The 72,089-nt window shown below is 43.5% G+C and overlaps 1 long non-coding RNA gene across 1 annotated transcript; it reads right to left on the bottom strand.

Moving 5' to 3' along the window:
* Nucleotides 1-25,721: 25,721 nt before the first annotated feature.
* LOC128328569 (uncharacterized) lies at nt 25,722-43,894 on the bottom strand. The gene is made up of 4 exons (XR_008309295.1): nt 43,598-43,894; nt 43,393-43,517; nt 32,794-32,968; nt 25,722-26,403 (listed from the first exon to the last, which is right to left on the bottom strand). It is a non-coding gene; the product is annotated as an uncharacterized LOC128328569 (long non-coding RNA).
* Nucleotides 43,895-72,089: the final 28,195 nt, after the last annotated feature.

Raw genomic sequence — 72,089 nt, 5'->3', positions numbered from 1 at the left:
ACAGGGCAAACCAGAGTGCATCCTCCTGACTCCTCACCTGTGGGTTTCCAAAGGGAATGCTTGGGAGTGCCAAGGAGAGCTGGTCTTGTGGTAGCAAGCATGACTTATCCCCTTAACTCAGCAGGGTCTGCCATAGTTGCATATGAATGGGAGACTAGAAGTGTGAGCACTGTCAGATATTCCCCTCAGGGGATGGAGCTGCTCTGGGAAGGGCAGAAGGTTTCAAGTTCCTTCCCTGGCTTCTCCAAGATAGGTCTGAGAGAGATTCCTGCCTGCAACCTTGAAGAAGCCGTTGCCAGTCTGTGTAGACAATACTGAGCATGATGGACCAATAGTCTGACTCAGTATATGGCAGCTTCCTATGTTCCTATATAGCCTATAGAGAGGAGTGCCAGCCAGTGATAAGGGGCCAGCAGATGAAGAAGCCATGTCTCCTGGGAGATGCCTCATGAATCCACAGGCAGCAAAGAGATGTTGCAGCTGGAGCTGGGCTGAGGGAACTCAAAGTAACACAACTTCCCACCCAAGTATTTTCTCTGAGTCTTCACCTTTTCTGATAGGCACGGACCAGTCTAGGGATAGAGAAAGCATGCAGGCTTCCACAGCGTGGTACACTAAAGGAGTTTAAAGGAAGTGTCCCCTTATAAGGATGTGCACGAACCCAGGTTTCAGCACCGAAGACAAGGTCCAAACTAGTTTGGCGCCACGGGGAGGGGAACAGCAAGCGGGAGCTTTAAGAAAGAAGAGAGCAGGTCCTTTCCAGCTCTCCGCCTCCCCAAGCAGCTTCCTGCTTGGGTGGAGCTCATCCCAAGTACCCATACACAATACCAGCATGCACATGGCACCATTTGTGTGGTCAGCCATGCAAATGGTGCCTGCCCATGCGCAGATGCCATGCACATGCTGCTGCCATGTGTGGCATGCACCAGCATGCACATTTAAACTATTTTACTTGGGATGAGTGCCACCCCAGCAGGAATCTATATGGGGCAGCAGAGGACAGGTCTCCTCTTTCTTAATGCTCCCGCTCACCACTACCCTCCCTGTGGCACCGAACCAGTGCTCAAACCTCAGTTCGTGCACATCCTTAACCCATTTCTCACAACTAAGTAAGGGGAAAGTTGAGTCTCTTGTGATTTGCAAGATACCCTCCAGAGAAGATCTGAGACAAATCCTTCTGACTCCACAAACCTACTCCCATGGCACTTTCCATCTCACACAAGGGCTGGCTTCCAAGTAAGAGCTTCTTATGCCATTTCCTCAGTATCCTCAGATGGTTAAACTACATGGTTTATATTACATAGGTTATGTAGACCAATTGAAAACAGGGCTATAGCTCCGTGGTAGAGCATCTGCTTTGCATGCAGAAGGTCCCAGGTTCAGTCCCTGGCAGTTCTTCAGGTAGGGCTGGGAAATTTTCCTGCCTGAAACTTTGGAGAGCCACTGCCAGTTAGTATAGAAAACACTGACCTGGATGGACCAAGAGTCTGAGTCAATATAAGGAAATTTCCTGTGTTGCAAACCTGGTTATGTCCTTCCCTATCTAAATTATTCTCATTAGATTTCTAGCAGAGATATCACTCAAAACATTTATCAAAGAGCCATTTTACTTTGCCCATGTGACAGTGTCCTTTCCGTTATATGTATTTCCTCTTCCCATTTGACACTGAGGATGTTAGGCTGTGCACTCTCCACTGGTCCATGAGTGCTTCCTTCTCTCTGAGATTGCTGCTCAGTATTACAAAATGTAAGACAACATCCTTACTCCACTGTTGTTTGTTAAGTTACCAGGAAACAAAATTTTATGAAAGTAAAAAGTGTCCTTGACTTTTTATTCAATATATTTTGCCATTAAATTATTTTAATTTCTTGGACCTGAAGCAAAGGGGGGAACCTAAGACCAGAACATATCGGGTAAATCTGTACTTCCTTGTTTTTATTGTGGAAAATGGTGTTTATGACCACTGGAACCCTTGAGACATTTCACCTGCATACAGCTCAGCAATATGTTTTTATGTTAAGAGTATATTTCAGTTTCCGGGCAACTAATTTTATTTCTAGACTTCAATAAGCAATATATAACATTAAGTACCAAATTTCCAAAGCCATTCAGTATGCCAACCATAATTACAATTTGATGGCATACTATTGGGCTCGTTGTAATTCTTTGTTTTGCTGTGTCAGCTTGCTGAACATTGCCCACTTCGATCTGGTAAATTACAGCAATTAAGATTATGTATTAAACAGGTAAGGGAGCATCACAAGGCAGATTTCAGACTGAAAATAAGAAGGAACCTTGCAAGGGAGGGACAAGTCAGGGTGGGAAATCAAGCACCAATGGAATCCAGAGGGTTTTTTTAAATGTATAGTCTTCAGTTTGAAAGGGGATACTAAGGACTTTCTTAACAGGTTGGGGGAAGAGACTAGATTTCATTTCCTATTTCCACAGTGCCTGCAAAATGGATGGAGAATCCCAAACAATCTATAGTTAGGAAGTTTCCTTTGTTAGGCACATTGTTGACAATCCTGATTCAGCTTACTCACAATTTGGATGATCAGCTGATGAAAGTAAATGTTTAGGAAATACTTTGGGAGCTCAATATATTTGAATGAAATATATAAATATCAGGGTTTGAAAAAAGCAAGTTCCCCCCAGCAAAGGGGGAAAGCAGGTAGGTGTGTGTGTGTGTGCACATGTGTATAAAAAGCAATGTTGCTGTTTGAAAGAAGAAGAGGCAGATGGAGTGCAGGACCTCTCTCTGGGGGTCTGATATTGTTAGCAGATCTGCTGCTCTGTAAGAAGTCCTGCTGTTTGCCTCTGATCCTTTTCAGCTTAAATATTTGTATTACAAGAACACCATGAGTCTCCAGTTCTCTGCCATCCAAAGGAAACTAAAGTTGGACCCCTGCTAAAAGAGCAAAGAGGAATATTTGAAAAGTGGTGATTCTCTTTATTTATCAGGGGGAGAGTAACCGGCTCTATCCATCTCCAGCACAGCATCCCTCCAGTGGTGCCTATCTTATATTTCCTTTTTAGATAGTGAGCCCTTTGGGGGACCGGGAGCCATTTATGTGTATGTGTGTATGTATGTATGTATATGTAAACTGCTTTGGAAACTTTTGTTGAATAGCAGTATATAAATATTCATCGTATTCATAACTAAAGTTGGTAGCATACTCCGTAACTTCTAATTGCTTGCTAAGCTGGGGAGCATGAAATGGTCCCCTGCTTCTAACATAAGCATGCCAATCATATTAAAAAGCAGGGGTGTTCCAGCAGGAGAGAATGAAGTGCTATCCCTTCTCTGTTGCTTGCTATGGGACAATAATGCCTTCACCATCAAGTAATGGCACACATTCACAAATGATGCTTCAACTACAGCTTTGCAGGATTAGGCACTGATTCCCAGCTCGGGACAGGAATGCACCGAGCTGCTTACCCTGAAAACCAACCGATGTACCTTTCAAGCCTTACTACTGAACACTCAGAAACCCTGCAGGGGATTCTCTGAGAATTGTACTATAGGGTGAAATAGCAGCTCAATCCTCCCTGCCCATTTCTCCAAGGAACAAATACCTCACTTCTGAGGAAAATGGAGGAGCCTGATGGGTCTTTCCTTTGGTTGGAAATTATGCTTCGAGTATCTTCCCACCAGGGATGATGGGGTTGGACTACATGCTTCCTCACTCCTAGTGGAACATGACATTGAGAAGAGGGGGTTTTCAGCCCTTGATTTAGGAAGGCTCACTGTGAAACTCTTTGAGGTCTTTTCAATTGCAAAATGGAAGGGCTAGGCGCTCCCAAAGGAATCTGAAAGGGTTAACATAAATGAAAAGTAATAATATCTGGCAAGGGATGTCTTTTCCATTACAGACAGTACTACAAGAGAATGAAGTGGGGGGAAAGTGGATGAAAGGATGATAACGAGCAGGCTGGTAGTGACAGCTCATTGTCACTTGCGATGTACCTGTATGCAGAGAGACTGGTCAGACGGCACATCAAACAAAACCCCTTCAACAGCTAGGTCTGCTGCCTTCAAGTGAGGCTTGGATCTCTCTCTTCAAAAGAATTCTGCACAAAATATAGCATGAAAAAGCTATCTGTATCCAAAAAGAGCCCACAAATTCACCACAAAAATCTCAGCAAAGAAACTTTCCAAGCTGGACACCAGCCTAAGCATGAAACACAAGCTGTCAGTATGTCCCAAGCATTAACTTAGCACTGTCAAGAACAAAGCAGTAGGGATGTGCACGAACTGGTTCGGAGGCCATGTTGGAGGCCTCCGAACTGGTTTGGAAACGGGGCGGTCCGGCGGTCCGGCGCCAAGGGGGGTCTACCTTTAAGGGCGGGGAGGTAGAACTTACCCCTCCTGCCGCTCTTCCCCCTCCGGCGCTGCGTTTAAAATTGAAGTTTTCGGGGCGGCAGCGTTCCTCCCTGCCGCCCCTGCCCCCGTCGTTGCCCGGAAGAAGCTGTAATAGAAGCATGCATGTGCACGGCGCACGCACATGGCGGCGACAGGCGCGCGCACGCCACGCGCATGCATGCTTCTATTACAGCTTCTTCCGGGCAACAACGGGGGCAGGGGCAGCAGGGAGGAATGCTGCTGCCCCGAAAACTTCAATTTTAAACCCAGCACTGGAGGGGGAAGAGCGGCAGGAGGGGTAAGTTCTACCCCCCCACCCTTAAAGGCAGACCCCCCCCCCGTACCAGTCTGGACCCTTGCACATCCCTACAAAGCAGTTCAAACTGAGTCTTATGCTGCTCAATAGATGGACAAGACAAGAATGGGGAAAGGGTAAATTTAAGACCAGCCATGTGCTGAAGGAAAACTCCACCCCTCATCAGTGACACTAATGGCCTCACTGTTTGGGGCAGAGGAGGAAGACCACAGTTTTTCTTATTATAGTTCCAGATAAGTCAATGGTGGCCATTTTTAAAATATACTATATTTCCAGATAAGTCAATGGTGGTCAATATTTAAATACAGATGGACCCCGTTATCTGCGGGGTCCATCTGTTCTTGCAGATTTCTGCGGGGGTTCTGTTCTTGCAGATTTCCACAGGTAATTGAACCATGGATAATGGGAATGGTGGGGGGGTTAGGTTCCCGGAGGCTGGAAAAATAACCGAAAATCAGTGAAAGCAGGCAAAAAAGGGGAATATAAAGTGCCCTCAGCAGGTCTCCAGGTGTCCAAGAATGCCCCCCAACTCCCCCATTGTACTGGTGTTTTGTTAGTTAGGATGTCAGCCACCATTAATAATTAGAAAACCGATAGCACAACCTTGAATTGTAGAAGGTCTGACTAAAACCTTTATTTATGTACATATCAACAATATTGGCCCAAACCTAAGGGCCAGTTGATGTTAATCCAAATGGTGCAGATGTCAAATGGTATTTTATTTGCAAAGTGCATTTACATTGCTACTATAATAGTTATCAGGGCTCATGCTGCTATTTACTCTCATTGTCTGCAACATTACAGTACTAACACTGCATTTTCCTGATGGTGGCTGAATTCATACAGAAATACTTCACTTTTCTGAAGAGCACTTTAAAAGTTATCTTACCAACATATCTAAAATGTACAAATATATTAAGAACTTGCACACATCACACATGCATACATATATGCATATGTACACAAATGCATAAGAGCCAGCGTGGTGTAGTGGCTAGAGTGCTGGACTAGGACCGGGTAGAACCAAGTTCAAATCCCCATTCAGCCATGAGACCTGCTGGGTGACTCTGGACCAGTCACTTCTCTCTCAGCCTAACTTACTTCACAGGGTTGTTGTGAGGAGAAACCTACCTAAGTATGTAGTAATCTGCTCTGGGCTCCTTCGAGGAAGAAGGATATATGGGATATAAAATGTAAATAAATAAATAAATAAATAATATATGCATAACAGCAAAATATGCAGCAACACAATAGTCCTTCATAAGCATGCAAGCAGCTATTGGCAGACTTTTTAATGGTTTGGTCACATTTTCTTAATATATACATTTCCCCTGTATTTACTCTGTGTCACCTGAAAATATATTACTGAGGACTGCCGGACCCTCAAGGACATATTTTTGGGTGGCACAGAGTGCTTCCTGAGAAAAGGGAGGTCATCAAAATTTGCCCCCAGTGCTGAGCCAGCACTCCCCAGCCTGCTGATCATGGAAATGCCTGTAGTCATGAGTTAATATTAGCCATCCACGAAGAGTCACAGAATGAGTTACACTACACATTGCAGAGATGGTGTACAAAATATGCAGAGGACATTTCAGTCAGAATTCATGTAACAAAAGTGACTGACCTATAAAATAAGAAAGCACCAGTGCAGTGAGAGGAGAGCTGGTCTTGTGGTAGCAAGCATGACTTGTCCCCATAGCTAAGCAGGGTGTACCCTGGTTGCATCTGAATGGGAGACGATGTATGAGCACTGCAAGATATTCCCCTCAGGGGATGAAGCCGCTCTGGGAAGAGCAGAAAGTTTCAAGTTCCCTCTCTGGCTTCTCCAAGATAGGGCTGAGAGAGATTCCTGCCTGCAGCCTTGGAGAAGCTGCTGCCAGTCTGTGAAGACAATACTGAGCTAGATAGACCAATGATCTGACTCAGTATATGGCAGAATCCTCCTATGTTCCTATGAGAGAGCAGTCTAACAGCAATTTCTAACTAGCTGCAGGGAAGTGGCAACTTTTGATGCCCTCCACTTTCCCAGGAAGCCCACTGTTCCCAGGAAGCCCAAAAATATGTCCCAGACAGCTGCACAACCAACAGGGTCATATTTTTGGGTGGCATGGAGGGCTTCCTGGGGAAGGGAATGGTGTCAAAAACTGCCACTTCTCCACTGCCCCAGTGTAGGTAGTTGGGAAGTTCTGTTAGACTGCTCTCTTGATGCCCTGGTGCTTCCTTGCTCTGTATGTCAGAGGCTGAATGGTCCTTTATAGACTAACGTATGTAGAAAGGATTCCTCCCTGAGGGACCTACAATCTAAATTGTGGAAGAGCTAACAAAAGGAAGGGAGAAGGGAAAGTAACAAAAAGATATGACCACAAGCAGCGTCACATACTGCAGCTTTATTTCAGCTGGGGGTGCAGATGAAAGGATAAACCTGAAGGCTTAATGGAAAAGGTGGATTTTGAGAAGGTGTTTGAAGGAAAATACTGAAAGGTGGCATCAGATAAATGTTCTGAGAGGGCGTTTCTCTCAAGGATAACAAGGGAGAAAGATAAGAACAAAGGTTTCTTTTCTTCTAGGTACTGCTTTAATTCAAAGTCTTGCAGCTCAGCTTCCAATTTCCAGTTTTTGAGACTGAGTTAGGAAGGGTAAAGCGGGGGAAATGACCATGACTCAGAGTTCTAGCCCCTGTTAACTGGGCAGAGACACCTTTTTAAATTGTGCTCTCTGCATTCTATTTAGCAGGAAGAGAGCAACTATTACGAGTGCCTCCCTTGCTCTTTGTAGGCTGTGAGGACTTTGGAGACAGTAAATCATCTTATTATTCTTCATTTTTCTTTGTAAGCTACTTTTGTCTTTGTTGAAAAGCAGTAAATCAGTAATAATGATGATAATGATGAATGAATGTCCCCTGCTAACTGAGCAAATAGGCACCTTACTAAAGTGGTGATTCTCTTTTTTTAGCAGGGGGAGAGCAACTGGCCCTAACCAACCCCAGCACAGCACACCACCAGTGGCTGTTGCCACTGTTTCTTTTTTTAGATTGTGAACCTTTTGGGAACAGGGGTCCATCTTTATTTAAAATTTCGCTTTGGGAACTTTTGTTGAAAAGCGGTATATAAATATTCATCATTTCCGTATGATCATTAGGCTTCAATGTGTAGGGTCCATTCAATATGAGGCAATGTTGCCTGCATGTAATCAGCCACATTCCGGTTAAATAAATGAGGCCAGTCTTGTTCATACAGGTATATTTAGGTGTATTCAGATGATCCCTGCAGCTGTTGCTGACATATTGCACAAGGCAATGCAGGCAGTAGGAGCCTTGCCTACACTACCACTCATAGGTGAACACCGTTGACAGAGCTGTGCCCCACGGCAGTTGCACTCCAGAAGAAAGTTCTGCAAACACAGTCGCACAACAGGATGCCCAATGGAACGAACAGATGTCCTGTTATACAACTGTGTTTGTGCAATGTTCTACGAGAGTAGAGCTCACTTCAATTCACATAAAGGTCTTTACAGGCACTCAGCAGCACAGACAGGACCTGTAATGCCCCACACTGTGTTGCACAGTATGTAAGTGACTATACGGAGAGGGAAGCAAGAGAGCACCTTCTGGCACTGCCTACAATGTCTACACACTGAGAGGCCATCAGCAAGGGGACAGTTTGCTGACACTGCATGGAAATCAGGGTTTGGGAGTGCATCAGCGTCGAGGGTGGCAGTGAGTGCTGTCCTACGTCCCTCTCTGTGTTGAATGTACTTGTGGAAAGGGGATTTGTGAACAGCTTTCCTGGGTTTATCAGAGCAAATGAATTGTGGGAATATATCTATATCTATCTATAGGTCCGGGTTACCTGAGAGCAATCTCTACAAGATCGACACTACTCATGGAGATAATCAGGAGGAGTCTGTCTTCAGGGGCCACCAGTTCATCTGGTGGTGACCTGGGATTGGGCCTTCTCTGTTGTTGCCCCTAGGTTGTGGAACATGCTCCCTTGGAGGCCTTCAGATTCTCTCCCTTGGAGGCCTTCAGGAGAGCCTCAGACCCATCTTTTTAGCCTGGCTTTTAATGATATTTAGTTTTAATTGTAATTTTAATCTGCTTTTAATTGGGTTTTTTATTTTAATTGTTGTGTATTCTTGATTTTAATGTAAACCATCCTGAGCCATTTTAGGAAGTGAGAGAGAGAGAGAGAGAGAGAGAGAGAGAGAGAGAGAGAGAGAGAGATGTGTGTATGTGTGCCCACCCCTTAACTATTATTTATGGTATGCAATTTCCTCTATGCATTTGAAGCCACATATTGCAAAATATTCAATGTACAACAGATAAGACACCAAGCTGATCAAGAGGAAGGAGGCATAATGGATTTCTTGGCCTATCATTAAAAATCCCAACAGAGCTAGACTTTGATTGAGGAAATGAGTTTGATAAAGGAAGAGCTACTAGATCCCCAATGGGAAAGATATAAAATTCCTCTCTTCCTTTTGTAGCTAGAGGAAGACACTCAATTAAAACAGAATTGTGTTTCTGTCATGAAAGGGTATATATAATTTAAAGGAATTAGTTATGCTTCCCTCCCTCAGCTCCATTTATCTGAAGGTCAACATGAATATTTCAGACAATTCTGATTTCTCTAAATAGCAAAAATATTAAGGGGTCTAATTCATATTACAATACCTTTAAAAACATTTTAATGTCACCTATCACATCCATCATGATATGAGTCTATCATGAGAACATTGAGTCAGGGAAAACTAAGCTCTGGCAACCATACAGGGTGGCTATATACTAATGCATACCAAAGTAGTAGAATTCTGACAAAGAAAATCTAGACTGTCAGCAGCAGGTGCAGGACGAAAAAAAGCAATAGCCAATAATTTTGCAACAGCTGTCAAAACCACACAACTCTGTCTAAAAAAAAAAAAATCCTTTGCATGCAGATCATCCACTTTGATATTTTATTTCTAATTTGAAGAAAGTTTGTGTAGTTTTAGAGTTGCCTGTTTTATGTGTTTCAGCTTACTAGAAGTTAAGACAAAAGAGAGATACAAGCCTGTTTTAAAGTATACTTATATAGTGGAACAACAGCATCCACAGTGCCGCCAGCTTATCCCTCTCTAACCCAGGCCTAGGTCATCTACACCTGGGGTACACATTATGTGGTCCTGCACATAATGTGTACGTGACTTCTACATATGTACAGACCAACCCGCATAAACTCACACTCTCTCTCTCTCTCTCTCTCTCTCACTCACTCTCTCTGAATAGCACTAGACATAGCTGTGAATAAGAGTAAAGAATCCATGAACTGAGGAAGCATCTAATTGTAGGTATAAGCCTGCTGAGCTGCATAGTAATCCTGAATCAGTACTTTACTAGTTCAGACAACTGATGACTCTCAGTAATTCAAGAGGCATCTTTAGCTGTCTGTCCTGGTAGCAGGAAATGACATTTATAGGTATCTACTAAGGAGCTGTCCAGATCTGAAAGCAAATGACCCAGCAGCAATGTGACATATCCAGAAGATCCTCCAAGACTATCTAATCAATCACGCTACTGTGAGAGGAAGGCAAAAAGCTCTCTTGTATACATCCCAGTGGGCTAAATTCCAATGCCACGTATATCAATCTAACTCTCATTATAAAGGTTTTAATTAATGGAATGAACTCAGTTATGCTGATATCACAGAGCTTAGAATCTACACCATCATCTCTGTATGAGTATATACATTGCATCAAGCAAGGGGCTGATAGCAGAAACTCAAACATGGAAAACCTGAGAATCCATGTTTCCTACATTATAGTTATCAGCCTCCTATAGCAGAAACATTAGCATTCATAAGGCCAACTTGAAAAAGTGTAAAAAGCAGCATATAAATTGGGTAGTACTGTATTATAAATTGGGTAGCCACTTAATGGCGCAGTGGAGAAATGGCTTGACTACCAAGTCAGAAGATGCCAGTTCGAATCCCCACTGGTATGTTTCCCAGACTATGAAAAACGCCTATATCGGGCAGCAGTGATATAGGAAGGTGCTGAAAGGCATCATCTCATACTGCACAGGAGATGGCAATGGGAAACCCCTCCAGTGTTCTACCAAAGACAGCCACAGGGCTCAGGCTCTGTGGTCAGCAGGAGTCAACGCCGACTCGATGGCACACTTTACTTTAGTACTGTATTAGGAAGCCAAGTTCTTTGCATGTTGAATGCTTTATTCATTGGACTGATCTAGTTTGCCATTGGCTGTTCAAAGCTACCAAAATAAAAATATTAAATTACATCTCATCATATTAATTATTTAATTTCCTACCAAAGAATAGGCTACGCAAGTTGTTCTATGCAGAGTGTCGCCTCCTGCCTGAGTATAGTGCCCTCACTGTGTGCCAAACAGAGCAATGATGAAGGAAGAGAACAGCCTAACAGGACTAACTGAACCAGTGTAGCAGGGAAGCAGCAATTTTTGACACCCTTGCCTTCCCATGAAGCCCTCTGTGCCACCTGAAAGTATTCCCTGAGGGTTGAGCAGACTTTGGGGACGTATTTTCAGAGGACACAGAAGGATTCCTGGGGAAGGGGATGTGTTGTTTTTGGTTAACCCATTATTTGATCCAGGCTAGCTTTTGAATGGAGCTTTAGTTACTTGTGTTCTAGTCCTGGAGGAGAGACAGGGCTAACAAACAGCCAGCACCAAGAGCACTGAAAAGCAGTCTGCACTTTCCTCTTTGTACATAATGACAATTTCATTAAACTATTAATACTCGAGATTCAACCCCACTGCCTTTTCCTCGCACACCACAACTCTTTCCCTTGGATTCTACAGGGGAGAGTGTCAAAGATTGCTGCTTCCCCACTGCACTGGTGCAGTATCCCTGCTGCTTCCCTGCTGCAATGGTGCAGTTAGTTATCTCCTGCTAACTGAGCTATCGCCTGCTAACAGAAGCACCTCTTTAAAGTGGTGGTTCTTTTCATTGGGCAGGGGGAGAGCAACTGGCCCTATCCATCCCAAGCATAGCATTCCTCCAGTGGCTGTTGCTGGTGTTTCTCTTAAATTTCTTTTTTAGATAGTGAGCCTTTTGGGGACAGGGATCCGTCTTTATTAATTTATTTTATATCTATGTAAACCACTTTGGGGATTTTTTTTTTTAGAAGTGGTATATAAATATTTGTTGTATTGTATTATTGTATTATAGTCTTGTTCAGCTGTTTTTTGCACTGCACTGGGTCCATCTTTGCTTCGTATGGGAGGAGGACTACTTGGGAGGAGGGTTTTTTTTTTTTTAAGTTACACATTAAGTTATCCAATCAAGTTGTGGCTCATTTCCCCATTACAGTTTTGAGAGTTATCATTTCTTTCTGGGCATGGAGACAATAAGATGATGACCACTTGCTTAGATGGATTTTAAAAGAAACTAGAAAAACATATGGAAGCCAGGTTTATTATTGGTTATTTGTCAAGAAAGGTCTATGAAATCTCTGGAGTTAGTGTGCCAGTGAATAACATTTTCTGGGGAGCAAGGAAGGGCTCCTCATGCCCAGCTTGTGGGCTTCCTAGATGTATTTGGTTGGCTACTATTGGAAACGAGATGCTGATCTAAATAGACCTTTTGCCTCACGCACCTGGGCTCTTCTTAAGGTCTTAAACTGTAGAGATGCCACCATTCTTTCTGGCAGGCTATCATTCATTTAACAACCTTATGAAGAATTAGAAATTCAACTGGTGAAGACTTATCAGCACTGTTTTACCAGGCTTGGACAGGTGTGGAGGGAGGCTGGCGGCAGCCCATGTTCGGCCACAGCCCCCTGGCCCCACCACCCATGTCTGACATCAGACGCAGGGGCCGGCTAGCCACACCCCCATGTCTGACATCAGATGTGGGGGTGTAGTCTCCCTCCCAAACGGGGCCATGCAGCCCCATTTGGAAGGGAGATTGGGCAGCACGGCTCAGAGTCAAAGGCAGGGAAACACGATTTCCCTCCCAAACGGGGCCGCATGGCCCCACTGAGAATGAAATAATGCTGCCCATATCTGATGTCAGACGTGAGGGGTGTGTTGGGGCCCTAAGGCTTGGCCCCTGATTGGTGGCAGCCTGGGTTCTGTGGACCTGTTCGCCCAATGGTGGCTCTACCCCTGGGCTTGGAAAAGCATTATGGTGAATTTCTGCCTCCTCCTAAATGGATAATTTTTGCAGCTCTTAAAGGCATGGAAGACCTAACCCCACTCCCCCAAAGTGACAACACTGGTAAATTTTTTTTTAGTAAATATTTTTTTTAAGAGAATAGAATATCTCTATCCAGATACAGGAGATTGTTTTTGTCATCTTAATTAATTTCCCCCATGTTCTTATAAATAAATCCATATCACAAATAATTGATTGGGGACTAAAACAGAAATGAACACTTCAGGCGACTGCTTAAAGGGAATTAATTCTTAATTAAGTTGGCTTTCTTTGGATTTTCATCTTTAGGGGAAATCAGTTGCTGCTAAGCATTTGAGATATCTTCAGCTACTTTAATATTAGGAAAAGCTTTCCTCAGAGATTTTGGCACTTTGCATGCTGAGTAGGTCAGCCAGGAGTATCTTACAGTGATGACTGAAACAAAAATTCATATTGACATTAAAAGGGATAATAAGTTATGGTTCTCTATCAATTTAAATATGCATTAGAAAGTTAGATCTTTCTAATGCATTTTTTCCTATATATAAAAATTCTAAATGACTGATTTTCTTTCTTCATCCAGTCTCTTTTTAGTTATGGGAGTATGTGGATAAACATTTGTGTGAAGACAATGGGGCATATCTATAGCCGGTACTAGCCAGCAGCCATCTCATTGACTGTGACATGGTGTGCAGTCTTAAAATGGCTGCCAAGTGCTCCAGGCTATAGCCACATACAGCCAGTTAGCACAGGCATTTCTCTGTGTGTCTCAAACTTTGAGAAGGACCATACAGAAAATAAAAGGAGCCATTTGTACATCTGAACCAGTCTTGTAATAAACTACCTTCTAAGTCCAAGAGTCTTGTTAGAGAAGAATGGTGTGATTTTTCTAGAGAAGAATCGTGTTATATTTGGTTGTGCATTTTAATGTTTTCTTTTTGCCAGATAGAGAACATTGAGACTGCAGGTTGTAGTCAAGATTTAATATACAAGTGTCCATAGTGTGGGTTGTTTTTTGTGCTTTTTTTTTTTTTTTTTTAAAGAAAACTGCTTGTGGAATCATATGTTGTCACATTGATGATACAGAGTTGCATATACTGTATTACATAATTTGATTACAACAAAAAACTAGAGCCAGCATAGTGTAGTGGTTAGAGTATATGACTAGGACCAGGAATGTCCGAGTTTGAATCCTCATTCAACCATGAAACTCACTTGGTTACTCTAAGCCAGTCATGAATCTCTCAGCCTAATCTACCTTACTGGGTTGTTGTGAGGATAAAAATAGCCATATATACCACTCTGAGCTCCTCGGAGGAAGAGCGGGATATAAATGTAAGAAAGAAAGAAAGAAACACTACACTACCATATTTTCTGGTAGATAGGCCGCAGCACATACATTTTAAAAAGTTACTTAAAAGTTACTGCGGCCTTTATGCCGATGCAGCCTTTATGTCATAATAAAGGGGCGAGAGAAGGAGGTGTGGTGGCAGCTCAGCAGGACCCTCCAACCAACCATAGGCTCCACGTGGTCAAGAGGACCTGGAAGGAATAGAGTCAGCGGAAGAGGAGTGGTGACAGCACAGCTGGGTCTTCCTGGCCCTGGGTTTGCATGCTCCTGCCCTTTCCATTTCCATGGAGCGCTGTTTGCACTCCACATGGAGGCATTTTGGCCCCTTGCTCTCTCTCCCCATCCCTGAAAGTGCTTTAGCTGTGGCCTGTGTGCTTGTAGCTTACGCCAATGTGGCATTTCTGATGTGATTTTAAAATATTTCAGCCATTTTTCTATGGTGCTGTTTTTACGCCAGTGCAGCCTTTCTACCAGAAAATACAGTAAATCAAATATGAAGGGCAATTTGGAGATGAGTCTACAGTGATATCATGAGTTTATGATTGCCAGTGATTTAATTCTTGCATCCTATCAACATTCTATCAGTTTTTTCACACGCTCTATTGTAATCAAATAGTTCCTTGCTGTCTCTGATGAGTACTTAAGCAAGTATTTGAGGGGTTGACTTTATTTTAAATTAGTAAAGTTAGGGAATCTTTGAGTTTAAAAAAAGCACTTTGCATTGTATCCCCGTCTTTTGCTTATAGGTAGGGACCACACTTCAGTGGCTATGTGATATAAATGTAGCTGTTATTTTCCCATTCCCATTCATATCTTCCAGTCTCATATTTTTTTACTATAGCAGTTAATGAGGCAGTTTCCACGATCAGTGGGAGCTGCCTGGAGAGGGTTAGCGGGGAGAACGGGCTTAGCCTACTCTCCCTGCAGATGACCCAGCAGTCTGCTCTGGGTGGCCAAACCAGCCATCCACATGACTGCCGGCTCCGTTACAGAGCTGGCGGGGGCTGGGGGGATCGGGGGCCACACAGCCCCCGGAAGCTCCAGCATGCCCTGCGCAAATGCACAAGGCATGCTGGAGAGACCCCTGCTTTTAAGCCTCCCTGTCGGGGGTTTACTCATGAGTTGCTGCGGCGTGGAGCCACACTACAGCAACTCACGACCGTAGAGCCCAGGTTAGCAGAGTGCTTGCCTTGCTAACCTGGGCTTAGTGGAGGGTTATTTAAGCAGGTGACCACACAACCCAGTGGTTCTCATGATGGGAGAAAACCAGACTAGCCTTCGCTAGCCCAATTTTCTCCCATGGTGTGAATAGCCTCCATATGTCTGGGTTTGTGAGTGAAGCTTGCAAGACTGAAGCCCATAAATTCAAAGAGCAGCTCTTTTTGCATTTGGCATTACAATCTCAAAGGTATCATTTGCAGGTAAACCATGTTGAGTCTGATGGAACTACCTTCTGACTAAGATAGATGGAGACAGGTTAAACAGGTGGTGCATTTTGCATATCTACAGCTCCATGACAAGGAAGATTGTACCTGTCCACACAGTCATGCAGCTGTAAAAGGCACAGGAAGATTGCCAGGAAAAAAGGCGGAAAGCTGAAGATTTAACTACACTAAACTACTTCTAGATGTACACAAGTCACATAGTATTAAAAGACAGCAGAGAAATAAATTAGGTGGTGTAATCTCCAGGCACAGCCAATATTATTAGAAAGTATCCTTTTGTGGCAAAAATGGGCTCTAGTGAGAAAGAGGTAGAGGAGCAGAATCTACAACTTCTGTATGTGTGATGATATACTGTACATAGAGGTCATTCACACAATCAAAAATTACCCAGGTTTTGAAACTGTGTATGCTCCCAATTTTTGGTTGTGTGGAAGCCAGGTAGGACGAAAACCTGGGTAGAAGTGATTGTGTGGAAGCAAGGTAGGAAAAGCTGGGTTGGTTTTCCTCCTACCTTGCTTCAACACAACCGAAAATTGGGATCACCCACAGTTCCAAAACCCGGGTAGAGCACAGTTTTTGATCGTGTGAATGACCTCATAGGGTATGCATGTGCATTCCACATGTAATGATAAATCTGGTTGCAGGTTATATGGAAGCAGAATTCATTCCACCAAATTATTTCCAAGTAAACAACACAAGAGGAAAAGAACTCCCATCAACTGCATTCTCCTTAAGCCCTTTACGAGGTAATGAATATTTGCCTTAATTAAATTATGCATTGTTAATTGAATATGTGAAGGTGGGAAAAAGTTATATCTTGGTAGCAAATGTTCAAGGCTTTATTTGTTAAATTGGCAAGAGTTTGCTTTTTGTTTGCAAATTGAAATTCTCTAATTGCTACTAACAAATGTGCTCCGGTGGATAATGAGGAATAGTTCCCGGGATAGATTACGCTATTACCATCAGTTACTAAGCATGGTAAATGAACCTGTTATTTTCTAGTTGGCATGATATTAGGAGGATTATTGCAGCTAGTAAAGTTGGCATTAATTACAGGGGAAGACAGGTCTGAAATTTGCCTATAATCTCTCTTGTCTATCTAGCTGGGAGCAAGGATTTAAAATTTGTCGGGGGATCAAAGGATCTTCAGTGCTGTCCTGTTCCATATTTTGCAGAGCTATCAATTCAGCTCCGACCTTCTTCTCTTAAAACCAGGTGAAAGAGATGAAGTCATGTATTTGAGGTTCAGCAGGCAGGTATTAGTTTATACTGTATTCCAATCCAAGAAATGAATACCAGAAATAGATTACACAAAATGCTTTCCTGAAAATTCCTTCTCCCTTGAAATGCATCCCATTCTAAACCATCCTACAGTGGCCAAGTCTCAAATTGCCTATCACCAGTTTGTATATGTTCTTCCATTTAAATATATGAAAAGATTTAAAAAATTGCCTGTTGCCTAGCACTGAGGTTAAGTTGAGAGGCTGGGATGCGGGTGGGGGTGGGGACAGGACATCCCGATCAGGCCAGCTTATGTGAAGAGCAACAAACACATTGTGAAAAGGGGTGAAAGCATCTAACAGCATTTTTCACAGATGTCACTGAGAATGGTATTTTAATTTCCCTCATTAGTAAAACAGATACAAGTGCCACATTGGCCAGAACATACATTCTGCTGAAAAGTAGCTCTCTCTACTGCATTGCGTCAGAAAGAAGTCAGACTAATAAGAAGCACTGATGGATTGGATTGTGAGACATCTGAAGCAGAATCATGTTTTCAACAGTGGCCAATCAGATGTCTTCAGGAAGTTTGCAAGCAAGACTGGAACTTGAATGCAACATCCCTTCCACTGTAACATTTGTCTTCACGTTTGGTGTTCAGCAGTATTCTGCTTCCAGCACAGAGGTTCCATTTATCAGGATTGTGGATCACCAAAATAAATTGAATTGGACTGGTTCTATGCAGCAGTAGCACCAATTAAACATGCCACATTTCTTTCCTGGAAACTGGACAATAATGAACCAGGGAAGGATTCAATGCCATGAACTACAGGGAGCAATGCCCCCCCCCCCACACACACACTGTTAATGCACTAGGGGTGTTGAATCATGATGTTGTGTTGTTCTCCAGAGCATTATTAGCCAACTGTTGTGGGCGGGGGGGACAGCTTGCTAAACAGCACTCGGTAGAAAACAGGTTCTTGAAGAAGGACCATCCACTGCATTACTGCAGAATGACTGCAGCTTGAAGACATTGGGTAATGCAGAGAGTTAGAGGAGGGGCTCTAACCTCAGCAACTAACCCCATTGCTGGGATGATAGGGAGCATTCAACAATGCACACTGGCATCATTTGGTAGTCCATTCTTCCCTGCCCGGGAGACAAGCAAAAGGTCACTTCTCAATTAAAATATTGGAATTTGAATATTTAGAAAATGTGATATTTCTTTTCCAATATACCAAGGAAGAAGTCATCTCAACTTACATATACAGTGGAAGCCAATCATCATCATCATCATCATCATGATGAAGAATCAGGTTCTGATAATTGATATTGCAATCCCAGGGGATAGACAAGTTGATAAAAAACAATTGGAGAAAATAAGTAAATACAAGGACCTTCCGTTTGTAATTGAGCGGCTCTGGAAAAAGAAAACAATAGTGGTGCCAATAGTTGTTTGTTTGTTTATTATTTGATTTGTATACTGCCCTTCCAAAATGGCTCAGGGCGGTTTGTTGTTGTTGGCACTCTTGGTGCAGTACCAAAAAAACTTGAACACCATCTTGACACCTTGGGCATCAAAAAAATTACAACACATCAGCTACAGAAGGCCACACTACTTGGGACAGCACACATACTACAACGCTATATTTTTCTTTAGTTATCCTAGGCCCTTGGAAAGGGCCCGATAATTAAAGTACCAAATCCAGTCAATAACATCTGGTAGACTGTGTGTAAATAGCATCATCATCATCATCATCATCATCATCATCATCATCATCATCATCATCATCTTATCTTATATATAATTAATTCACTTGGCTGGCCATGCTTGGAGATGCGTGCCCAGGCTTTTACGATGAAACTCTCGTGACACGCTGTGAGAGTTCCCGGCATTGGGCGGGAGGACGTTGGAGGATGACTACCAGGCTCGGCCGCGGTGGAGAGGCAGCAGTGGCAGCCGAATTGGAGGCGGCAGGGGCGGCCGGGCCTGAGCACGGTGGGGAGGCAGCAGCAGCAGGCGCAGCCATGGTGAGGAGGAGGAGGCAGCGGCCGGGTGGCCGAGAAAGTGCAGGGGAAGGGGGAACTGCCAGCCCCAAAGCTGGCGGGCTGAGGAGACGCTGTGGCGGCAGCTGTCCAAAGATGGTGTGGAGGGAGGGAGCTGATGAGGAGACACAGTGGTGGCAGCCACCCAAAAATGGCAGGGAGGGAGGGGCAGCCGTGGCTGCCCAAAAAAGGTGGGGAGGGAGGCAGGAGGAGGAGGAGCTGTGACGGATGCCAAAAAGGCCAGGAAGGGAGGAAGGGAGCTGGGAAGTGGGCTGAGGGGGTGTGGCATCAGCTGCCCAAAAATGGCGGGGAGGGAGGTGGTAGGAGGATGACAGCGGGCTGAAGAGGAGGCGGGGAGGTGGGATGGCAGGAGGCACAGCAGTGGGGGGAGGGCAGGAGAGACTGGGGCAGGAAGTGGGGGGAGTGCATTGTCACGCTCTGTGCTCAGCTAGTAATAATAATAATAATAAGAAGAAGAAGAAGAAGAAGAAGAATCAACAGCAGCAGCAACAACAACAAGCAAGTGCTGCTTTTGTAAAGAAGCAGATGTAACAGTGGACCACTTAATTAGCTGTTGGAAAAATGTCGCACTGACTGACAATGTAGCAGCAATGATACACTGGAACATCTGCAAAAATTACAAGCTGTCTGTAGCCAAAGACTGGTGGGACCACAAAATTGAAAAAGTTGTAGAAAATGAAGATGTAAAAATATTATGGTACTTCCAACTACAAGCAGATGAACATCTGCTACATAATACACCAGATATAACTGTAGTCGAGAAGAAAGAAAAAAACAAGTCAAAATAATTGATATAGCAATACCAGGTGACGGCAGAACAGAAGAAAAAGAAATAGAAAAAATAATAAAATATAAAGATCTTCAAATTGAAATTGAAGGCTGTGGCAGAAGCCTTCAGAATAATCCCAGTAGTAATTGGCACCACAGGTGCAATTCCAAAACACTTTGAAAAGCACCTCTATACCATAGGGGTCACGGAAATTACCATCAGTCAGTTACAAAAAGCAACTTAAATTTTGTGACAATATTTATAATAATAACAACAATATTGACAATAAAATTCAGGCATCCGAGGTCCTTGGGAAGGACTCGATGTCTGGATAAAACAAACCAGTCAATAACATCTATCTGACTGTGTGAAAAAAGAATAATAAATAAAATAATTAATAATTCTTATTTATTTATTATTTCTCTATGTAAACTGCCCTGAGCCATTTTTGGAAGGGCGGAATAGAAATCGAATTATTATTATTATTATTATTATTATTATTATTATTACCACATATTGCGTTTTCTATTATTATCTTGTAATCTTTATAACATCTCTTTAAGATAAGTTATCATCATCATCCCCATGAGGGGCTGAGGCTGAGGATATTTCCTAAAACCATCGAGTGAGTTCAGAGCAGAGGTGAGATTCAAACTGGAGATGTTCTGATTCTTAGCTCAGACTTTTAGCCACTATTGTTGCACTATGTATATTAATTTAGAAGTAAGTCCCACTGTATTCAGTGAGTCTTATTCCCAGGTAAGACTCACTAAGAGTCTCACCTGGGTCCATTTATCTGGGTCCAGGTTACTAAGTCCACAAGATTGCAACTTTAGATGTTTGTTTGTTATCTTTATATCCCACTCTTTGTGACAGGCTCAGAGAAGCTTACAGCATTTTAAAAAATAATAATAATCCTGTCCAAAAAGGGCTCATAATGTTTAAAAATAAAATAAAACTTCCTGACCCCGCACAGAGAATCTGTGCAGTCATGCACTGAGCCTGTGGCATCCCCTCAACTCTTTCACTTGCTCTCTCCACCCCCACAAGTCTGTCACTTGCTCTCTCTGCCCCCCACAACTCTCTCGCTCTCTCTGCCCCCATAACTCTCTTGCTTGCTGTCTCTCCCCACAACTCTCTCACTCGCTCTCTCCTCCTACACCTCTCTTTCCCCCAACTCTCTCTCCAACTCTTTCGCTCGCTCTCCCCCCCACAACTCTCCCTCTCACTCTCTCCCCCCACAGCCCTCTCTCTCTGCTCTCCATATTTCTCTCTCTCTCTCTTTCTCCTTCAATTCTCTCTCTCTCCTCAGTCTTTCTGTCTCTGTCTTACAGTCCTTGCTTCCCTCTGCCACTGCCAGGACCTGTCAACTGCCCCTGCCACTTCACAGCGCAGCACATCCAACCGTCAGCCGCCTGCAACCCACACAGACAACTGTCCAGCTCCCAAAGCTGCCCCCAGTCTCCAAGCTCCCAGCCGCTTCATGGCGCTCCTGAGCCAACTGTCAAACTGCTTTCCAGCTGCCCGCCAAACTCCCTGCCACTCTGGAACTCTCTCCCCCTCTGTCAGCCAATCCCCCCCTTTCTGCCACGTTCCCAGGCATGGCCCATCTTGGAGAATTAATTATATAGATCAAGGGTGGGGTTGGTTGTCAGAGGGAAGGTACTTAGTCCTCTTTAGGTCAGTGGAGGGGCCTTGCTCGTTGCCTCGTCCTCTGCTGCAGCCTATGTTCTGACCTTGACTGGCTAAGGAAGTTTCTGTGCCTTTCTCAGCAGTGTATAAGACCATTAATGTTTCCAACTAGAGGTAAGCTAACCTTTAATTAAAATACATTTTGGTGGTGTTGTTTTTTTAAAAAAGTGTTAATGAGACAGCAGAAATGATTTTGCTGAAAGAGGAACAGATAAGTAGACTTACAGCAGTGGAAGTTAGAGCCTCATTAGTAGTTAATTATGCAGAACACAGTATATAAATAAAGCTGTTATGGCATTAAGAAAAAGCCTTGGTGCATTACCTAACAACATAAAATGTTTACAGTCTGTACTAGGTAAGGCACCATGCCTTACTGAAGTTGTTAATAATATGTTTAAAAGTGAAACAAGCTGAATCCACATTGCTTTGCTGGTAAACACTTTATAGCATGATTAAAATAAGCCATTTTCAGGAAAATAATTAGAATAGTTAATATCATAATATGAGAGAGGTGTATGTATATAGACAAAAGTTATGTTTAATCCATAGAAGGTAAAATAAACATTTTATAATGCTGCCAGGTTCCAATGAAGTTTTTGCAAACTATATTCAAGAGTTTTAAATATTATTTCAATGCAGCTTGCAATGTGTTCAGATTATCCAAATATTTGACTAACTGAGAGTCCTATTTGTTTAGGTTTACATATTTTATATGATATGTTCTCCAGTTATAATCATTTACATAGCACAGTACCAAGTTTGGAGTATCAGATAAGCCCAATTACCTAGGTGCTGGGAGACCTAGGCCTGGGAAATGTAGTTTTTACCAAGAGCTACTGTGGACCTCTATAGCACTTGGGAAAATTATATTTCCCAGGTAAATTTGCACATGGCACACTGCAGAGCAGCATACTAGGCATCAGAAGGGAGGGTAGAGAACTTCTTTCATAGAGTATATAGATTGTAGCCATGGGTAAAGGTGAAGAAACTCATCCTTATTGTTGAGGCAGGCAACCAGGCTGATGCTGTGGCAACAATTTCATTGTCCACTATTTTTGAGGAGGGGCTAGTTACCAGGCAAGTGGATAAGAACCCTCTTTCAAAACAAGGGTTGCCGAATGGATGAACACTCCCCGCCCCCTTTTCATAGAGTGCCTAGAAATATTGCCCAAACCAGGGCATCCTGCACTGGGGATGAAAATATTCACAAGAAATGCCTTCATTTCAGCTCTGCCCTAACAATATGCATGCAATGCACAACAGTTACTCATATCTGCTTTCCAGACATTTCTTGACCAGTTTTACAGATAAATATCTCAAACATCTGATGCCAGCATGCAGGAAGATAGAAATGTGCACAAAAATAAAGAAAGTGGCTTTGCACACCGCTTAATTTTCTGCAACGTTTCAAAAGATTTGAGGATGAAAAATTGATGGCCTTCACTTTTCTCATAGTGATGGCAGCATCATGTGAGCTGAGGGAGCTTCCAGCACTGGAAATGAATACCCTGGCCCTCACTCATTTCCCTCTGGAAAATATTGGAGGGTGTGACTCGCTTATTACATATAAGATGAATCATGATTCTAAAGCATATTAAAGGTATGATATCAAGAGTAGATAACAAACGTTACTCTGGCAAAGACCGATGGCCCAACTAAACATCACAATGCAACCATGAGGAACGGTAGCCAAACAGCCCCGTCTGTTGCACAGTCCCTTGGGTGGTAATACTTTACAACAGAGAAATGAGGTGGGGTGGGTGGAGAGCTTAACTCTTCCCCTGCCAACTATCTCCACCCAAAACGCCCCCAATGTGGCTTCTTCCTTGCCCAAGTTCTAGATTTGTGCTTTGCTCTCAAAGATGGGTCTGGAAATCCATGGGTAGAAATCTGGAGTTGACATTTCAGGGGGGAAGCAGCTTCCAGGGGAAGAGTAGACACTTCATTTTCCTCTCCTTCCTCAATTCCATTTTGGCCCAGTTTGAGGGGGTGGGTGGGGGCTTCCCTGAATGATATAACCATCTGTAAAATTGAAATACCTAATCCTGGTGGCAGTTGCAGTGGCTCCCTCTATCCCCACTGGCCTCCCCCTGAGTCTCTTGGACCCATTTCAGCCCATTTTGGACACATTCCAGCCCAAACGTGCCAAAAATGGGCCAAACCCGGCCCAGGAGACTTGGGAGGATGGGTGTGTGTGTGCTGCACCCTGGTGTAGTGGCTAGAGTGCTGGACTAGGACTGGGGAGAACCGAGTTCAAACCCCCATTCAGCCATGAAACTAGCTGGGTGACTCTGGGCCAGTCACTTCTCTCTCAGCCTAACCTACTTCACAGGGTTGTTGTGAAAGACAAACTTAAGTATGTAGTACACCACTCTGGGCTCCTTGGAGGAAGAGCGGGATATAAATGTAATAATAATAATAATAATAATAATAATAATAATAATAATAAAGTAGCAAGGAAAATACACTGGAACATCTGCAAAAAATACAAGCTACCTGCAGCCAAACATGGGTGGGACCATAAAATTGAAAAAGTTGAAGAAAATGAAGATGTAAAAATATTATGGGACTTCCGACTACAAACAGACAAACATCTGCCACACAATACACCAGATATAACTGTAGTTGAGAAGAAAGAAAAACAAGTCAAAATAATCGACATAGCAATACCAGGGGATAGCAGAATAGAAGAAAAAGAAATAGAAAAAATCACAAAATACAAAGATCTACAAATTGAAATTGAAAGGCTGTGGCAGAAAAATACCAAAACAATCCCAGTGGTAATTGGCACCCTGGGTGCAGTTCCAAAAGACCTTGAAGAGCACCTCAACACCATAGGGGCCACAGAAATCACCATCAGCCAATTACAAAAAGCAGCTTTACTGGGAACAGCCTATATTCTGCGACGATATCTATAACAATTGACAATAAAATTCTGGCATCCCAGGTCCTTGGGAAGGACTCGATATCTGGATAAAACAAACCAGTCAATAACACCTGTCTGACTGTGTAAACAAGAAATAATAATAATATCCTCCCGTGGCCACCACCAGGAGTAAGTACTCCAGTTTTTCTGATGAATATATCACTTAGGGAAGTCCCCCGAACTGATTTTGAAACAGCCCAAATGATTAGGCTCTACCTCGGACCGAACCGGACTCAGTTCAGTCTGAGGTTGAGGCTTCAAACCAAACTGGTTTGAGTGCAAGTTTGAGTGCATTTTCGAGCTGGCTCGCACATCCCTAATTAGCACTGAGTACTCCCATTGGAATAGGACAAATAAACTCTTGAGTAACTTAGTCCAGATGTAAGTCTTTCTCATAATTGTAACATTTAAATTTAAATTTCTGTGTATGCAAATAAAGATGTATAGATACACACACACACACACACACACACACACACACACACACAATCTCAATGGGTTACCTAAGCTGGAAGTTTGCGACAGAAGCGATACACTTGCTAAAAAAGATTGGGAACGTCTGCTCTATATCATCTGCCTATCAGTTTCTTGTGGCCAGATGTCCTATTTCCTGTCATATTCCTATCATAGGAATCTTTCTCCCATTGACCTCGGCGAGGGCATCAGAAAATAACCTTTTGTTTAAAAAGTGACTGAAGAATTGAGGATGCAAATAAAATACATATTTGCAAATAAGGAAGGCCTATAACATTATTTTAACATGATAAAAATCCTAGATACTATTGTTTAGAAACCACAGGATCAATTAAAGATGTTTAAAAATGCAAAAACCTATTTCCGTGCTCAATGTTCAACTATTGCAAAGTTCAGAGCTTATTTGAGGAAATTGATTTGGTAGAATAACAGAAGATGATGCATGCCTCCATCTAGACTGTGAACCAGAATAAATTCCCTTCTGATCTGACATATTTTCCACCCTCCTTTGTTACTGAAATAAACAAAAGAGCAGGAAAGCAGGAAAACAGGAAGCATATTCTGTGCCCCACTTAAGAGTGTAATGATGTCAGCAATGCTTCTCAATGGGCATAGGCAAGGTCTCTTCTTAAATATTGATGGGCAATGTGGCAGGCCTTCATTTTAACTGATTTGATAGCTGGTAAAGACTGAAGTATTTATTCATTCCATGGTAGTACATACAAATTTACAAGATGCTTGTCTGCATTCTATAATTGCAACTATTCCTTCACCTTCAAACCTGACTAGAGGGACCTTTTCCATGATACTGAATGAAGTAAGGGTGTTTTCATTCACCCAATAGGAGTTTGGTTGCTGCCTGAATGTGAAACCATGTGGGCATGTCACCATGTGGAAAGCTGTTAATGTGAGATGTCACGGCAATGACAATAATAATAATTGATAAACTTTATTTGTTAGTTGCCCCATAACAAATTATTTTGTGGGCGGTTCACAACAGAACATTAAAACATCCAATTAAAACACATGAAACACCCAGATCTATTTCTTCATATCAACCTCATCAGAAAATGGCATCACTTCCCTAAATGCCTGCCAGGAGGCAGTATTGGGTTGGATGAGGGATAACAAATTGAAATTGAATCCAAATAAGATGTAGCTGTCGGGTCGGAACCCAAGAGATGATTTAAAACTGCCTGTTCTGCACTCCCACTGAGGCCTTGATGTAGTAATGGACTGGATGAGGGTGAGGTGAACTCAAGTTGAGACTCAAAAGTACTGTTGGTTGGTAGTTCCTCTGCCCAGGTGAATGATGTTCAGCCTGTTCTAGATGGGGCTGCACTCCTCCTGAAGGACCAGGTTTGTGGTCCAGGGTACTCATTGATACAGCATTGTTAGTAGGGGCTCAAGTGGCCTCTGTGGCTTGGAGTAACTTTTATCAGCTTGTGCTGATACTCCAACTGCAACCTTATCTGGACAGAGATAGCTTGGCCACAGTTACTCATGCTCTGGTAACGTCTCACTTAGCGTTGTATATGTATTGCACATGGGGCAGCCTTCAAAAATGGTCTGGAAACTGCAGTTGGTACCAAGGCACTGATTCAGGACAGTCACCACCTCACCTGCATCTGATGAAAAAGAGAGAAACAACTGAGTGACATCCACATACTGATGACACCTCAAGCCAAATCTCCAGATGACCTCTCCCAGCGGTTTCATATAGATGTTAAACAGCATAGGGAAAAGAATGCAGAACCCCACAAGCACAACTGACAAGGGGGTTGAGCACCAATCCCTCCAGCACCACCAACTGGAACTGAGCCTTGAGGTAGGAGTGGAACCACCTCCAAACAATGCCTTCGACACCCAACTTTGCTAGCCTATCCAAATGCCTGCCTGGATACCATGGACAATGCAATCGAAAGCCACTGAGAGGGCCAAGAGAATTAACAGGGTCGCACTTCCCCCTCTCTCTCTCACTCTACACAGTCATAACACAGAGCGACCAAAGCAGTTTCTGTTCCAAAGCCAGGCCTGAAGTCTGACTGAAATGGATCTAGATAATATTTTCAGATTCAGCCATGCCAGCATAGCACCTTTTCTTGGGGGATTGCACTGTGGTGTGCTTGTAATTTCCACAGCAATGGGAGAACTGCTTCACTCAGCCAACTTCCCATATGATGTTACACTTGCAGGATGTTCTTCTTCCTTCCTCTTCCTCTCCTCCTCCTCCAGTTGCCAAAAATGCTCTTAGACAAACTTCACAGGGCTACATAAAGGACAGTAGTCCCATGGAGGTGCAAACTGAATGGACCCTAACTACTCCATAGCCATTTCTCTGCAGTCCCACAGAGGTGCAGAGCGGAGTGCAATTTCACTGTTTTCCCATCCAGGAATTTGTCCCTGAGGGCTGTGTAACCCTGGGGGACAGATTACTGAAAAACTCCTTCTGAATCGGGGTTGGGTGGGGGTGGAGCAGTGAAAACTGCACTCCCTCTCCTCCATGGGAAACTACTATGGAACAGTTAAGGCTGTGAACTCTTTTTGTCTTTCTGCAGGGCTGTTTTTGTATTCCTATGGAGAACATCCAGTGGTGGATTAACGGAGAGGCAGAGTAGGCATTTGCCTATGGTGGCAAAATTTAAGGAGCAGCAAATATTGCCCCTCGTCAAATTTTGTCACCCCTCTCTGTGGACAGCAGCTGCTGCAGCAAGGGTGGAGTGGGTGAGGAGAAAGTCCCCCACCTTTTACCTTTTTTAAAAAAAAAAAAAAAGGCAAACCTTTTTTGTTTAAAGTAAAAGGGCAGCAAAAGCCTTTTTGCTTATGGGCGGCAAAAATCTTAATCCACCCCTGAGAACATCAGCCACTGTGCCAATGTGGATTCTTTTTTGCACTTAGAAGCATGATCCTGCCACAAAGAACCACTTGTATGCTCCCTCTTTAAATGTGTACTTAACTCTCTCCAATAACTCTTAAAGGTCCTTAGCTTTGTGTGGATTGTGCCCATTTGATGTAGTTATTATAACTGTATTTAGCTCTTTTTAGCAAGTTGGGAGTGAGTTGCAGGGGTGCCAGGTGTGTTACACAGGCACGGATCAGGTCCATGCCATGCCCATTTTTTCTTTAGCAGTTCTACAGCATCAGATGCCTTCTTTCCATTCCCTTGTCTTCCAAAGCAATTGAGCATTACAAAAAGATGGGAGTCGAGACTTCAGTGACATCATATTAGTAGAAAACAAGAAAATCTGGATAGGTGGCCTTGAGATGCCCTCAGTTGTCTCTTTTTTATGATTCAATATAAACCTCATAGAATTTTGGTAGCACTTGTCTTGTTTAATAAACTACTACTTGAAAGCTAACCAACCAAAGCAGTGTTCACATGACATCCCCTCAAAGAGACATGTAAAGACAGATGTTATCTGATGCAATTAATGCATGGCATAGTAATGAGCTATTTCTAGTTTTAAACAGAAAACACTTCCAGTTTAAATTTCATATTACAATAATTCCATGTTATCCCTCTATTCATTCTGAATCCTTTCCCCACTAATACAGGGATGGCCAGCCTGAAGCTCTACAGCTGTTGTTGGACAAAAACTCTCATAATTGATCAGCCACAATGGCCAATCATCAGGAATTATGGGAACTGTAGTCCAACAACAGCTGAAGATCCTCAAGGTGGCCAACATGACACTAATGGAATGAATACTGTCTTGGTTGCCTTGGTGGATGATCCTCACTGGGAAGTAGGCAAGGGGAGTATGACCCTGTTGAATCTCTTGGTCTTCTCAGCAGTTTTTTATACCCTTAGCTATGGTACCCTTCTGGGTCACTTGTTGCAGTTAGAAGTTGGAGGAATCCTAACACAGTTGGTATGCCAGTCAGGAAGACCAGAAGAAGGTGGTGATGGGGCACTACTGCTTTGCCCCATGGGAAGTGTCCAGGGGAGTCAAACAGTTCATACTTGTCTCGAATACTTGTAATACTTTACATGAAATTGCAGGAGGTTGTCCATATAAATAAATCTGCCAGGGCCCTTCATTCATCAGCTTGAGCCCTGCTCACACCCTTCCCATTGACTGAGATTCAGCTGGCAGAGACAAGGCCTTTTCGGTTATGGCCTCACAGCTCTGGAATGCCCTCCCAGAAGATCTTCACCATACTCCCTCCCCTAGGGATTTTTAAAAGATTGTTTAGAGAGGCTTTTAATTTTAATTGGGTTTGTTTCAATTGTTTTTCTTCCATATTGTGTTTTGTTTTATTGTGTTAAGTTTTATATTATTTTTATTGTTTTACTGTTGTGAACCACCCTGAGCGGTACTGTACTGGAAGGGTGAGATATGAATATTTTCAATAATATTACAGTATTATTAATAATTATTTGGACTGAAGTGTCATAGATATGCTGATAATACTCATTATCTAGACCCATTTACAACTGGCTTTCGGGAGGGCTATGGGGTGCAGACTGCATTGGTTGGCCTGATGGATGATCTCCAATGGGAATTGACAGAGGAAGTGTGAGTAGGGATGTGCACAAAACCGGTTTGCCCGGTTCGGTTCAAATTCAAATCAGGTTCAAACCAGGAGGGAGTGGTTTGGTTTTGGTTTTGCTCGAACCCGACCCCCAGTTCGGTTTGAATTTGAACCATTTTGAACTTGTTCAAAATGGTTCAAACTGGTTCAAACTTCCAAAAGTGGGTGGGGTGGTAGCTGTCACCCATGGGTACCTGCCACCCCAACCCCAAAGCAATCGGACACTCGTACGATTTTTTATGAATTTTTGAAATTTATTTTTCTCTCTCATAGGGTATAATGGGACTCAAACCGGCCCATTATTCCCTATTGTGGAGCACCCATGGGTGCCAAAAACCACCCAAACCCCAAATCAATCAGACACCCCTACAATTTTTTAAATGAATATTTGAAATATTTTTAATTATTTTTCTCATAGGGTATAATGGGACCTGAACCAGCCCATTATCTCCTATTGTGGAGCACCTAGGGGCACAAATGTGGGGTGGGTGGTAGGCACCCAGGGGTTCCTACCACCCACAAAACCCCAAGGCAATCAGACACTCCTCCGATTATTGGTGAATTTTAAAAGTATTTTTGAATTCCTCATAGGGAATAAGGAGGATTGCAGGAAATGTATAGCTTCACGTCGGGGGGGGGGTGTTCTAGAGCAGAGTGTGGTGGATGGTAGTTCCCAAGGTGGGCAAGGAAGCTATCAGAATTATTTGAAAGGAATTAGGCAAAGGGCTGATTTTTAAGTGATTTTTGAAGTTTACGCGTCTTTAAGGTTTTTCTCCATAAAGAAGCATGGAGGTGTCAGCAAATGTATAGCTTCACGTCAGGGGCAAAGGGGTGGCCTAGATCAGAGTGTAGTGGGTGGTAGTGCCCAAGGGGGGCAAGGAAGCTATCAGAATTATTTGAAAGGAATTGGGCTACGGGCTGATTTTTAAGTGATTTTTGAAGTTTATGTGTCTTTAATGTTAGTAAATGAGTGTGGATTCATGGTTGGTCATTGAAAATCTTATAAGCTACCAAAGAATCTACACTGAGAACACCTCAGAAACAACAAAACCCAGTACCCCATGGGTTAGAAACCCATGGGGGTGGTTTTCACCCTCGCTCTGGGCCACCCCAGCACCTCCCAAGTGCAGTTATGGGGCTGCTGAAACCTCAATTCTTCCCTATGGAGAAAAATCTTAAAGCCACTTGTGGGGTGCTGGGGTGGCCCAGAGTGAGTGGTGGTGTAGTGCACAGAGGGTGCTCCACAATAGGGAATAATGGGCTGGTTCGAGTCCCATTATACCCTATGAGAGTAAAATAAAAATAAATTTCAAAAATTCATTAAATATCGTACAAGTGTCTGGTTTCTTTGGGGTTTGGGTGGTAGGTACCCATGGGTGCCAGCTACCACCCCACCCACTTTTGGAGGTTCAAACCAGTTCAAACAGGTTGGAACCAGTTCAAATCATACCACCCCCAGTTTGGCTCGAATTTGAACCTGCAGCTCGAACCTAATGGCTTGTTTGGTTTGAATTGGAACCATTGAACCACCCTGGTTCGAAGTCGAACCGGTTTGCACATCCCTAAGTGTGACTCTGTTGGTCCTTTTGGATCTTTCGTCGGCTTTCGATACTATTGATCATAGTATCCTTCTAGAAAGTCTGAGAGTGTTGGGGTGGGAGGCACTGTCTTATGGTGGTTCTGCTCCTACCTCTCAGACAGACTCCAGATGGTGTCAATTGGAGACTGTTGCTCTTCAAAATCTGAGCTTATGTATGGCGTCCCTCAGAGCTCTATACTGTCTCCAATGCTTTTCACATCTACATGGAACTGCTGGGAGAGATCATCAGGGGATTTGGTGCAGGATGTTATCAGTATGCTGATGACACCCAGATCTACTTCTCCATTTCAACATCATCAGTAGGTGGCATAACCTCCCTAAATGCCTGCTTGGCTGTAGTAATGGTGGATGAAGGAGAATAAACTCAGACTGAATCTAGATAATACAGAGTTACTTATTGTATGGGGTCAGAACTCCAGAGACGATTTTTATCTACCTGTTCTATGGAGTCACACTTCCACAAAAGAAACTGGTATGCAGTCTGGGAGTAAGTCTGGATCCACACTTCTCCCTGGTATAGCACATTTTGGTGGTGGCTAGAGGGGCTTTCTATCAGCTTTGGCTGATACGCCAGCTGCGTCCGTTTCTTGAGATGAACGATCTCAAAACAGTGTTACATATGCTGGTAACCTCCAGACTTGACTTCTGCAATGCACTCTATGTGGGGCTGCCTTTGTATGTAGTCTGGAAACTCCAGTTGGTACAGAATGCGGCAGCCAGGTTGGTCTCTGGGTCATCTTGGAGAGACCACATCACCCCTTTGCTGATAGAGGTACACAGGCTGCCAAAAGGTTTATGGGCAAAATACAAGGCGCTGGTTATAACCTATAAAGCCCTAAATGGCTTGGGCCCTAGGTATTTAGGAGAATGTCTTTTATTGATTGATTGATTGATTGTTAAATTTATATACCGCCTTCATTAAAATCAATCCCAAGGTGGTACTAAACACACACACAATTTATGTTTGCCATACTCACACTGCTTCTAAAAGACCTGTTTGTTTAGAAATTTTATATATTGCTTTATAACAACGAAAGTTCTCAGTGTGGTATACATAAATAGCAAAGGTAATGAGAATATGGTTCTCTGTTCCAAAATGGCTTATGATCTAAAAAGAAACACAAGCAAGACAACGGAAACAAGCACTGGGGGGGATGCTGTGCTGAGTTGAATAGAGACAGTTGCTCTTTCCCAAGAAAACTGCTTCCGTAAAACGTGCCTCTAATTCTTATGAAGTCTGAAGGTGCTGCTGAATCTGCTGAATCTGGCAATGCACCTGGATCCCCAGGTACTTTTTGTGGCTAAAAGCAGCTTAGACTGCTGCTCCTTGCAGGACAATTTACCTATTATGATGAATCACCAATAGCCTCTAGACTGGGCAGTTGTGTTTCTGATTTTTGAGTCCTTCTGGAATGTGGGAAGTGTTCCAAATCTAAGGGCTTTTTGTTCAACAACATGCATGCAAGAGGACGGGGTTGGGTGGGACCAGTGCAAGGGCTCACAGGGCATTGCAGTCCTTCTAGGCTTACCCACTTCATTGGTTGGGATGTCAGTCAACGTTTTTAATCAACATGTTGTTTAAATTAACATTCACTGTTTACTTTTTTGAGTTGGCTTGAAGATGCTTGGGATGCATGGTAGGATACACATGTAATAAATAAGGAATAAATACGAATAGGTTTGCTAGTGACCCCCACTGAAGTTCTTAGTAGAGATGCCTCTAAGTGTCATAGGACTTTGGCTCTGAATGCAAACTTTGGTGATTCATAATGTTCATCTTGAAATGGAGGCAATCATTAAGTTTTCTCCAGCTCAGATTTTACCTAGAGAATTCCTTTTCCACCTTCCACTCAAGTATTTACCTAGCAACCTACCCACTTACCTAGTTGCTGCACTGTTATTGCCTGCAAGCTGCTCCAACAGAGGTAGAAGAGTTGCTCTCTTGTTGCTTGCCTTTCCCCCATCTTCCATTTTTCTCTTTCCCTCATTATTCCTCCCTGATGTCCACAATGTTGGGAAATGCAGTTCTCCAGTGTGCCAGATGTCATCAGGTGCCCCTGGGGAAATTATATTTCAAACATCCCACGCACCAGGAAGGGGGAGGTAGAAAGAGAAAGGAAGGAAGAGGACTAGCATCACTATTATTATCTGAGTGGCATCAGAAAGTCTTTCATCCTTCCTTGGAAACACATATGAATCTACAACACCTGTTTACTTATTGTTTAGTTAGACAACAAGGCTGGTTGTGAGAAGCAATGGGATCTTCACAGATCCTTCTGCTCCCAGCCTACCTCACCCCCTTAATGTACCCAGCTTTTTACCAGGTTTAAGGGTGCTCTTGCACCCTTAACCTGGCTACGAGGTATCGTGTGACTCCTCAGGCTGTGTGCAGACTGAGGAGTCACAGAGACGAGCACATAGAGCACCCATCTGAGTGGGGAATCCCCAATGCAATGTGCATGCCATGCATTGCATTGAGGGATAACCAGAGGCCAGAATAACAAGTTCCGGCCCTGGATCCCTCCACCCAGCTGCACAGTTCCTGGATCCCTGCTCCACCTTCACAGAGCTGCAGGGAGCAGGGCTGCTCATGTGGATGTGCAGAAGGCACACCGAGGAGGACCTACTTGGTCAACTGGTGGGAAAGGAAGGTGAAAGCAACCTTCCCGCTGTGCCCTCCCCACCCACCAGGGGCAATCGTGTAAATCACCCCAACTAGTGCTGTGAATTCACAATCCTCACCAATCCTTCAATTTCCCTACAATTTCAGCCCTATAATTCAGACATGTTATTTGGGTCCAGTCATTAGACATTAGGATAGCTAACTCTGTGCATTCATATTGCATGTTATTATTTTTGTAGGTATTTGAACTGGAAGTTAGAAGAATTTGCTATGATTGATACAAAACCTTTAAATGGAAAAGCCTATCTGGGAAATGTCTTTCTTCTATTGCTAACAAAAAAATCTGTTTAATGGTCTAAGATTGTGGCAATTAATGCAAATGTTTGTACCATTTTGAAAGACCATTGATTGAGTCAGCTGTTGAAAGAAATTCTCTAGATTAATGTTAATGGATAGAAATGAAGTGAGTGGGGATATTTTTGTATCATATGATATTGCAAATCTTATCTTGACTTAGAAAACCATTCATTCATATGCTATAACTCAGTCTCTCCCTTTTGACTTCTTCAAATAATTTATTCATTACAGAGAAAACATGTATTTGGGCTATTGTCTGTCAAAAAAGTAATGTCAATTTCCTAGCAATACTAGATTAAAGTGATGACTGGGAAATGAAAATGCTGGAACAAGAGTTTTGTAGATAAAAATTGCTAATATGACCACACAGCACTGATTCAACATCTCAGTTGCTATCTGAAACTTGGAGAAGCAAAAACATGGCCTGAAAAGAATAGAGCATTTCTCTTCCACATTTGTTTTATTCCTATGAAAAATTTCATATGCATGCTGCCTCTATACCAGAAAATTCAAAAAGAAATATTTATATTGGCAAATAGTTGTTTTTATCATGTAACAATGAAAAACAGTGTACGTTCCTTATCTCAGATTGTTAGGGAAAAGAGAGCTTTAGGTGATCTTAAAACTAAGTTTTGCTAGTCCCAGATCTGTAGTGCTTAGCTTCAGAGAGCCAGCTCTATAACTGACTGTTCTTGACTATTTTCATCAGTGATGTGATCACACTTTCCTCTGAGAAGGTATTCCTCAGAAATCACCCTCACCTAAAATAGTAAAACTTTCCCGGTCAAGAGTGAAAGCTATTTTTCAAGTCACCAATAAATAAATAAATATGAATTTGTTCATAGGAATGGAATCCACAGTGCAAAAAAAGATAGAGACAACTTAGACACTTTCCCATAATTATCATGCAGAACATATTCATACTTCAAAATATTACATGGAAATAAGTCCCACTGATTTTAGTGGAATTTAATTCCACGTAAGCATTCTTAGGACTGCACCTTTGGATAGCAAAGCTAAGAGATGAACAATAGATATGAAGGCTGCAGTTTCCAACCCCATACATGAACTTAATCAGTTTTCATCCAGGAGCCTGCATTCTGATATCTCTTGAAAGCATTCCTTTTGGCTAGAGCAGCAGTATTTTAATAGATATTGATGTTTTAACATATGCTATTTGAATAAATAAAATCTCACAGAAATTGATTCTATATGAGTGGATCTACTTCTATGTGCAAAAATCCTTCAATTTTATCCATAAACATTATTTTTCCATATGCAAACCATTCCTTCTAATCTTTTCTCTTAAGGAGGAGGAGAGAAGGAGGGAGCAAAGTGAGCAATCCATCTGGATAGCCCTGTGAAACTTCTTGTTGTTCTCTTTTATGTCTGCATTCTCACAACCAGAACAATTGCAGTTAGAGAGTTAACCATGATTAGCAAGTCTCATGTGGTCCCAGGGAGCATGTCGTAAGAACCTGGAATTTCTGGGCAATCCTGGTTAAATCAATGCACTTAACCAGCATTAAACTGGGATCAGTTCATCACAGCTATTTAACTGGGATTGTCCAGACATTCCAAATTCTCATTACACGCTACTACTGGCTGAAGGTGGTATTCGCACCAATGGGCCTGGCCCCACTGATGCTTGAAGACAGTTATCAGATGCAGTGGAAGGCAGCTGTTAAAGAAAAGCTTGCCTCTTGTGGCTTTTCTCCTGAAGTGCTGCAGTCCATGGGCCATGAGAAAGAGAAAAAAAGCTGTTAAACAAAGAATATTGTTTAATATTGACATGGCATGGCAACAGGAGTTAAGCAAGGCCCCCAAATGACTTAAATTATGGAGACATGCCTATAGCACCAAGCTAGCTGATTACTGTCAAGCCCTAATAGTTTCTAAATGTCGTAGAGCATTTGTGTTGGCCCACTTTGATGTGTTGCCCTCAGCAGTGCTATATGGCAGATATGGTGGGACTCCCTACTCTGAACGCTACTGTCCCTGTATTACACAGGCCATAGAGGATGTGGGTCATGTTTTATTATATTGTAATTTTTACAGGGATGCACGTGAATCATTAATTTTACCTTTGATTAGGGATTTACCAGGCAGAGGAGATGAAGCATACGTTTTATTTCTTTTATCAGATCATCAAGCCCATGTTACTCATAACGAAGCTAAATTCTGTTTAATAGCAATGAATATATGACAACAACTAATGGCCACTGTAGTGGAATAATTTAGCATGCCACTGTATATCCGTAAAGCTATGTTGTTGCTATACTGTATGTGTTTGATATTGTTTTTTTTCTGCTTGCTTCTGTACTGGTCAAAGACTGTATTAAAATCTATCTATCTATCATTATACACTACACAGGAGCCTATGGGGCTCACCAATAAAGGTTAACTCTTCAACCACAATCATTCTGGTCTTAAGCCTTTCCTATTCATAGCCTGTTGCCCCTTTTGTCTAGATCCAAGTATAGCCTCATATTAAAAAGCCCTGTGGAACATTTTTTAAAAGGAAATGTTGTAGATTTCAAGATGTTGAAAGACTGTAGCAATTAATATTTTTTCTTGTTATCAATTTGCCCCAGTACTTCCTTACTAGAATAGTTTGTCACAAATATATATCTATTTGGGGTTTTTCCTCAATTTTATACCACCCTTCTTAAAGTGGCTCAGGGCAGTTTACATTAAAATAAAAAACACATAATAAAACAATTAAAATAAAATAAAAAGGTTTAAACCAAATTAAAATTAAAACTAGATAACATTAAAAGCCAAGCTAAAAAGATGGGTCTTTAAGGCTCTCATGAAGACCTCCAAGGAAGATAATCTTCACCCAGGGGTGACAACTGAGAAGGCGCGATCCTAGGTTGCTACCAGATGAACCAATGGCACCCGAAGACAGACCCCCCCACCGCAACTGATGTTCTTAATAAGCAATGGGGATCTTGTAGAGAAAGGCTCTCTCTTAGACCTAAGCCATTCAGGGCTTTAAAGATAATAACCACCACTTTGTACTTTGCCCAGAAACATATCAGCAGCCAGTGCAACTGTTTAAGAACAGGCGTAATGTGGCCTATCCGGGATACCCCAGAGACCAATCTGGCTGCTGCATTTTGAACGGACTGATGTTTCCCAACTACAGACAAAAGCAGCCCTACATAGAGCAAATTGCAGCAGTCCAACCTGGAGGTTACCAGCTGGTATATAACTGTTTTCAGGTCATGGGCGGAGTTATTTAATCAATTGCAGCTGATGAAAGGTGCTCCTGGCCACAGCCTCAGTCTGAGAAACTAGCGTGAATCCTGAGTCTAAGCAGTAGCGGCTCGTGAACGCGCCGCTGGGGGCGGGGCGGGGTGGGGTGGCGGGAGCCAGAGGCATCTTTATGGGAAAATAAAGTCACTGCTTACCTCTGCAGTGTGCCTCCCAACAGCCCCTGTGGCAGGTTATCGCTGCCACCACTCACCAGGCATAAACAGAGCCGAGCCGCTGTTGAAAGAAATTCTCTAGATTAATGTTAATGGATAGAAATGAAGTGAGTGGGGATATTTTTGTATCATATGATATTGCAAATTTTATCTTGACTTAGAAAACCATTCATTCATATGCTATAACTCAGTCTCTCCCTTTTGACTTCTTCAAATAATTTATTCATTACAGAGAAAACATGTATTTGGGCTATTGTCTGTCAAAAAAGTAATGTCAATTTCCTAGCAATACTAGATTAAAGTGATGACTGGGAAATGAAAATGCTGGAACAAGAGTTTTGTAGATAAAAATTGCTAATATGACCACACAGCAGTGATTCAACATCACAGTTGCTATCTGAAACTTGGAGAAGCAAAAACATGGCCTGAAAAGAATAGAGCATTTCTCTTCCACATTTGTTTTATTCCTATGAAAAATTTCATATGCATGCTGCCTCTATACCAGGCATAAATGGAGCCAAGCCCCCGCAAGCATCCAGGTGAGTTGCAGTGGCGACTCCCTGCCACAGGAGCTGCTGGGAGGTATGCTGCAGAGGTAAGCAGTGACTTTCTTTTCCCTTAAAGATGCCTCCCACCACTGCCCCCAGCAGCACGTTCACGAGCTGCTACTGGGCCTAAAGAGCACTCCCAAGCTATGAATACATTCTTTCTGGGGGAGTGTCACCTCATCCAGAACAGAAAGTTCTAATCTGTTTTGCAGATTATGATCCCCAACAATGAGCACCTCCCTCTTGCTTGGATTCAGCCTCAGTTTATTATCCCTCATCCAGCCCATTACTGCCTGTAAGCAAGCATTTAAGGGGCTAATGCCATTTCCTGATATTGATGACAAGGAGAGATAGATTTGGGTGTCATCAGCATATTGAGAACACCGAGCGGTTTCATGTGGATGTTAAAAAGCATTGGTGATAGAATGGAGCCCAGAGGGACTCCATATAGTACCTCCCATTTTGAAGAGCAACTGTCACCAAGCACCGCCATCTGAAATCTCCCTGAGACATAGGAGTGTAACCACTGCGGAACAATTCATCCTATTCCCAGATCCAACAAGTGATCCAGAAGGGTACCATAGTTGATGAGAGAGCCAATAGAACCAGCCGAGTCACACTCCCTCTGTCAATTCCCTGGTGAAGGTCATCTATCAGGCTGAACAAGGGCATCTCAACCCCACAGCCCACCCTAAAGCCAGTTTGAAATGGGTCTAGATATTGTTTCCTCCAAGACTGCTTGTAGCTGGCCAGCCACCACCCTCTCAATCATCTTACCCAACCATAAGAGGTTATAGACTGGCCTATAATTATCCATCACCAGGGGATCTTCTTTTAAAAAGTGGCCTTCTTAAAAAGAGGTCTAGCCACTGCCTCCTTCAAACAAGGTGGCATCCTGCCCTCCCTCATTAAGGTATTAATGATATCAACTAGACCAGCTCCAACAACCTCCCTGCAAGATGAAATCAGCCATGATGGGCAAGGATCCAAATAACAGATGGTAGGCTGTACTGCTCCAAGCAGTTTGTCCACATCCTCAGGAGTCACAAATTGAAACTGATCCAATCTAAACATGCAAAATGGATTGCTGGACACCTCCCTAACTGGCCCTGCAGAAATACTGGAGTCCAAATCAGCCCAAATGCAAGACATTTTATCTGCAACGTACTCATTGAATGTGTCACAGTGAACCATTGTTTTTGGAAGCAGATTTCAAACAGAAGGGGCTTGAGTTAACCCCCTAACAATCCAAAACAGCTGCTGGATGAGAACTTGCAAATGCTATATGCACAGAATAAAATTGCTTCCTTGCTCCATGTATTGCCACAGCATAAGCCTTCAGATGGGCTTTATGCTGTGTCTTATCAAATTCAGTATGAGTCCTCCTACATTTGCACTCCATTGATCTACCTTGCTGCTTTAGCTCCCATAGATCTTCCATATACCATGGAGCTAATTTTGAAGTGGGTCAGAGAAGATGCTTCGGAGCAATCATGTCTACTGCCATGGTAAGTTCCATGTTCCAGGTATCCTCCAAGGCATCAACATGATCACTGGCAGAGCCAACTCCAAAACCCTCCAAGGCCCTTTGCAATCTTACTGGATCCAACAGCCTTCTCAGGCAAACCATTTTAACAAATCTACCATCCTGCAGGGGTTAGATGTGACTGTGACACCAACCTTAACCAGGAAGTTTTCTGTCCATGACAATGGGAAAACTACAGGAGACCCCACCCATGAAACACCCCCCTTATCTGAGAAAAAGACCAAATCCAGCATGTCACCAGCAACATGCATGTCCTAGGACTAACTGGGATAGGCCCATAGTTGTCATGAATTCCTGAGCAGCACCAGACAAGTCAGTCCCAAAAGTGGACATTGAAAACATCCAGCAGCAAAAGCTTGAGGGACTCCAACACCAACTCAGCGACCAGCTCCATCAGCTCAGTTTGGGAGGTAGTTAGGCAGCAGGGTGGACAGTACACCAACAGAATCCCTAATCTATCCTGACCCCCCAACTAAGGTACACAAACTCAATATAAGTCAATTATCTCACAGGGATCCTGGTAAGGGAGGTATTATTCTTATGGACCACAGCCACTCCACTAGGTGCGCACCTCCATCCACCCACTTCCCCATTCCTCCTCAGCAACTTCCCCAAACCTGCTCAGCAAATGGAGGAAGTAGTTGAGCCCACGCAAGACCACTAGCCTCCCCCAACCAGGTCTCAGTTACGCAAGCCAGGTCGGCTCCTTCATCCACAAACAAATCATGGATTATTTTGATCTTATTTTGAACTGACCTGGTATTACAAAGGAGCATGATTAGGTTCAGTGAGCAGTTGGAACTACTCCCTGAGGCCTGAAAGCTGACAGGGCAACCAGAAGGGAAAACAATAATTAAATTACTGGATTGCCTTTCCCTGTAACAGCCTACTTGCCTGCCAATGACCATTCTATTCCTGACCACTGCTGAAATAGCCGCCCCAATCTCATCGAATGTGCTCCCCCGTTCCATCCTTAACAAGAGATCCCAGACACATACCTGTGAGCAGCCTGGCACAAACCACTAAAAAAATAACTAAAACAAAAAAACCTAAAACGGGAGGAACTTGAGCATAACTCGCCCTCAGACCTGAGTCCCACACCAAAGGCCCTGCACCAAAAGGAATCTCCCTTTGGTGGCCAGATATGGTGGCTGCCTGCAGATAGCCCACTTACCAGCACCCATGCCAAAGGCTATGGCTTTTTTCTGCACATTTATTTATTTGAAACATTTAATATACCGCCCACTCCAAAGATTCCAGGCGGTGTACAAAAACATGTAAATAAGCTGCAGCTGCTGCCCAGCACCCCATCTCTCACGTGGACTCTGGAGCTTGACTGATGAAACTGGCCTCACCGCTGCAGCTTGTCAGGAAAATCAGGACGCAGCTCAGCCTGGCAGAAGGAATTCCCAGCAGCAAGTCTCCTCTGTTGGACAAGGCTGAAGAGAGGAGGCAGGTCCAGCTCGAAATCTTCAAGCTCAGGCCAGGGAGATATGTAACTTCAAGTGAAAACTATTTGTTATGAAAACTTTTGAATTTGCAACTCTGTCATAAGAACTCCAGAGGAAATTAGCAGAGTATTCTTCTTACCCCTCTTCTTAAACTCCTCTTCCTCACATGGAGGTAAGCAGGATCATAACAGCTGACTGCAACCCCAAACATTCAGTCACTGACCCCAACCTCTGCCCTCTGCACATTTGGCAAAACTTACGAGTGTGTCCTACACATGTGCAACTGTATGCACATGGAGCTACCTGTTGGAGATGGACTTCCAGTGCATTGACCTTTTGCACCAACTATCCTAATGACCACTAGGGGCACTGAGAGTAGAGACAGTAAGGGTCTCCCTAACTGTTCTACCTGTCTCTACTCTATGACCCCTGATATGACTCTACAGGTATTTCCTCTGCTGATTCCGAATCCCTTCCTTAATGGCGCAGTGGGGAAATGACTTGATAATCAAGCTAGAGGTTGCCGGTTCAAATCCCTCTTGGTATGTTTCCCAGACTATGAGAAACACCTATACCGGGCAGCAGATATAAAAGAAGATGCTGGAAGGCATTGTCTCATAATGCGTAGGAGGAAGCAATGGTAAACCCCTCCTGTATTCTACCAAAGACAACCACAGGGCTCTGTGGTCGCCAGGAGTCAACACCGACTTGATGGCACACTTTACCTTTTTACCGTTCCTATCCAAAGTTGTACTTCACCAATAAATACTTTGTATTTATTCTATAAGAATCTCCCTGTTACTTCTCTAAATAGCTGCAACAACTAAACTCTTCAACTGGAGTGGGTGCCTTCCTTAGTGTTCCACTGATTAATTGACTTGGGGATCAAAATTACAACCCACAACACTAGAATGCATGATTGGGAAGCATGTTGCATCTGGGTTTCCAATCTCAAATCTTACATTTTGGCCAATTCACAGAGGGCAGGGCCAGCAGACAAAGATGGACAGCCAGCCTGTGCTGCTCTGTTCCTATCCACACATTGATTGAATGCATGGAAGGGGGCATAAAAAGGTTTTTTTCCCCTCTGAATCCCTTGAAAAGACAAATGCCATAGATTTAAGGAAGAGCTGGATAAATATATGAAGAGCATCTTGTAGACTACACATATTGGTTTTCCAAACAACATTTTCAGCAACCGTGGTATTAGAGACAGATCATTGTGATCTACTAAAAGTGCAACAACAATCATTTCTGAAATTTCCATTTAGATGAAGCTCATAACTTATTGTAGAAAACTACAGAGTCCATTTTAAAAGGGGTAATATATTTATTCTTAGTTTCTTCACATCCATAAATTTTACCCAGCCTCCAGGAGAACAAGAGAGCTGTAGTATCATATACTTGATCTTCTGAATGAGATGTCTTTTGAGCAGGATCCCCTCAGACAAAATGGTTGGGGGTTACTAAACTTACTCATCATGTCCAATGGGTCGTTTAGTCCCACCACCACCATCACCACCTCTTAACAGCAGCTCTCCATAACTTATCACAAAGCTGCTATGGAAAATCCTCTCATTCCAAAAGACATTTATCATGCAGAATGTTAGGTTTCTATTCAGGCACACAGGTATAAAGGCCTCTTGTAGAGGTGTGCAAGCCAGCTCAACTTCAAGCCATTTGACTCGAAGGGGTTCGGGTCAAGCCAAACCGGGCCCAGTTCAGCTTGAGCCGGCTTGAAATTCACTGGTAAAGGGGAATCTGGTAAGGATTCCCCTTTACCACTAAATGGGGGGAACCAGGAGGGAAGTCAAAGGTTACCTTAAAGGTGCTGCCGGCAGTGGTGGCTACGGTGGCCACAGGGGTGGGTGGGGCTGCTTTGACAGTTACCCCCACTGCAACCAGTGCAGCCTGGTTCAGGCCTAGTTTAGGCCTCTCCTTGTGCATGGAAATCAAAGTTGCACTTTGAGGGGGAAAGGTGCACATTTTCAGGTAAAAGTACACCTTTAAGGTAAACTTTGACTCCCCGCCTGCCCCAACTCTGTTTAACAAAGCCCCCTGGTTCCCCCCATGGTTCTTTGAATTCTGGCCTAAGGAACAGATAAATGAATAGGATGCATAGTCAGTGACTTCCTCAGCGCTGAAATGAGAGTTACCCATAGGAAATAATGGAAAAATCCAGAATTTAAGTGTAGCTGTATCTAGGCAGCAGTGTCCACCCCCTACCCCCTCACCTGCCAAAAAAAGAAAAGACTAGAAAAAGAAAGAACAGAAGGAGCAAAGACTGAGCTCCTGCTTTTTCTAACACAAAACTTACTTTGTGTGGGAATTTCCCCCCTCCTCCAAGTTTTAAATTTCCCTGCACATACCAGTGCCAATATAGTATATTGTCCCCATATCTCAGAGTGGGGCACAGGTTGTAGTGGAGAGTTAGTGACTTATGACAGATATGCAAGGTGACCCATTCTTAATACTATATGTTAGAGCTGCAGTTAGTTTAAACTTTTAACTAAGAATCTCACATAGAAAACACTTCTCAGGCAGCAAAAGTAAATTTCAATAAATTATGCTTTCGAGCCTCTCCCAGCTCAAATCCAGCACTGTTGCATATGGAAACCTTCTGCTCAGATAGCTGCATTTCACTGCCCTGCAAAAAACAAAAACAGACACACTTATAATACAAAATAAGACTTGCCTTAGAAAGAAGAGGAACAGGAAATGCCATACCTAGGAACCTTTGTGCTTGGAGAGAGCATGTTTCTACACAATTACAGTGTGCTAAATAAATAGTTTTCTATAAATAGCTTTCACTTCTGCCACTGGGGAAGACTCAAGAGAGAGCTAGAACCAGGAAGTTCTGTTTCCATACATTGGGTTGAGTTTTTCTAGGTATTTCCTATCTTTTGCTAGCCCAGGCCTTCCAGCAAGAGGCCTCAAGAATATAAAAGCAGCGTGCAGAAGGTACAGGAAACTCTAGGTTTTGTAGTTTAACAAACACAAAGAACTGTGCCACTCTATGATGTGATGTGCCTTAAAGCCTTCTGAAGAACTACAGGTCCCAGAGCTCCTTAGTTCCAGCAGCTATTTCCTGTGACTAGGCAGAAGTTGCAAACAGGCTATGATAGCTAAATACCTGCAGGAGTGAGGAGGAACAACAGGTTTAAATCTCAGGAACAGTGAGATGAGGATTTTTTGGACGAGGATTTATTTATTTTATTATTATTTCTTGTTTACACAGTCAGACAGGTGTTATTGACTGATTTGTTTTATCCAGACATCGAGTCCTTCCCAAGGACCTGGGATGGCTGAATTTTATCATCAATACTGTTGGTTATTATAGATATCGTGCAAAATATAGGCTGTTCCCAGTAAAGTTGCTTTTTGTAATTGGCTGATGGTGATTTCTGTGGTCCCTATGGTGTTGAGGTACTCTTCAAGTTGTTTTGGAATTGCACCTAGGGTGCCAATTACCACTGGGATTATTTTGGTATTTTTCTTTCACAGTATTTCAATTTCAATTTGTAGATCTTTGTATTTTGTGATTTTTTTTATTTCTTTTTCTTCTATTCTGCTATCCCCTGGTACTACTATGTCAATTATTTTAACTTGTTTTTCTTTCTTCTCAACTACAGTTGTATCTGGTGTATTGTGTGGCAGATGTTTGTCTGTTTGTAGTCGGAAGTCCCATTATATTTTTACATCTTCATTTTCTACCACTTTTTCAATTTTATGGTCCCACCAATCTTTGTCTACAGGTAGCTTGTATTTTATAGCAATAGCAATAGCAATAGCACTTACATTTATATACCGCTCTATAGCCAGAGCTCTCTAAGCGGTTTACAATGATTTTAGCATATTGCCCCCAACATTCTGGGTACTCATTTTACCGACCTCAGAAGGATGGAAGGCTGAGTCAACCTTGAGCCCCTGGTCAGGATTGAACTTGTAACCTTCTGGTTACAGGGCGGCAGTTTTACCACTGCACCACCAGGGGCTCCAGTGTATCATTCCTGCTACCTTGTCATGCCTCTGTTTGTAGTCTGTCTGTGCGATCTTTTTACAACAGCTGATTAGGTGGTCCACTGTTTCATCTGCTTCTTTTCAAAGGCGGCACTTGCTTTTTGTTGTTGAATTTTCTACTTTAGCTCTTATTGCATTTGTTCTTAGTGCCTGTTCTTGTGCAGCCAGTATTAAACCCTCTGTGTCTTTCTTCAAGTTGCCATTCTTAAGCCATTGCCAGGTCTTGGTGATGTCTGATTTTCCACTTATATTGTGCAAATATTGACCATGCAGTTGCCTATTTTTCCATTTTTCTGCTCGGTTCTTGACTTGTTCTTTCTTGTAGGCCTGCTTTGTTTCATTGGTGTTGAATAGTTTCGCGTTATTGACCATTTGAAGTGCATCTTCTTTACTCTCCTTTATATATTCTGCAAGGCCTCTTTTCTCCTCCCCTACAGTTTGATGGACTTGCAACATTCCCCTTCCACCTGAGCTGCGAGGGAGGTATAGCCTATCGACATCACTGCGGGAGTGCAGAACATGATTGATGGTCATTATTTCCCTGGTCTTACGATCTAGCGTCTCTTGCTCTCCCTGGGTCCAGTCTATTATTCTTGCAGTGTATCTGAAAACAGGTATAGCCCAGGTGCTTATGGCTTGTATGGTGTTCCCGCCATTGAGTTTGGACCTTAGGATCTTTCTAACTCTCCTGATGTATTCACTTCCCATTTTTCTTTTAACTTCAGCGTGTGCCATGTTATCAGCCTGGAGAATGCCCAAGTATTTATAATGTTCTTTCTCTTCCAGGTTCTTAATGTTGCTTCCATTGGGCAGTTCTATTCCTTCTGTTTTTCTGATTTCCCCCCTGTTCATTATTAATGCAGTCCAAACTCCATTGCTATATCGCTTCTGAATATACGGACAGTGTTTAGCAGTGATTCGATTTCTGACTGGCACTTTCCATACAACTTCAGATCGTCCATGTACAGCAGATGGTTGATTTTACTTGATGTTTTAGATGTTTGGTATCCGAGGCCTGTTTCGTTTCGAACTTGTGAAAGTGGAGTCATGGCGATTACAAACAACAGTGGGGATAGTGAGTCCCCTTGGAAAATACCTCTTCTAATGCTAACCTGTCCAGGTGTCTCACCATTGATTGTTAACTGTGTACTCCGCATGCTCATTGCTTTTTAAATAAATATCTGAATGTTTTTGCTGACACCAGTTGTTTCTAAACATTTTAGTATCCATGTGTGAGGCAATGAATTGAAGGCTTTCTTGTAGTCAATCCATGCAACACTTAGATTTGTTTTTCTTCTCTTGCAGTTTTCTAAAATCATTTTGTCAGTCAGCAGCTTGTCTTTTGTGCCTCTGGTGTTCGGGCAGTTTCCTTTCTGTTCAACTGGAAGCTATTTGTTAGTTAATAAGTGTTGCATGACTTCATATGCTATTATTCCAGTTAATAATTTGAACATGGTTGGCAGGCAGGTTATCGGTCTATAATAACTTGGAACTGCACCTATTGTTGGGTCTTTCATGATGAGATGAGTTTTCCCAGTTGTTAGCCATTGTTCAATATCACCTCCTTGCAAAATGTGATTGAACTGTTTTGATAGTTGTTTATGAAGGCTTGTTAGGTGTTTAAGCCAAAAGCCATGCAGTTCATCGTCGCCTGGCCCAGTCTAATTTTTAATTTTCTTTGCTCTTTCACTTATTAATTCTGGTCTAATTATTAGATCTTGCATTTGTTGGTTACATTTTTTGACCTCTTTCATCCAGCCTGCTTTTTTATTATAGTCTATTGGATTGTCCCATAATTTTCCCCAGAATTGCACTGTTTCTTCTTTATTTGGTGTTTCTACGTTTCTAGCAGTTTCTCCTTCTATGCTTTGGTAGAAACGTCTCTGATTCGACTGGAATTGGAGATTCTGCCTGTGTTGTGTAATTCTGGCTTCGTATCTGCTAATCTTCTTTGACACTGCTGTTATTTGCTGCTTTATTATTTCCAGGTCTTCCCTAATTTTCCTTGAATCTAGGTGGTATTTTTGGATCAGATACTGTTTGGTGTTTTCATTCTTCAGCTTCTTGTCTTTCATATCTTTCAATTTACTAGCATCTGATCTAAGCCTGGAGATTTTATTTTCTAATCGAATCTTCCATTTAGGTGATGTACTGCTTTCTTTTTTGACAGGTCCACTGATCTTATATCCGAGCTCTTGTGTTGTTATTGCTGCTGCACTGTACATTAGTTGGTTTGTTTCTTGCAAATTATTGGTTGTTATTTCTGCAAGTGCAGCATTGACATCTTTTAATGCCTGAGCGAGTTGTTTTTTGGCAACTGTTTTTAGAGCTGGAAGTCGAACCCTGGTGGTTGTTTGGTTCATGTGCTCAGTTATTTTTTGCTTTAGTTCTTGTTGCTTTTCTGTTAAATGGCATTTGGGTTTTTGAGGTGAAGGCAAAGGGGAGGTTGCCTGGTTTTGATTTTGAAAGAGTTCAGCAACAGTGGCATCCTCTATTTCCAACACCTCCTCCACCTGCGCCTGAGCAACTTCTTCAATTGGTGGTAATTCTTCTTCCATATCTTGAGCCTGTGTTGCTCTTTGCAGTTCTTCCAGCTCAACTTCTGTGAATACTTTATTTCTTATTATTAATCTTCTCTGGTCTGCCAGCCCTTTCCTGCTATTTCTGTATCTGGATGCTTCTCTTTTAAAACTTGGTACATTCTTTTTAAATAACCTCTTCTAGTTGGACTAGACTTGTAATAGCAGATCATTATTTCCTTGTTGGCATTTTTTGTATATTTTTTCCAGTTAAGCGACGTTTCTTCCAGTAACCTTGCAATCTCCAGCCCTGGTTGCTCAACTGAAGATCCTGAGTCCTGTTGCCCACTTGCCACCAGATGTCCAGGGACTCCAGCACCTGGCACGGTCCTTGTTGACCCGGGCGACAACCGATCCGGTATAGATTTATTAAAGTTATGTCTCACCATATTGTTGATGGGAGAGGCATTCTTTGTTTGGCTCCTCTGGTGAGACCTTTCCAGTATGGTTGGACCTCTGGCATAGCTCTCACCTTCCTCGAGTACACAAGCCCCACAACCACGCCAAGGTAGTGCCTCACTGGGGGTATTATCTTCATCATCATCATCATCATCATCATCATCATCATCATCATTATTATTCAATATTCTACACATCATTGATTCCGCCAGGCTGAATGTTTGTAGGCCATTGAAATCTCAGGAACCGTATCAACCAATGCTGCTGATAGGACTTACAGAATCTAGACATACAGGCTTACCTCACTATCTGAGGACTCACCAATCTGCAGTTTTGCATATCTACAGTCAGGTGATGGACACCTGACCTCGACATATGAAACATAGCAGACCCAAATGGGATTGATTTTGCATATCCATGGATTATTAGAGACAACCGGAAATGACCTCAGAAGATATTTCCGGCCACCATTTTATAAAGATGAGCCATTCTGTAGGTCATTTGGGATGAAAAAAACTGCCCACCACCACCAAAAAAACTATGGGGAAATGCAGCAATTTGGACTTCTGGGTAGCATTAGGAGTGTGCACAAAACTGGTTTGCCCAATTCAGTTCAAATCTGGACCGGACTTAAACTGAATGGAGCATGCTTGTTTTTGTGCCCTGCTCCCAATACCCCCAGCTCGGATTGAATTCAAGCCGGTTCAGAGGTTTTTTTTAAAGTGCCTTTTTTACTTTTTTAACACTCACCACTGGGTCTGGTTCAGTGACTGTGGGGTGGTCTCTGCCACCTCCTCTCCCCACCCTCCACTGTCCTTCTCCCATTCACCCAGGCCATGTAGAGGCCCATCGAGCATGTGCAGCAGCCTCCAAAATGGTCACTGCCACTGGAGGAAGGGCCTGAAAACAGGCCGAACTTTCCCTTTTTATAATGGGAGAAGGCCTACAGGGGATGGTGAGATGGCAGAGACCAACCCACAGGGCTGCTGCTGACCCAGACCTGGCAGTGAGTGTTAAAAGTTTTTAAAAAGTAAAAAAATACTTAGAACTCCCAAACCAGCTCTGAGCAAGCACGGTGGGGGTGGGGGGGGCGGGGGCAGGGCGCGTAGGCTTGAAGTTGAGCCAAACCACGGGTGGGGTGTCTCTGCCTTCTCCCATTCTCTAAAGGGATGGTTTGGCCCATTTTCCAGCCGTTCCAAACCTTCCTCCAGTTCGGCTCAAGGTCAAGGCCTGGTTTGATAATGAACTCGCTCAACCTCCAGCCAATTTGCACATCCTTATGGGGCATTGCTTGGCAGCAGGAGGCAGTAGGGCACTTTATTTTGCCCATTTTAAAGTGATTTTGGGGCCTCCAGGAAAGTAACCCCTGTGATCCCAGAGACCTAATAACTCAGTATTAATGGTTTCCTTATCAGCAGTAATTGTGGAGAATGGAACCTCCACACATAGTGAGGTTTGCCTGTATATAAGGTAGGCCTCTGATCTTCAAAATGTATGATACAAGATCCCAGGGATGGCAAAGAGTTTCTAAAGGTCATTTGTCATACTGTATGCCATACTACCATGCTTAAACAAATTGGGGCGGGTGGCGGGGAGCTACCTTCCATCCCCTCAAAAATACACAAGATATTTCCTGACACTTTTTCAAAATAGGCAAATGATTGTAAAAAAGATGGCTAATTCATGTCTCAGCATTCCACTGCAAACATTACCTTTACCCACTACCAACAAGGGGGAGAAGCCAAGATGGCAATGATTCAGCAGTACTTTTGGTGAGCTCAGTTGGCATTGCTGTGATTTTGACTGTAATATGTAGCCTTCATCTGACAGTAATTTGACCTACCTTGTCAAGAGAGAGTTTCAGAGCTTTCACTTGATATATTGTGGATTTTAAACAGACTTTAAATCTAATCTGGCAATTACTCTTGCTAACTGAGATCCATCTTATTTATTTATTATTTCTCTATGTAAACTGCTTTGGAAACTTTTGTTGAAAAGTGGTGTATAAATATTTGTTGTTGTTAATAATGGTGAATAAGAAAAGAAGAAGGATCAGCCCTAATGGCAACCAATCACTGAAAGCAGGGAAGCAGAGAAGAATGAACACTTTCTAATCTACTATTGAGGTTGTGAGTACCCTCTTTGCAATCCCTACAAAGAACAAATATGCAGATTTTGTTCCATGTCTAGCCTCACCCTTCTCTTGTGAGAATTCTGGATTCGAAAATTCCCACACACAGAGCACCAGTCACAACCCCTCCTCATCATTTAGAACCCTCATCTGATTATATGGCAAGATAGTGCCTCCTAATGGCAAAAACAGTGATTGGAATTTTCAAATGATTATCTGTGGTATCTGATAAGGTGGAGAAACTTAGCAATGCCTTTGATGCATTTGTCATGAGATGCCAGAAGGTGAGGGGGACTCAGTTACTTCCAACCAAGCTTCCTCTAGTAATGGCCAGATAGAATTCTCTGAGTCTTCATTTAAGCCTAAAGAGCACAGTTCACATAAGCCATATGCAGGGTCGGCAAAGATAACTCACACAACTAATTTAGTAGAAATTAAACTCTGCAGACTCTGCGGACATTGCAGGTGCTGATTCAGATATCTACGGACAGAATTTAGGGCACTGGAAGCACTGCAAAGCTGTTTTACACTTTTTAAGCTTACTTTTGCACTGTCATCCCTGATGTTTTGACCTGATGGCGATCCAATGGCTACCTAACCGACCAGATACGAAGAGAGTTATGTTTACTTTCAGGCAACCCACTATTCTTCTTATGCTGTTTTGAACGAGGGGGTATCTTTACAGCTACAGCTATGAACATTTATATACCGCTTTTCAACAAAAGTTCCCAAAGTGTTTTACATAGAGAAATAATTTACTTACTTAATGAATTAGATGGCTCACAATCTAAAAAGAAACATAAAAGATTGACACCAGCAACAGCCACTGGAGGGATGCTGTGCTGGGGTTGGATATTTATTTATTTAATCACATTTTAATACTGCCCAAAACACAAGTTCTCTGGGTGGTTTACAAAAAACAACAAAAACAAAAAAACACGCAATAAAAAAATTAACACATTTCAACAATTAAAATTTAAAAAGTTAAAACTATTAAAACCCAATTAAAACAATATCTAATTAAAAGCCTGAGTGAACAAATGCATCTTGACTGCCCTTTTAAAAGTTGTAAGAGATTGGGAGGCTCTTATTTCAGCGAGAAGCTTGTTCCAAAGCCTTGGGGAAGCAATGGAGACAGAAGGCCTGTCCCTGAGTAGCCAACAGACGAGCTGGTGGCAACTGCAGACGGACCTCTCCAGATGATCTCAATGGGCGGTGTGGTTCAAAGCAAAGAAGATGTTCTCTTAAATACCCAGGGCCCAAGCTGTTTAAGGCTTTATAGATTATAACCAAAACCTTGTACGTTGCCCAGAAATTTATCGGCAGCTATGTAAATCTTTTAAGATGGGAGTGATATGGTCTCTCCGAGATGACCCAGAGACCAATCTGGCTGCTGCATTCTGGACTAACTGTAGTTTCTGGACTACGTGCAAAGGCAGCCCCACATAGAGCACATTGCAGTAGTCAAATATGGCCAGTTGCTCTCCCCCTGATAAATAAAAATAATACCTGGTTTGAAAAGGTGCCTCTTTTCTCAGTTAACAGGAGTCTCTTTGCTCAGTTACGACTTTTAAATTGTGACCATTAGAGTGTTTAAGGACTGTTCATTTAAGCCATTGCTCCATTCAAAAGCCAAGAGAAAAACAGAGAGGTCTACTGCTGAAACTGTTAGGGTTCCAGGAGCTGAACTTGCTGATAACATTTCTAGAGGAACAAGGGCTGTTGTGCCAGATGGAAGTAAAAATAGGAATATGAAGAAGAATGCAAAGGTATCTTTTAGGCTCTGGGACATATACCCCTCCTGTTCTGCAGAGAGTGAGGGATGAAGCCATAGATATAGGCCTATCTGAGTAGAAGGATATACTAGCCAACCTCCATGATCAAGCAAAACTGCTGACAGCCCTTCTCTCTCTCAGCATGAACCTGAATCTATAGACAATGACATGGACACATTTACATCAGAGCAGCCTAGGACATTGTTTGTTTATTTATCTATCATATTTATATACTGCCTGACATGTGCATCCCTAGGAACAGGATACTACCCCTGGTTCAGGGATAATAGAAACAATGGGGCACATCCTCCTATATTGCCAGTTTTATAGGGATACCTGTAATGTCTTTATGTCACCAGTTTTATTCAAGTTGGCAGGATGAGCTATCAATTTTTGTTTCTTTATTGCTCTCTGATTGGAACCCTTCTATTGAGTATAGCATTGCTAGATACCATGCTGCAGTGTATAAAATATGTTGCTAGTTGACTGCCAACTAACTTTAATTTGATTATTGATACATAGCATATTATTTGTGGTTAGTTAAGGGGTTGGTTTATTGCCATAATTTAAGCTGTTTAGTATTTCTAATATTAATACTCTATGCTTCAATATTATAAGTGTTAGTAAAACTTTTAATTTGCTGCGGAACACTAATACATTTAGACTGTATCTAAATCTGTTGTACTTTATGTTGGTCAAAGACCAAAATAAAGCATATCTATCTATGACTACCACCAAGGTGCTCCTGAAGACATACCCCTTTTAGCCTACTAAAGCTTATGAGATCACCCTGCTGTTTGTGTGTGTGCCCATGCATGCACATCCACCTGTCAACTTCGCCATGCCTGGACCAATTTGAACCACATTTGGTACAGTTGTGGTGACACATAGGGACACCTCAGTGGCATAGTTTGTGATGATGTCATCCAGCCCAATTCACAATGGTGGATATGTGAATGTTTGAGGCAGAAATGGGCTAAGTTGTGAAGCTGGTAATGTCAATTAAGATTATAGTGAAAGGAAATTTGGCAGATTAATTCTTATGAGAACTTCTTGTTTAGAAGGGAAAAAAGCAACCACAATCTTTCCTCCTGCTAAGGGCCATCTGCACAATTAGGGTTGTAAACTGTCCCCCACTGCTGCTGTCTTGAAACACTCCTCCCTTCTCTGTCTTGTGCACATACGCCCTCTCTTCCTGTCTCTCTTGCCCTCTTTTCTCATCTCTGTATTGTGACCCTTCCCCACTTCAAAGTAGTCTGTAGGGGCAGGAAATAGTCTGCTGCACCTTGTGCAGTGCAGCCCTCCAAGTTTTGGCCAAGCTCTCATGTAGGCAGATATGTACTCAAATTGTGCACCCCACGCACACGGGATTGGATACCTGTCACATCATGGCCCCATGTACACCGCCCTTCTTCCAACATACACCACATATTACTCTGAGTATAAATTTACTGGACAGTTGTGATACTATTTAATTTTTTAAGAAGTTAGGGGGTCTTTCTACTTAAAAGGTTGAGAAGCACTTTCCCATATGACTGAACACTTGAAGAAATAATTATGTAAAGAATAGGTCCATCTGTCTTAGTTTCTGAAAGCAAGGTATTGGTCTCGAGGACAAATTACAACATCCTTTTGGAGAATAGTATAGAAAAATCTCCACAATGCTGCCTTTTCATTTTCTAGATGGAGATTGGGATGGTGGCAGCAGCAACGGTGTTATTGTCTGCCAAGTCCTTGAATAGCTCTGCACTGGAATTGCAAGAGGGTGAAATGAAAGAGGGAAGATGAAATTAAGCTGTTTTCATTTCCTGTGAATGAGATTAATCAGGTCACCTGAAATACCAAAGATTAAAGCAATGAGCTAATCGATTATGGCTATATCCTGTGCTTCCTGCTGCTAATGTCTCAGAGGGAGAGTGAAAGTAGAAGAACCCTGAAAGCCTCCTGCCAATCTAAGTCACACTGATTTAAAAAGGCCACGGGAAAGAAACGTTCCAGAGCAGCTTTTATTAATATTTCAAAGAAGGATTTTGTTCTTTATATTGCAAGCAGACAAACACTACCACCACCTCTGCACCAAAGCAAGTATTAATGCAGTGTTGCTGTTCTTTCTCCAGCATCCTAGTAGCAGAATGCAGTTTTGATTTGGGACTAGGTTCCACTAGAGAAAGGGTTTATTTTGTTTGTGTACCTACTCTCTGCCTATGGCTCCTGACAGGGATATGCACAAACCAATGTTCGTCCAGAGGTTCAGTGCTGAGCCGGTTTGGATGAGGTCTGAACGGGTTTGGCACCGTGGGGAGGGGATCGGCAAGCAGGATCTTTTAAAAAAGAAAAAAAAAGGAGAGCAGATTCTTACCTGTTCTCCATCACCGCATGCAGATTCCTGCTGTGATGGTGCTGCCCCAAGAACCCACACATGGTGCTGGCACACAGATGGTGTCCATGTTTGCATGACCTTGGTTCGTGCACATTCCTGTCTGGAGCCATGGGTAGGAAGTAAGTGCACAAGCCAGATAAACCCTTTCTTTAGTTGAGCCTGAGATCTTTGGCCCCAGATCAAAACTGCATTCTGCTACTAGGATGCAGCAAAGGATGCTGTATTCTGCTACTAGGATGCTGCTAAGGACCTGCTGTCCTCTTTTTAAAGGATCCCACTCACCACTCCCCTCCCCATGGTGCTGAACCAGTTCGGATATTGTCCAAACTGGTTCAGTGCCAAACCTGTACATGAACCTCAGTTTGTGCACATCCCTAGCTCCAGTTGTAGTCTCTGATCCTATAAAGGGCCCCCAAATAATCTCTATCAGACCTCATTCTCATTCATTTCAATGTATTAAAATACATGAAATATTGCAGCTATACTGGAATTTTCTTCAAAAAGAGTGAATATTTCATGTATTTCATAATATTTCATGTGTAATAGCGATGGCAAGGGGAAAATAGATCCAACACAATAGCTCTGTCCAGTCATTTTTGTATCTCAGTACAGGAAAAATGGGAGCATGTCAGAAAGCCCTGCCCCTATGTTGGTGCATTCTGTAGCCATGCCCCCTTCTCCCGAAATGCAGCATTAGAAGAGGCAACAATCACTGTTCTTGAGGAGAATTTCCACCCTTATGTACATAAGAACATAAGACTGGCCCTGCTGGATCAGGCCCAAGGCCAACTAGTCCCACATCCTGTTTCATACAGTGGCCCACCAGATTCCTCTGAGAAGCCCACAGGCAAGAGCTGAGGGCACACCCTCTCTCCTGATGTTGCTCCCCTGCAACTGGTATTTAGACACATCTTGCTTCTGACGCTGGAGGTGGCCTATAGCCAATTAGATTAAAATTAAATTAAATGCTGTAAATTTCAGCCTTACCAGTTAATGCCACAGGTGGGGTGAAGGCAGGGGCAACTCAGTCAGCACTATGCAAGCATGCTGTTCTTGATAGGATGAATGGCCGCCCCATTGTGTCGGGTTCTAATTTCATCCTTGAACCTCTTTCCGTTTATATTGATCATTTTCTTAAACCTTCGGTCTCCCGTTCTCTATCTTTTATTAAAGATACAAAAGATTTCATCATGAAGGTTGAAGGTTTTGAAGTTCTCCCACCAGCCATTTTATGCACGTTAGATGTGGTTTCCTTGTATACGTCAGTACCTCTTGATGAAGCCCGTATGATGGTTGAGGATATTTTGTTAGCTCGTCCTTCATCACATCCTCCCACCTTTTTTCTTATGGAACTGGTCAATATTGTATTTGAAAACAGTTTTTTCAGACACCAACATCAATTTTATGCTCAAATCAAAGGATTGGCAATGGGCTGTAGCATTGCTCCCTCTGTCGCTTGTTTGTTCATGGCATTATTGGAAGATAAGTTTGTTCTGAATTCAACATCTAATCCTTTTTATCAGGATATATTAATGTACAAATGCTATATTGATGATATCTTCCTGGTTTACAATAATCCTTCTACCCTTGAATCTTTTGTCTCTTGGCTTAATCAACTCCATAGTGATATTAAATTCACTTATCAGTGGGACAAAGACTGTATCTCATATTTAGACAACTTGGTCTTCAAAGACCATTCTAATAAGCTAGCATTTAGCCTCTATAAGAAACCTCTTCATACTAATGCCTATCTCCATTTTGATTCTTATCATCCTGAACATCTTAAGCGAAGTATCCCTTACAGCCAATTCCTTAAGATTAAGCGAAATTCTACAAACACATCAGATTATGTTAGGGAGTCCATACTGTTGGAATCACAGTTAATTGATCATGGGTACCCACGACATATTATTTGGCGCATTCCCATGCTAATTCTGTAGATTGCCAGTCCTTGTTTCACTCTACAGCCCGTAGTTCCAATTCTCGGCTTTTCTGGTCCGTTCAGTATACTCCATTGGCTTATAAGATCAAAAATATTATCAAGAGGCATTGGCATATAGTGGCTCAGCGCCCAGGGTGTGAAACCCCACCCTTGATTACCTACCATAAAACTTCCAGTATTCGAGACATGTTAATAAGTACTGATTTTTCATCTCTGAACAAGCTATTGCTCGGTATGCTTATTAGCTGTTCCTACTAGATCTGTACATCATCCTTTTACTCACAAGTCATTTTTGCTCCCTTTTTTTGCCAATTGTAGTTCTAAAGCCATTGTTTATGTGATTCAATGCCCATGCAATCTCTGGTATATTGGTAAATCAGAAAGAAGTACCAAAGTCCAGATTGCTGAACACCGTTTGCGTATTTTGCATAAGGTGGTCGAGGCTCCCCTTGTGATGCATTATATTGATAAACAACATTCTGCTGATGATATTCGGTTTTTCATTCTGTATAAGTACTGTGGATCTTCCTTTGCCTTAACAGATGTCCATTGGACCCTACTTCAGAAAGAAGCATTTTAAATTCATTATTATTCGACTGTTGCACCTCATGGTCTGAATTCTGCTAATGATTTGTCCTGTTTCCTATAGTATCTTTCTTATTAGGTTTTTTACCTTTTACCTGCTTTGTTATACCTCGTCAGTCTTTTAGTTCCTTGCTTGGGGTATTATACATATGGTTTGGGTTGGTGTGTCTCTTTTTCGGTTTCTTTTACATGTACATATTCAGTTCCTTTTGGCTTCTCTATGTCATGGTACGACTTTGTTTATTAGGTTGTCATTAGTGCAAGGATGATATGCAGTTAACAATTAGCTTTTCAGCTGTACTTTTTAGGGACATAGCTTGAGATTAGCATTTATGATAGGCTACTCCTTTAAATGTAGTTTGAAGTTTTTGGGAACATCTGAATCACCTCCCGGGTTAAGTCTCTCCTTCCTTTTATAACCTGGGATAAGCTCTCATTAGCTAGGTGAACCCTGAGGTGTTAACATGCTTGTAGACATTTGATTGTATAAGAAATGCTATTCTACTTTTGTGTAAGTTTTGTTACATTTATTCTTTTGTATTTTATTAGCAATGTTTCATTGCCTTTCATACATATTGGTTCATGTTTCTCTACATTACTATTTCAGTTTGTTCCCTTGTAATTATTACTAGGACAATTTACAAGTAGTACTCACTCTCTTTATGTTTTGAGTCCTTTGATTTGATGTTGTTTGAGGTTTGCATTTATTATATCTTTTAGAGTAGTTTGTGGTCCTCAGTACAGCTAAAAAATCTTTTGATTAATTATTGCTTGTGTTCAATACCCATGTTGAGCTTTCTGTTAGTAAAGCGTACCTTGAGTCTTTTTAACTAGCTTGGATAAGCTTAATTGCATTGTATATTTACTTTACATTTAGTGAGTGTTTTGTGTTCAGTTTTTTCTTACTTTACAGTGTTATAGATATTGTTTTATGTTCTCATTTCACTGTTCCAGCTTGTTCTAATGGGAACCAGCCCCTGATGAAGCTCCTGGCGAAACAGCTCCATATCCCGGGGTGGCTGTCATGAATTTCCCTCGTGTACCTTGTCTTTCACCACCAATTATTATTAGCCATTACAGAGCAGGTTGCTTTCTTTCTTTGCATGAAGGAGTCATGATTTGATCTACATGCATTTTCACATCTCACTGAGTACATTGTTTCCTCTCTTTGTATTTGAGGACTCCTTACTTGTACTGTATGTGCTCTTCAACTTCTCATTTTGAAGACATCTCGGACTGTGTGTGGACACCTGCATACTGGTTTCTCATTTTCTCTTTGTATTCTGAAATTCTACTTGGGATTTTGTTATTGTATTTTATATGCATTTTTACATGTATTTTCATATGTGTCATACAGATGTGTTTGATTATCTTTACATATGTTGAGAGCTGGTTATTCATTCTTTCATTATTTATTTTTCATTCATTTTTCACCCTTGTTTTTTTGTTCACGGGTCTTGCATTTTCTTCCCTGTTCTTGATAGGATAGCTACCTTTGCTGATATCAGCAGGCTGCACCTGCACCAGTTGACTCTCTGGTCAATAATCTTGTGCTTAACCAGTGCTTTTTGTGGAACCTCTTCTTCTACTGCCACTTCTTGGGGCATACAGGTAAGGATGGGAATTCCCCTCTCTTTGACCATCCATCAAACATGGCCAATGGTTTGGACCAATGAACAACTACACTGGCCACTGCTCCATATTGAAACAATTTTTTTTTTACTGTTTCTGCATTTGAAACATTATCCTGCATCTGAATGTTTTTCAAAACTGTTTGTTCTTCCTATATCCCTTTACTTTGTGCATCTGTTGCACTGCACACACCAGCTCTTCTAAATTTACATTATAGGAGGCAATAGATATTTTACGTTTACATGGGAGAAAGGACTCTGAAATATAACTGCTATCCACAGTCCATCACAATTTCCCCATTGTATTTGTTAAATATAAGAAGCCAGCATTTACATCATCATTGTGCTGCAATGTTATTCATTATTACAGATCAGACATATCAGATCTCAGTATCTGAGATCCATTAAATAGTACACCTGTCTCGTATGAGCATTTCCTGTCATTGTAGGGAATATCCATGCTGTCACTGCAAAGTGGAGAAGACAGCTTCAGGGAAGTGATGTTATCAGATTTCCTGTTGGCAAACTGCACAAGCCAATATCGCTATAACCTCTGTAAAGAGTTCTTCAGAGGTGAATCAGTTGAAGTGATACCATTTAGGGTTGTGTCTGGCTTTATAGGTTTTGCTCATACACCTGCAAGCAATTCCTTGAAACAAAGATTGTAGTCATGAGGATACGCATTACTATTCATGAGCGAGGTATGTGTAAAGTATCACATCCATATTTCAGGTAATTTGGTGGATGCTTTTCAAAAGACCAACAGAAGGTAAAAGCAAATCTAAGAGAAGCCATTTTAGCAATAGCACTTACATTTATATACCGCTCTATAGCTGGGGCTCTCTAAGCAGTTTACAATGATTTTAGCATATTGCCTCCAACATTTTGGGTACTCATTTTACTGACCTCTGAAGGATGGAAGGCTGAGTCAACCTTGAGCCCCTGGTCAGGATCGAACTTGCAACCTTCTGGTTACAGGGCGGCAGTTTTACCACTGCGCCACCAGGGGCTTTGCATATTATTTATGTAAGAGTCCCTATGTTTGCTGAGAGCAGCACTTGTTTTGCACTCTGAGCATGACTTTTACTTGTGCCCACCTAGTTAGAAGAAGTAAATCATCTGCATCTGACTTTTGTTTTGAATTGGAAGGAGGAAAGAGAGTGAAAGTCCTTGAACTAAGGCCTGTGATAATTTGTTGGGGCAGAGAAGGGAAAAAATCTGGAATGGACACTGAAGCAAGTTTGAAGACATTTGGGATGGAGAAGCCAACCTTGCAAACTACTACAAGACTAGTTCTCCTCCTCAATCTTAATTTTGAAGATTGCTTTTTGGTTCATTTAATTTTGGCTATGGTTACTGCTTTGTGTAACTGAAAAGCTCTTCATGAAGTTATGTACATTGGCCTAGCCAAAGTTTTGAGTATTCTTATTACCTTAATATACAAAATTACCTTTGATACTGACAAAGAGAACTGCGAGGAGAAAAAAAGCCAGGGTTTTTTTTTAACCCTTCTGAACTATCCTGGGATTATCTTAGCCTAATACCACAGGCATTCATTTTGGTTGGAGAAGAAAAGCTTGAGATCAAGTATACATTCTCGGCCAGCACATGTATCTCCTAATCAAATGCAGCTGTATGCAATACATGCATTTGCCAACCCAGTCCCCCCTACCCAATGCCCAGAATTTCAAGTCTGATTCTGATTGATCAATTCAATCATCATTGATATAAGTTATGGTGACTTTGTAGTTCTTAGGACCGCTAGCAGGGGGTGGGGTAGGGTGGGTCAAAAGTGTGCACCCATAGACTCTGTCATTCTGATTAGCGATCCCTGCCTATTCAAAGATCCTCAATCATGTAAGCAGAGCCTATGCAAAGACAGCTAAATATGCATAGCCTGAAACCTGTTACATGGGATGTGCTTTGCAGACAAGAGCTCAGTCGTAGGAAGTCTGCTTTGCAAGCAGAAAGACAGCCCTTCAGTGTGGGCCATACTGAGCTGGATGCGCCAATGGTATGACTTGGTATAGGGCAGCTTCCTATGTTCCTGTTCCTAGTATGAGTGGGTGCAATCCTGCTCTCACCTCTACAGACATTCAGACAAACAAATTGGAACGTGCCAAAGCAGTAAAGGTTTCACTTTGTCAGAGCAACTGGAAAATATCCTGCAACACAAGTCTGAAGGAAGCTATTCTGTCTTTGGTTCTCATTGTTAGTAGGAGGAAAGTATAAATATTGATAACCTGTCTGATCAGTGGGCTAAACCAAGTAAACTATTTGCAGCCATAAATCACATCTGTTCTACTATCCAAGTGTTTTAAGAGAAAATAAGGAGAAAACTAACAAGCCAGTGAAGCACTGCAGTTAGAAGAGATTACTAAAACATATATAAAAATGCAGTGGCTGAGATCAATTTTCCTCATGCACAGAAACGCTCAGATAGCCAATAAATCATTAGTAAGATTAATGAGTTTCATAAAAAAGCAAACTCCTGATCCATATTTTATTCAGTTCACTGTATCTTAAAATTGCATTTTTTTTTAATTTTTATTAGCTCTATTACTTCATTTTCTTTGAAGTGTTTATATTCTTTAAATTCAAACAGATGAAACAGATGTTTTCTGCAGGCAGATGTTCACTATAGGGAAACTTAAAGCAGCAAACAGCATTACATACTGCTTTAATGACTAATCAATAGAAGGATATGAGGACTTCCTCATAACTAGCCTTGTCTAGCTCCCCTAACACTGACTCTCTATGGTAACAAGCAGGGATGTTTTCTAGCCTTGCTGAACCGAAATCCTTTAACTAACCTCTGAACCACAGTGCCCTGTAGTCATGCATTGTGAACCAGATGACTGATAATCCCACTGGTTTTACGGTCCCAGGCAGGCAGCAAAACAAGTACCTGAGGGAAGAGAGCTGGTCTTGTGGTAGTAAGCATGACTTGTCCCCATAGCTAAGCAGGGTCTGGTTGCATCAGAATGGGAGACTTGATGTGTGAGCACTGCAAGATATTCCCCTCAGGGGATGAAGCCGCTCTGGGAAGAGCAGAAGGTTTCAAGGTCCCTCCATGGCTTCTCCAAGATAGGACAAGATTTTTTTTATAGGACAAGATTTTTTTTATTGAACCAACAAACTACCAAAGCATACAGTATGTTGCCAAAGCACAATTATATACAAAGTGGTTGTTTGTACATGATATATCTACAAAGATTTACACACAAGGATTTGGAAACACACAAGTTATGAAGTATATGCAGGTAGTACTGTAACTCGGGGGTGGGGGATTACAAGGCACATCAGGTAATCGGGGGGGGTTACGTCCGACGTCCATTTCCACAATTTGTCCCACTGCTGTTTAGAAGAGATACTCTTGTCTTTTTGCACATAACCATACAAACTTTTCCAGAAGAGATTTACTGTCTCATCTGCGTGAACCTCTTGGTTGCGTCTTCCCCCCTATTCCTATGCACGAGCATTGCATAAATGACATACAAGTTTACTAACCTGATTACGAGAAGGGGGCTGAGAGAGATTCCTGCCTGCAACCTTGGAGAAGCCACTGCCAATCTGTGAAGACAATACTGAGCTAGATAGACCAGTGGTCTGACTCAGTATATGGCAGTTTCCTATGTTCCTATGTACAAGACCACAATAAATGGTCTATGGGCTACATTCAACCAGTGGCAATATTACAAACTGTGCAGGCCTATTTTTCTTATAAGACATCTACTCTGTTTATTTATAGGTTATGTTTTTGTCCGACCTTTATTCCAAGGAATTTGGGACAACATACATGATTTCCCATCAACATCATTATTGATCATGTGGCAGTCTGTTAAGGCATCAGCCTGCAGTTCCAGTTTCCCAGCTTTGTGAAGCCTGAGACAAAATGAGATACCCTTAACTCTGGTCTTAAACTGGCAGCTGGTGTGTGTGTTAAACTAATTGTTTATCAGGCCTGTGCAAATTTTGAGCCAAAGCCAGATAGTTTGTGCATCTCCACCTGGCACACAGCGCAGAAGCTACCATACCCACCACACAGTGCTGCACTTTGCCCAGGGCTGGTTGGGCTGTTTTAAGGTAAGCAGAGCCCTCTCAAGCCCTAGTACCATGTTAGAAGGTGCACATGAACTGCTGGGAAGTGTTGTCCTTCCCCGCCCATGTTTCCACGTTGAGCTCTATGAGGAAAGCTATAGGAAGTACTATACTTCCCAACAGTCCATGTGGTACTTCTAAGATGCAGGCAGGAATCTCGCTCAGCCCTATCTTGGAGGTGCCAGGGAGCGAACCTGGAACCTTCTGCTCTTCCCAGAGCGACTCCATCCCCTGAGGGGAAGATCTTATAGTGCTCACACTTCTAGCCTCCCATTCATATGCAACCAGGGCAGACCCTGGGCCCTTTTCATAGCTGCCGCACATTGGGTCAGCACTTTCAATGAGCTGTCCACCACAACCCTAATATCCCTCTCCAGGTCAGTCATCCTCCATTATGAGGATGGAGCTTTTCATCCGAACTACAGCACAAAAATGAAAGATTAATCCTTTCTCCGCTGCATTCTGGTTCTAATCCAGACTGCTCACTCAGTAGGTACCATTAATTTTTTTTTTAAAGGAAGCCGCATTTCACATTGTATCTCATTTGATGTTGAGACCATCAGCGAGTTCACAGCAGTGGTGAGAGCTGAACCAAGGGCTAGCTCATTCATTGCTCCATCTGAGACACTACATTACACTACACCAGCTCCTTTAATGCATTACCTTCTTTCCATCTGTGCGGCTGAAGACTAAAAATGGTTTCTAAACAGTTCCAAATCTTCTGAGAAGTTTGTATGTGTTAATTTTTAAATGCCTTATGTCAACGTGAAATTTCAAGTTAGATAATAAAGATAAAACAGGTAATTAAATAAAGATGGCAATGTGGCAGCATTAGAACAGATGTTGATGGCAAAGTTTCAGGTACCAATAATGTTTATTTTTCACAATAATAATGAAAAACATAAATGAAGCTGTCTGGGCTTATCATGGCTATAACACAATGGACTGTTTCAAATAAGATAGTATTTTGAAGTACTGGTGGGAATAAAAAACATCCTTCATTTACTTAGTGCACTGAGTAACAGAGCAGTAGTATTCTGCTCCCACACTCCAATAAGGCACGAGACACAAGTGTATGGGGATGAAGGGCCACAGTTTCATTAATCATATCAGAGGTAGATGGGATCGGTGTGCCACCCCCCACAATGTGATAACTAAAGACAGGCCCAATCAGGACGTGCCTTGCCTTGGCTCCAGACAGCCCCCATTGCTTTAAAGCAGAGGCTGCCCTTCTTGGCCAACCTAAGGCCAGGACTCTGCCCTCAGCAGCACCCCCCAGAAGCCGCCAAGCTTTCTGAAGGGTGTCGCCCAACAGAGTAGAGTGTGCAAGGTCAAAATTCCCTGATCTGCCAAGTCTCTAGAGAACAGACCTGCCCGTTCAATTGCCAAACACTTACCTGAAGGCGCTCACCCCAATTCAACTGTTACTCCCCACCACACTGTTCCTGCCCACAATTGTGACTGACGAAAACCTGAACTGACTAAAGGTACAGTCAGAGGCAGGTGAAAAGGGACACACCCAGGCCAATCAGGTGAGTGCCCGCAAATTCCAGCCCGGCCCCTAAAGGTGACCAGCAAGCCCAGACTGTATGCAGGGAGGGAGGGTCCCTGTTTGAGATGCCTCCTTTATGCCTGGGAGCCAATGGGCTCCATTCAGACCTCAGGCCTTTGAATGAGGCAAACGGGCCGCACTGCTCATCCGAGCAGCAAGCGGACTGATTGCTCCCATACACCAATAAGGCACGGGACAGATTAGAGAGTGCAAAGTCAAAATTCCCTAATCCGCCAAGTCTCTAGAGAACAGATCTGCCCATCCAATAGCCAAACGCTTACGTGAAGTGTTTCACCAAAGTTCAGCGGTTACTTCCCACTGCATTGTTCCTGACACAGTGGGGGTTAGGCTAGCTTAATCCCCTGCACAGCCCACCAGCCAGTCCTAGCTGCGTTCCAGGCTTGTCCCCACACGCCATTTTGTGGGACCAGATAACATTGGAGTGCCCCAGCATGAGGACTTGGGCTCACTCAGCCGGATTCGCTGCTCCTGCAAGGAGAAGATAACACCAGTAACAGTACTCAAGAATCTTAACGCATGTAGCACTTGTACACGAACACCATCGGCCAATCCTCTGGGTGGCAGTGCCAGGAAAACCTAAATGAGAAGCCACAGAGGCTGCACCAATGCAAAAAGAATGCAAGGACAAATACACAGTTGAAACCCCAGCTGCCGCCAGGGCCTTAAGAACCATGGCCCAAAACTGAAACTGAGACAGAGGCCTCTCATCTCATGCATGAAGAGGCACCCCTCCCTTGACCCCCTCAGGGCCACATATTGCTTAGGGATGTGCAAAAAATTTCGGGCACAGAACGATCTGTGCCCGAAATGAACAATTTCGGGTGATTCGGGGCCGAACCGAATCACCCCCGATGCCCCCCGAATTTTTTCGGGCACGATCCGAATCACCCGAATTTCGGGCACAAAAAATTCGGGTGATTCGGTTCATGGTTGATTTTTGGCGATTTTTTAAAGTTTTAGTGACTTTGGGGCAGTTCGGGGGCATAGCATGGGATTTGGGCAAAAGGAGTGGGGTGGGGTGGTAGTGCCTAATGGGTGCAGGCTACCACCCCAATTTCAGGGGGATTGGGCAAAGGGCTGATTTTTGGTAAATTTCTGAAAATTTCATGTCTTTGGGGCAGATTGGGGCATATTGGGGCAGAAAGTGGGGGCTGGGGCAGAATAGTGGGGTGGGGTGGTAGTGCCTAATGGGTGCAGGCTACCACCCCAATTTCAGGGGGTTTGGACAAAGGGGTGATTTTTTGAGAATTTTTGAAGTTTTGGTGACTTTGGGGCAGTTTGGGGGCAGAAAGTGGATCTGCCCCAAAATAGTGGGGTGGGGTGGGGTGGTAGTGCCTCATGGGTGGAGGCTACCACACCAATTTCAGGGGGATTGGGCAGAGGGCTGATTTTTTGAGAATTTTTGAAGTTTGGGTGTCTTTGGGGCAGATTGGGGGCAGAAAGTGGATCTGCCCCAAAGGAGTGGGGTGGGCTGGTAGATAGTGCCTGATGGCTGGAGGCTACCACCCATCCCCAATTTAAGAGTGATTGGGCAGAGGGGTGAATTATGGTGAATTTATTTGTATGAGGTTTGTCTTCATAAGGTGAAGTGTGCTAAATTGATTACTTCCTCATATTATTCATAGTAATTGAGAGTGTGAAAAAGTGAAAGTGGGGTCATGAGAGTTGTTTAATTGAAAAAAATCTCATTTGCTATGATAAAACTTCTGAGGTGAGAATTCTCATTCTATCATAGCAAATGAGATTTTTTTCAATTAAACAACTCTCATGACCCCACTTTCACTTTTTCACACTCTCAATTACTATGAATAATATGAGGAAGTAATCAATTTAGCACACTTCACCTTATGAAGACAAACCTCATACAAATAAATTCACCATAATTCACCCCTCTGCCCAATCACTCTTAAATTGGGGATGGGTGGTAGCCTCCAGCCATCAGGCACTATCTACCAGCCCACCCCACTCCTTTGGGGCAGATCCACTTTCTGCCCCCAATCTGCCCCAAAGACACCCAAACTTCAAAAATTCTCAAAAAATCAGCCCTCTGCCCAATCCCCCTGAAATTGGTGTGGTAGCCTCCACCCATGAGGCACTACCACCCCACCCCACTATTTTGGGGCAGATCCACTTTCTGCCCCCAAACTGCCCCAAAGTCACCAAAACTTCAAAAATTCTCAAAAAATCACCCCTTTGTCCAAACCCCCTGAAATTGGGGTGGTAGCCTGCACCCATTAGGCACTACCACCCCACCCCACTATTCTGCCCCAGCCCCCACTTTCTGCCCCAATATGCCCCAATCTGCCCCAAAGACATGAAATTTTCAGAAATTTACCAAAAATCAGCCCTTTGCCCAATCCCCCTGAAATTGGGGTGGTAGCCTGCACCCATTAGGCACTACCACCCCACCCCACTCCTTTTGCCCAAATCCCATGCTATGCCCCCGAACTGCCCCAAAGTCACTAAAACTTTAAAAATTCACAAAAAATCAGGACTTTGCCCAATCCCCCGGAAATTGGGGTGGTAGACTCTACCCATTGGGCACTACCACCCCACCCCAAAATTTTGCCCCTGGGCCCCTTTTTACCCCCCCGAATCGATTCGGATTCGGATTCGGATTAAATCCGAATCCGAACCGAATCAAGGGTGATTCGGGTGACCCAGATTCGGGCACAAAACAGAACGGGGGTGATTCGGCTCGGGTCCGAGCCGAATCACCCGAAAATCCGAATTGCACACCCCTAATATTGCTCAAGAGCCCTGGCTGGGCAGAATGTTGGGTTGTCTGCACAATGCAGCACAACCGCATGCCCCCTCTGATCAGTTTTGGAAAAATGGAACGGCAACTCAATAGAACCTGGCGGACAAACTAGTTCACTCCTCTATAACACCCCGTTGGAGGGGCCCGCTCTCCCTTTGGGAAAAAGCTCGCTAGCCCTAAAGACCCCAAAGAAGGCCACCAACATAGCTGCCTGAGACAGTGAACACATGCTGTCAAAAGGCTCAATCACATCCTGCACTGCATCGGGTTTAACTGCCATTTCCCTAGACCACCCTTCCAACATGGGGAGATGTGGGGAGATGTGCCTGGGGGAGCGAAAAAGTGGGTCTGGAGTGGGGGCAGCAATATCACGGGTAGCGGGCAGAGGGAGGTATGGCGGTGGGAGTTGGGCAGGCCGTTACAGGGGAAATCGGTCCAGGCAATTGAGGCCTGTTCCTTTTTCCGGCCCTTCTCCCAACCCTCTGACCCTAGGGAGCTCTGGGAACACTCCTTCGAGGATTAGGGTGCTGCTGCTGAATGCCAGGTCAGTTAACACAAAAACATCTCTCATCCACGATCTGATTGTAGATGAGCGTGCTGACCTGGTATGCGTGACGGAGACCTGGTTGGATCCGCTGGGCGGGGTTGGTCTCTCTCAGCTTTGTCCTCCAGGTTTCCAGATCGTGCAGCAGCCCCGCCTCGAGGGTCGGGGAGGAGGCGTTGCAGTCATCTTTCGAGAGACTCTCCCCGTTTCCAGGTGCCCGGTCAGGCAATCTCAGAATTTCGAGTGTTTGTCCTTGAGGGTGGGCCTCCGAGATAGGCTGGGGATTCTGCTGGTGTACCGACTACCCCGCTGCACTTCAGTCTCCCTACCTGAGCTGGCGGGGGTGGTCTCGGAGGTGGCCTTGGGTTCCCCCAGGCTTATTGTTTTGGGGAATTTCAATGTCCACGCTGAGGCCCCCCTAGTGGGTGCGGCTCAGGATTTCATGGCCTCCATGGCAACCATGGGCCTGTCTCAATTGGTATCGGGCCCTACCCACGTGGCAGGACACACTCTGGATCTGGTTTTTGCCGACCGGGAAATAAATGATCTGGAGGTGGGGGAATTTGAGACCACTCCCTTGTCATGGACAGATCATCACCTGGTGCGGTTTAGTTTGACTGCTCCGTCTACCCTCTGCAGGGGTGGTGTGCCGATTAAGATGGTCCGCCCCCGGAGGCTTATGGATCCGCTTGGATTTCAGACGGCCCTCGGGGAGTTTCCAGTGTCCAGAGCTGGTGACCTTGGTTGATCTCTGGAATGGAGAGATGGCCCGGGCTGTTGACACGGTTGCCCCCAAGCGCCCTCTCCGGCTTGGTGGAGCCCGTTCGGCTCCTTGGTTTTCCTCGGAGCTTAGGGCGATGAAGCAACTTGGGCGACGGCTGGAGCGACGCTGGAGGAAGAGTCGTCACGAATCCGACCGAACACATGCTAGAGCCCATTTTAGGGACTATGCCGTGGCGGTGGGGGCGGCGAAGAAATGCTTTTTCTCCGCCTCCATTGCGTCTGCTCAGTGCAGACAAACAGAGCTGTTTCGTGTGGTGAAAACCTTGCTCCACACATCCCCCCAGACAATGGGGGAGGAGCCATCTACGGCTCTTTGTGATCGGTTTGCCTGTCACTTTGCAGATAAAGTCGCTTGCATCCGTGCTGACCTGGACTCCAGAGTTTTGGCAGTTCCGGTAGACGTGCCTTTGGTACCATCTGGTCCCGTTGTGTTGGATTCTTTTTGGTTGGTGCGGCCTGAGGATGTGGACAAGATCCTGGGCAGTGTGCGGGCGACTTCGTGCGCTCCTGACCCTTGCCCTTCATGGCTAATAAAAGCTGCCAGGGAGGGGACAGGTAGATGGCTGGAGGTGATCGTTAATGCTTCATTAAGGGAGGGCAGGATGCCATCGTGCCTTAAGGAGGCGGTGGTAAGACCTCTATTAAAAAAGCCCTCCCTTGATCCCTCCAACCTGGACAACTATAGACCTGTGTCTAACCTCCCCTTTTTGGGCAAGGTGATAGAGCGTGTGGTGGCGTCCCAGCTGCAGAGGGTCTTGGATGATACGGATTATCTGGACCCTTTTCAATCTGGCTTCCGCCCCGGGTATGGGACTGAGACTGCCTTGGTCGCCCTAGTGGATGACCTACGCCGGGAACTAGACAGGGGGAGTGCGTCCCTGTTGGTTCTGCTGGACCTCTCAGCGGCGTTCGATACCATCGACCATGGTATCCTTCTGGGCCGCCTCTCGAGTATGGGAATCGGAGGCACTGCGTTGCAGTGGTTTCGGTTCTTTCTTGAGGGGAGGGTTCAGAAGGTGGTGCTGGGGGACTACTGCTCGGCCCCGTGGCCGTTGGCCTGTGGGGTCCCGCAAGGTTCGGTCTTGTCCCCCATGCTGTTTAACATCTACATGAAGCCGCTGGGAGAGGTCATCCGGAGATTTGGACTGAGTTGTCAGCAATATGCGAATGACACTCAGCTCTATCTCTCCTTGTCATCTGATCCTAGGGAGGCGGTGGATGTCCTGAATCGGGGGCTGGAGGCCGTGATGGGTTGGATGTGGGCTAACAAACTGAAATTGAATCCGGATAAGACGGAGGTACTGTTGGTCAGTAGGAGAGCCAATCGGGATGAGGAGATTTTACCGGTTCTGGATGGGGTTGCACTCCCCTTGAAGGAGTAAGTACGCAGCTTGGGGGTACTACTGGACCCAGCTCTGCTTTTGGAAGCTCAGGTGGAGGCGGTGGCCAGGGGTGCCTTTGCACGGCTTCAGCTGGTGTGCCAGCTGCGTCCCTTTCTCAAGAAGGCAGATCTGGCCACGGTTACCCACGCCTTAGTCACGTCGCGGCTGGATTACTGTAACGCGCTCTACGTGGGGCTGCCCTTGAAGAATATCCGGAAATTACAGCTAGTGCAAAACGCGGCAGCGAGGGTTTTATCCGGTGCTGCCCGTTGGGAACATATCACCCCCATTTTGAAAGAGCTGCACTGGCTGCCGGTTCGTTTCCGGGTCCAATTCAAGGTGCTGGTTTTGACCTTTAAAGCCCTAAACGGTTTGGGCCCGGGGTATTTGAGGGACCGCCTGCTCCCAAGGGTTGCTGCCCGCTTGACAAGGACATCTGAGGGGGCCCTGCTCCGGGTGCCGACAATGAGGGAGGCCCGGCTGTCGTGCACTCGGGACAGGGCCTTCTCTGTTGCTGCCCCCAGACTCTGGAATGCTCTCCCAGTGGCCATTCGTTCCTCGGACTCCATCACGGCTTTTAGAAAGCTTTTAAAGACTTCGCTTTTTACCCAGGCTTTTACATGATCGTTTTCTACTGCAGCTTCTTTGTGTTTTTATTTGTTGTATTGTTTTTATGCCTGTTTTAATATGTTTTTATATTTTTAACATGATGTTTTTATTGTCTTTTTATTGTATGTTTTTAACTTTTGTAAACCGCCTTGGGGTTATCTTTTTAACGAAAGGCGGTATATAAATGCAAAAATAAATAAATAAATAAATAAACATACACCTAATTCTGAAGTCCCCCATGAAATCAGGCAGCCTCTGGGCCTTGGCGATGAATGTGAGAGCAGCCATGTGGCTGGACAAGATCCCCGAGGTTGAACTCCATTCTCTCAGATGAACTAACTATCATATGCCATGCTCTGGGGGAGCTGGCCACACTTGGCCAATTCCTACCTGTGCCCTAAACTTGTGGAAGAGCTTGAACTTCCTGTCGTTGGCAGCCCTTGTGCTCAGAGCTAAGGACGTTGAAATTATTCTGTGCGCTTCTGTGTGCCAAGGCTCCAAAACCACTCGGGCAACAGGTCTGGGTGTTGCGCTGCTCCAGGTGCCAGCTGGAGAAAATGGTGCTGGAGAAAATGGTGCTCCTGAAAACGAGATAGGGCATTCGCCAGGCCGGGCTTCCCCCCCATCTTCCCCATAGCCTTCTTTGGCGCCATAAGCCACTAAAGGTGCCCCCTTATCTGAAGCAAGCACCCCTATAGGTCAACTACACAGGCCAAAACAAGCCCCTCAGAAAACTCAGAACAAAGTAACACAATGCAGGTCCCAACAGATGCCCAAAGGCCCAAACTAAAGGCCCAACTTGAGCCCACCCCAACCAAGTCTGCTCCCAAATGCCGTTAATACATGGCCTGACGAGACGGCTGAAACTGCAGGCCCTTCACCCCAGTGATCACCCATCAGCACGAGGCCCCAAACTGCAGGGAGCTGCCACTCCAGAGACTCTCGCTGCTCCCTGGTCCCCAGAAGCTGCTCCACCCCCACCAAGGAGGCCTCTCACTGCTTGCTCTGCTGCCGCTGCTCACCCGCCATTGGCTCGGCAGGTCAGCTCTCAGGCCCGGAGCTCCTATGCCACCGTCTGTCTCCCTTGCCTGTTCAAGATGGACTGAGGGAGAGAGATGCTAATGGCTGCAGTATGTGGCAAACCCCGCCCCTTTGCACTTTGTAGCCAATGGGCTCCATTCAGGCCTCGTGCCTTTGCAAAGAGGGGTGGGGCAAATGATCCATGCCGCTCATCAGACTGGAGTGATTAAAAAGTTGCGAGCATGTTTCAATGTTTCTTAAAATATGTCATTAATATATAAGTTCAGCTCTTTTGATCAACCAACTACTGTGCAATTAAAATTAGGAAGCAGACCCTTTTAAGAGTGCAGAGTGTTGGGCCAGGCCTGGGAGACTTAAGTTAAAATTCCAAGGATTTATTGAATGTCACTTTCTCCAGCCTCCATATTATACCTTTAAATGGAGTAAGACAACTCGATTGAAGTAGAAGCCTGCCTGAACCCCTGAATTGATGGCATTAGTGGCTATGAGCTTAAGTAAGATGCATGCTAGGCTTCTGCCCATCTAAAAGAGTTGGTTGTTGTGCCAACCCATTGAGTCAGTGTACCTCCATTCAAATCTTGTCTTCAGTTTAGGGCCTATAACATTGGCAACTTGTAGCTTAAGGCCACACCCCTAGCACGTTCCCCAAGTGAGTGATAAAGTGTATTACTCAAGTGCACACTTAGGCTGCCTTTGAACATAATTCCAAACCAGAGGCAACTGTGCAAGAGGTTCAAGATTTTGGTTGTCCAGAGGTGTGAACCCATAGTTTTGACACTGAACCAAGGGTTGGTTTTCAACCCCAAACTTGAATTTGAACCTTAGGTCAGCATTGAGTCTCGCCTATGAAACCTCAGTTCCAAAAGTGGCATCATATTGTCTGAATTCTGCTGCTCTGTCCTCCGGTTTGTGCAAGCTGCACAAACTGGAGTTAAGAGTAGGAAGCTCCTCCCTCTCTCCTTCTCGATTGGCTGCCACAACTT

Source organism: Hemicordylus capensis, chromosome 5 (genome assembly GCF_027244095.1).
Source record: "Hemicordylus capensis ecotype Gifberg chromosome 5, rHemCap1.1.pri, whole genome shotgun sequence".
In the NCBI taxonomy this organism is placed as follows: Eukaryota; Metazoa; Chordata; class Lepidosauria; order Squamata; family Cordylidae; genus Hemicordylus; species Hemicordylus capensis.
This window is presented reverse-complemented; position numbering and strand designations above follow the sequence as displayed.